The sequence below is a fragment of the Sarcophilus harrisii genome, chromosome 1 (assembly GCF_902635505.1).
Source record: "Sarcophilus harrisii chromosome 1, mSarHar1.11, whole genome shotgun sequence".
Taxonomy (NCBI): domain Eukaryota; kingdom Metazoa; phylum Chordata; class Mammalia; order Dasyuromorphia; family Dasyuridae; genus Sarcophilus; species Sarcophilus harrisii.
Genome location: NC_045426.1, coordinates 672,001,194 through 672,073,282, shown reverse-complemented (window position 1 = coordinate 672,073,282; position 72,089 = coordinate 672,001,194). Strand labels below are relative to the sequence as shown.

The window sequence follows — 72,089 nt, the reverse complement described above, 5'->3', positions numbered from 1 at the left end:
TTCCCTATGCAATCTTTGTATCTATTTAGGACAGTTTAAGGCAGCTTAAGATAAGCAACTAGACTCAACTTCATGAGTTCAAATCTGGTCTCAGACACTAGTTGTATGACCTTGGGCAAGTCACTTCACCCTGTTTGCCTCAGTTGTCTCCTCTGTAAAATGAGCTGGAGAAGGAAATGGAAAACCACTTCAATTTCTTTGCCAAGAAAATCCCCAATGGGGTCATGAAGAATTGGACATATGATTGAACAACGTTCCTTGCACATAACTGATACACCTAATATTTTTCCCCCAAAATTGTGCTTCAGCCCCTAAAGAGTAAATCTAGTATTTTCTTCAAGTAGTCTATATCCATCTCTTATCTTCCTCTCCCAGGCTCCCATTTCTTGGGCTTGATGTTTTGGGAAGGGCCTTCTGGAGGACTGTGGCCTTTAAGGGGGCTCTTCCCTAACAAGACAGACAGGAAAAGCAGAACTAAACAGTCAGAGGAGGATGCTTAGGAAAAAAAAAAAAAGGGCTTTTTTTTTTTTTTTTTTTTTTTGGTATGGGTATTTGGTTTGGGGTTAAATAATTTGCTGAGGGTAACACAGCTAAGTGTTAAGTGTCTGAGGTTGGATTTGCATTCAAGTCCTGACTCCAGGATTGGTATTCTATCCAGCCTTGGAATTCTATTTAGCTCTCCTGGATTATCTGGATCCTTCCTTTTTCAGGCCCTTCCCTCGGGCAGCTAGCTAAATTACAAAATTTCAGGAACAACCTGTTCCATGTAGTCCTTCCTTCTGTCTGACATTCATTCTCTTACTTCTCTCCTTTCCTTTCTTCCTCCCTCCCTCCCTCCTTCCTTCCCATCAAGCCTCCTTCACCTCCCTCTTCCCCCCAAAAAAAGCCTTTTAGAGTCAGCTTTGCCCTATTTCCCAGCATTCTACCCTCAGAACCTACACTCCATTTAGTAGACTGGGGATTGGGAGGTAGGATAGAACCTACCTGAGAATTGCAGACAAAAATTCTGGCTCAACACCGGCCCACTCTCCCCCCCTCAAAGATCAACTCCAAGAAAGCATCTTACACAAAGTACTTAATAAATGTTTGTGGAATATAATTGCATTATTGTTCTTTGATCTTTTCAATAGTTTGAGACTCTGGGTAGAGCTTGCTTATTCTCATTTTCTAGGTGGGGAGACTGATGTCTCTGAAAGAAGAATTTTTTGGCCCAGTCACTCAACCAGTTAGTTATCACTGTGGCTTGTGCAAGGTAGCCTTGTATATATATATATATGTTGAATTGTGAAATTGAACTAGCATGTGTATATGTATGTGGCAGGAAGGGGACTGGAAAACTGTGAGTATGGGATGGACCCTGAGGGCTTGGAGGCTATTGAGACCAACTGTAATGTCTCAAAAAATTCTTGTTCCAAGTCTAAGTCAGTTCCCTTGAGGTCTGAACCTTATCCTTAGAGACAGCCTTTTGGTCCTGATGAAGAAGCTCAGGGTTGCTCGTGTGTAAAAAGGGAGCTTTGTTATTGCTCGGTCATATTCAACTCTTTGGGATCCCATTTGGGGTTTTCTTGGCAAAGAGGTTGGAGTGGTTTGTTATTTTCTTCAGCTTCTTTAACAAATGAGGAAACTGAGGCATAGAAGGTTATGTGGTTTGTCTAGGATCACACAGCTAGTACATATCTTAGTTCAACTCAGGAAGATGACTGGAAGACTGCAGGTACTCTATCCTCCACTGCTACCAGATTGCCCTGAAGGATCCTAGTGAAAGACAGAAAGAGAAGGACTGACAGCTCACCTGGTCTTTAACTCCAGATTCCTACTGACTCTTTGGACCCCCAATTCCCCAACTATAAAATAAAGGAATTGGACTACATAATCTCCAACATCCTTTTGCAGTCCTGATGTTTCTAAGTAATAAGAGGTAACTCTGCCATGTACAGCTAATTCTTTTCAATCAACCATGAGATACTCACCATATGGCATCATCTGCTTTTGTTCAGTCTGTACTTAGTTTATATTTTAGATTGAGTGATTCATTACATGGGTTTTAGGAATTGTTTACCCAGTATACTTTTGATTAATTTATTGATGACCTCAATCAAAGAAATATTCTTATCTATCAGGCCCAGAGCATCTCATTTGTTAATTAATTTTCAGGTTGAATGGTATGGTACATCCCGCTTATACTAGTTTATGAATTTTTTGCCTTAAGCATTTTTTTTTGTAGTAGAGAAAGTGAATAGGTGCTCTATACCTGAATCTACTACTTAATACATTGAAAAACTTTTCTAGGATGAATTTTGTTTTATGAGAAAAAAACTTGATTAATATATTTTGTTTTTATATCACTTAGATTTCTCTCTATTTTTTCCTTCCCCCTCTTTGAGAGTTATAACAGGAATTTTTTTAAAAAGAGGAAGAAGAGAAAATGATTTAGCAAAACCAATTAACACTTTGAAAAAAAATCTGACATAATTTTCTATATCTGTGGATTCAACTTCTGTGAAGTAGTAGAATGAAAAGAAAAGAGGGTCCAGCATAATGTCTTGGGAGACACCTATGATGAAAGGATTTGACTTAGATGAAGAGCTAGCAAAGGAGATGGAAAAAGATCAGTTAGACAGCTAGGAAGAACCCAGAGCAGGTCACAAAAACCTAGAGAAAGCAGTGTCTAAGAGAAAGTAATTGGGTGTGTCAAATGCAGTTTGTGGTTTTTGTTTTTCCTTCCTTTTCAAAGAGGACCATAACATCAGGGAGGTGATACTATGACATGCAAGGGAACTGGATTTAAGTGAGAGAGGGTTGTGCAAAGTCACCAGCCTTACTTTCTTCTCCAGAGCCATCTGGGTTCAGTGGATCAGGATCCAGATCAGGATGAGTGGAAGGCTCTGGCTTAGTCTCTTTCCCAGGCCTCAATTTGGCTGAGGCAACTCCCATTCAGTGGTTAAGGTTAGATAAAAAAAAAAAAAAATGAGACTAAGACTGGCCTCTTTTACCCAATCAAAAAAAAATCAATTTGGGAGGGGAAGTTTCTCAATGTTTCTGGTCAAAAGAGAAACAAATGGGGCAGCTAATTGGTACAGTGGATAGAGCACCAGCCTTGAAGTCAGGAGGACCTGAGTTCAAATTTGGTCTCAGACACTTAACACTTCCTAGCTGTGTGAGCCTGGGCAAGTCACTTAATCCCAATTAGCTCAACAAAGAGAGAGAGAGAGAGAGAGAGAGAGAGAGAGAGAGAGAGAGAAAGAGAGAAACAACTGCTATTTATATTCACTCTGCATCTTCAGGGCCCAAACAATAACCAAATGAGGCCTATTATTGGCCAACCAATGAGAGCCAGAATGATGTGGGTTTAAGGCATTGTCTTTAAGAAAGAAATCTATCTTATAAACTTCAAGATATTTTGCCAGGTTTTGGTGACCAAAATTTATATTCCTCTGGGTAGAGCATCCACAGATAAGGGTATCATACCCTTATGGTATGTGGACATACCATATGTATGGTATGTGGACAAAGGGAAAGAAGTGAGGGAGAGAGGGGAAGGAAGAAAAGAAGGAAGGAAGGAAGGAGGGAAGAAAGGGAGGGAGGGAGGGAGGGAGAAAGGGAGGAAGGAAGAAAGGTAGGAGGGAGGGAAGAAGGGTTATGTTGTTCAAATGGAATTGGCCAGTTGGGTTTCTAGAGGGACAACTACTGCTATTCATTGTTTGTCCTATATTCTCAAAGAAGTCCATGTCATCAGAAAGTGATGCCATTACTTTGGATTTAAGTTTGAAAGGGCTGTGTAAAATTACAATCTCTCCTTCAGAGATGTAAGTCCAATGGCAAGATCAGGACAAATGCAACAGGAAGTTCAAGGAGGGGTAGGACTGGGAAAAGGTCATTATTGGGCAAGTAAGAGATAATTGTTAACTTTGGAAATGGTAGTTTTGGGGATACCTTAGACATAAGTCATATCTCAGCTTCCCCCCCTTCCCTACCTCTGTGGTTCAAGCATAATGAGTGAAAGAATATATGCATGGGGTGGAAGGCTTGATCCCCTGTCATTGGGGTCAGGCTTCCTCAGGATGGATTCAGCTCTGCTTGAGATCAGTCAGGCCTTCTCTGTGGGAGAGAGTGTTTGTTCTTTTTCTACTCTCAATTTCTTTCAACCCAAGGATGATAATAATAAAAAAAAATTATGATGGTAATGGAGTCGTTCATGCTCTTTCTCTTTAACCTATAATACACTTTCAATTCCATTTCCACGACTAACTCTCTCAACAAACCTCTGAGACAAAGGCAGAGATTATAATCCTCCATTTTATAGATGAGAGAACATGTTCAGAAAGCTTAAGTGATTTCCTGAGGTTAGCTTTTCAGTGCCAATGTCAGTGAAAGAATCTAGGGCTCCAAACTACTAGATCAAGGGTTCTTTTCTTCTTAGTTTATGATTTGGGCTCCAGGCTCAGGGATGGCAGATCAGGACACCTTTGTTTTCACCTGTGAAATGGGGTTAAATAATTTCTCTCTCTCTCTCTCTCTCTCTCTCTCTCTCTCTCTCTCTCTCTCTCTGCCTCTCTTTCTCTGCATATCTCTCTGTCTCTGTCTCTCAGTCTCTTTCAGCTTCTGTGTGAGTTGCTCTGTGGCAACATTTTTATTTAAAAGGGAACTTTACCCCTAAACCAGGAAGTTTGGGATACTTCTAGAGAGAGGAAGTATGGCACTATGTAGAAAGTGCTCTGGAGAAGGGTCAGAAGTCTTGGGTTCTAGTCTTTGATTCAGAGCTAGAATTAATTAACATGAGAAGGGGCCAACAGTGGGGACATCATTTCAGACCCCTGGCAGAGCCTCTGCTCTATAGTTCCCAATCTATCCTCATGCCCAGTTTTGCCATTTGTAGGTTTTTTGGCCTTCTTTTATCCTTTCTGGGATTCTTTCTAAAGTGGTAGCTATGCTGTACACTGATTTCCTTTGGAGACTATTTCAAGGTGGGGGGAAACTTTTCTGGAGTCAGGGATGTGCTGGTAAATTTTTAACCGGTGACTTTCTGACATTTTAGAGTGTTAACATGTATCATGAACATTTCCTCCATCACTCCATCACCAGAAATTCATGAAACAATAAAGCAAACTCTTATTTGGAGTTTGCTGATTTCTAAAGTGTGAATGTTCACACTAAAAATTTAACAGCAGATTCTCCTAAACTGGCTGGGACTGGCTTCAGCACACTCCTATGTATCACTGTAGTCCAGTGGTAAAAACTGGTTTGGGAACTCCCCTTGTAGGAAATCACCAGGATACTACCCTTTCTCTCATAGTTATCTCCCTCCAATTTATTTAATTTATTTTTAATTTATGGAGTAAAATAAGCATTTCCATAAATAGTATAATAAAAAGATGACTGTACATGAAATTAAAATCTTATTATATACTTGTTATTTCTTTTAAATATATAATAAAGTTATCATGTAAATTTTTCACTTTCCTCTCACCCATTTTAGAGATGGCTATTATTAGGCACAAATAGATATACATACACATTTTTGCGTGTGTATACACATACATACAAATATATATCCATATATATATATATATATGTATATACCCATAAAATTATTCTATATTTGCATATATATGTGTATACCCATAAAATTATTCTACAAATATTTCTTTTTGTCAGTTCTTTCTGTCTTTATATGTTCTTTTTTTTCAAATGATATCATATCATTTGATAAAATATGATATTTTATCAAAATATGATAAAAAAAGATATGATACTTTATATGTTCTTTACACTTGATTTGGATATTTGTGAAATGATTTATTTGTTCAAAGTCAATCTTTTTTTTCTCAATAGTATTTTGTTTTTCAAATACACATAAAGATAGTTTTCAACATTCATTTTTATGAGACTTTGCATTTCAAAATTTTTGTCTCTCCCTCCCTTATTTTCCCCCTCTTCAAGACAGCAGGCAATTGGATATAGGCTAAATATGTGCAATCCTTTTAAACATATTGTCATATTTGTCATGCTGTGTAAGAAAAATCAGACTAAGGGGCATCTAGGTGACACATTAGATAGAGGACTAGTCCTGAAGTCAAGAAGACCTGAGTTAAAATCTGGTCTCAAACACTTAACACTTCCTAGCTGTGTGACCCTGGGAAGTCACTTAACCTCAATTGCCTCAGCAAAAAAAGAAAAAAAAGAAAAAGAAAAAATCACATCAAAAGGGAAAATACTATGAGGAAGAAAGAAAGAAAGAAACAAATATGATGAAAATACTATACTTTGATCCACATCCAGTGTCCATAGTTCTCTCTCTGGATACAAATGGTATTTTCCATCCTAAGTCTATTGGAATTATCTTGAATCATTACTTTGTTGAGAAGAGCCAAGTCCATCACAGCTGATCATCATAATCTTGTTGTTATAGTGTACACTATTCTCTTGGTTCTGCTCACTTCACTCAGCATCAGTTCATAAAAGTCTTTTCAGGCCTTTCTGAAATCAGCCTGCTCATCATCTCGTATAGAATAATATTCCATTTCAGCCATTCCACAACTGATGGCCATTCACTCAATTTCTATTTCCTTGCCACTATAAAAAGGACTTCTTCAAACATTTTTGCACAGATGAGTCCTTTCCCTGCTTTTAGATCTCTTTGGGCTACAGACCCAGTAGAGACACTGCTAAATCAAAGAGTATCATAGTTTTATAGCCCTTTGGGTATAGTTCCAAATTGCTTTCCAGAATAGGAGAACCATTTCACAAGTCCACCAACAATGCATTAATGTCCCAATTTTTCTATATCTCCAACATCAAAGTCATTCTTAAAACTATATTTCTGGTCCTTTTTGTAGTCGCTAGAAATTGGAAATTGAATGGATGCCCATCAATTGGAGAATGGCTGAATAAATTGTGGTATGTGAACATTATGGAATATTATTGTTCTGTAAGAAATGACCAACAGGATGAATACAGAGAGGCTTGGAGAGATTTTCATGAACAGATATCACTAAGCAGAACCAGCAGGTCATTGTACACTTCAACAACAATACTATATGATGATCAATTCTGATGGACATGGCTCTCTTCAACAATGAGATGATTCAAACCAGTTCCAATAGAGCAGTAATGAAGAGAATCAGCTACATCCAGAGAGAGAACTATGGGAAATGAGTGTGGAACACAACATAGCATTTCTGTTTATTATTAGAATAATAATTCTGTTTCTGTTTTTATTTGCTTGAACTTTTGTTTTCTTCCTCATATTTTTCTAACTTCTTTCAAGATCCGATTTTTCTTGTGCAGCAAGATAACTATATAAACATGTAGACACATATTGTATTTAACATATACTTTAACATATTTAACATGTATTGGACTACCTGCCATTTAGGGGAGGGGTGGGGGGAAGGAAGGGAAAAGTTGGAACAGAAAGTTTTGCAAAAGTCAATGTTGAAAAATTACTCGTACATGTTTTGTAAATAAAAAGCTATAATAATAATTAAAAAACCATATTGCTGTTACTTTATACAATGTTCTCTTGGTTATTCCCATTTCACACTTCATGATTTCATGCAAGTCTTTCATCATTTTTATAAGATCATTTAGTTTATCATTTCTTAGAGCACAATAGTACTCCATCACAATCATATATCACAGCTTGTTCAGCCATTCCCCAGTTGATGGGTGCCAGTTGTCTGCCAGCACAAAGAAAGCTGCTACAAATATTTTAGAGCACATAAGTTCTTTTCCTTTTCCTCTAATCATCTTTGGAAATAGACCTAGCAGTGGTATTAAAAGAGTCATTAAAGAGCTATTAAATTCTTCTCTCCCTGCCATAGTTAATGCTTTTGTAAAACAACCAAGAAGCTGGTGATTTGAAAGAAATGTACTTTGCCAAGTACAAAGTCCATAGAATTGTGAAAAGTACTGCTGTATTTCCAGAAAACAGCGCAACTAATTATAAATTGCATTTATATGGTGTTTTAAAGTTGACAAAGCCTTTTACATGCATATAACATTTGATGGAGAAATTATATAATATATGGGATAATAGAAAAGGGCTGCCTACTTCTCTCTTATAACTTGGTGGGAGAGGGGGAGTCCCTCATAGATTTATCTCAGGGTCATAGATTATAGAGGAAGGGCACGATCTGGCATCTTGTTAAGAAGACAAATGCCAATACCTGGTTGCTATCAATGACTGAAATTGTTACTAAGCTGATTGGTTGGCTAGTTGAGCCTCAAGAAACTGCACTCTAATTATAGGATCTTCCCTTTCATCCTTTGCCTCACAAGAAGAACAACAGTTTCCTCAGTTTTTCCCTTTTCCCTTTTACTTTTCTCATGGAGTCCGACAGAGGGGATTAGAAAAAAAGGATTTTTTCCTTTCTTTCCTCTCAGAAGATATCAATTTACAGAGGAAGCACATGGCAGAGACAAATATAGACTTACATTTGGACTAAAAGGAGAATTCTTGAGAGTGGAGAATGGATGTTAGCAACCAGGGCAATGATGGCTATTCTCCCCTTGGCAGAGATATGCATATCCTTGTCCACTTGCTCCCCAAAAGGGGAGCTTATGAATGATGTTCATGAATTCCAAAGACGTGTGTAGAAAAGTAGGATTCCTATTTCCTAGGAAGCAACCAAAATATAACCTTTTAGCTGGAGAAGGGAATTTTCCTTGTCAACCTTTTGGGTGACTCTAAGTTTAAGACTTTAGAGTCTAATTTTTTAATCTGAAATAAGTCAGCAAGCATTTATTAAGTAAATACTTGTGCCAGGAACTATGGTGTAGTATGGAATGTATGAATACACATACATACACACACACACACACACACACACCCATGATTAGGATGCAATTTCCTGAACTTCATGTTTACAGAAAAAAATGGGATTCTCAATATGACCCCCAGACTGGGGGGAAATAGTTAAGAGTATATATGACTTGGAAAAGTAAGGGATTTGTACCTTTTCTTGCCATTTCTATCTCTCCCTCATCTACACCAATAATCACAATGAATAATTTGGATAGTGCAGGTCTGATGGGAAGGGGTATTGCTCACTATGTTATCCTAAATTATGATTGTCTCTTGAGGGGAGCTTATGGGCTCTTTATTTGGTTCATGTGCTTTGTGTATGAATTTATGAACTTCTCTGAGTGCTTTCTATGTTTGTTTGCATTTGTTGATAGACTCCTGTGAATACTTTCTATCCCTTTTTAGTGGGGCAAATTAAAGCTTCTCTGTACCTAATAGCCCTATTACCTTGAGTGCTTATATGGGAGCAGATAGCATTTGGGAACTTTTGCTGTTTAGTTGTGTCCAACTTATTACTGGAATGGTTTGCCATTTCCTTTTCCAACTTATTTTACAGATGAGGAAAATGAGGCAAACTGAATTAATTAAGTGACTTGACCAGGGTCACACAATTAGCTATTAAGCATGTGAGGTCAGATTTGGATTCAGGAAGATAAGTCTTCCTGATTCCAAGGCTGGCATCTATTTGCTGCATTACCTAACTGCCCCTGAGAAAAACTTGACACAAACTTTTCTAGGCAATACAATTAGGAGATTGCCCTGTGGGAAACTTTGAGTTGGAGCATAATGAGTCAGAGAGAAAATAATTATTTTTGGAGTGGGGGGTGGTAATAAAGGGGGTGAGCCTCTAGGATCAGACTAGGAATATGTGAATTCATAGTGCTTTGGGAGGATCTCTGCCATGGTCTACACATAAAGGACAATGAATGCCCTTGAAATTTATGGATAGATTTTAGAAATGATGTTGTCTAACCTATTTATTTGAGAGATGAGGAAACTGAGGATCAGAGGAGTATTGTGTCTTGCCTTGTCCATGTTACAGGGGTCATTTTTAATGATCTTAATGATTTCCTAGAATTGCAGACTTAGACCCAAACCAATGTCTTTTTGAGGTACCCAGCACAGCTCGCCTTGGTCTCTGGTTGGTTTTGTGCCTGTCATCATTCCTAATGAATATGAGCAGGAACAGAGCCTGGCACACAGTAAATGCTCAATAAAGATTTGTTTGATGAATGGAATGAATGGATTGATGATCAAATATCATGAATGCCTATAGGAATTTCTTAGAGTGTGTGTAAAGAGGTTCAGTTGAGGAATCACATAATACTCCTACCAGGAGAGAAGTGAAAGTTGGCCCAAAAGTGAGTAATAAAAGTTTTTGCCCATTGGGATGGGGCATAGAATGGAACTGGTGACCCTAAACTATATCTCTGGTATAGACTATCAGAAGATGGTATCTCATATAGTCATAGATTTATTTTAATCTAGTGTGGGCCTTAGAGAGAAAATTTGGCCCCATTCAGTTTACAGATGAGGAAACTGAGGCAGACAGTCTCAAGCTAGTAAATATCTGTGTTAGGATTCAAATTCAGGTCTTTTTGACTCCAGGTCCAATCATATTCACTATAATACATTTATACTTTGTTTCTTGTTAAGCTTTAGAGTTGATCAGAGTCTCTTCTGTTTTTCAACATTCCAACATTCTTAAAACTGTGTTTATCATGAAAACACTGGGACAGCGTAGGGAGTGGTGTGGTGGTGGTGGTGGTGGTGGTGAAACAAGCATTTTTTAAGGGTCAGACACTTTACAAATTTTTATCTCTTTATGTTCACAATGGGCAAACATTAGGCTCTGGGAGCTAGCCATTGTTCTTAAAGTACTGTGTTACTTATTGGAGATGGGAAGAACAAAATAAAGTTGTTTCTTGCCTTTTTGGAATTTAAATTCAAAGTGATGATTAGGTTGGGGAAAGGGGGAAAGAATATTATTGTATCTACAGAAATGAGAAAATACAGGTTATATAAAGAAATTGAAGAGAAAAAGCACCTGAGCTATTTTATGAATAATCTAAGAGAAGCTTAAAACAGCTATGAGAAAGGAGTGCAGTCTAGAGGAAGGAGAAGCTTTTGCAAAGGCATGGAAGTGGGAACAGGGAAGTTGTGTAAAAAGAAAAGCTAATGGGTCAGTTTGACTGGAATGTCAAATATATTGTGGGGAGTAATGTGGAACAATACTGGTGGAAGTTGTAAGTGGGAGTCAGATCATAAAGGACCTTAAAATGAAACTAAGAATATAGTAGTTTATTCTAGACATTTGAGAATCATTGGAGATTTTAGAAAGATATGATCAGATCTGTGTTTTAGCAATATCAATTTGATAATGTTGATAAGGGAAGAAGACAGAAAAAATTGGAAGTGGGGATATCAATTCAGAAATTATTGCAAATAGTCTAGGAAAGGGATGATGATGATGATATGAACTAGAGGAGAAGTTTTGGGAATAGAGAAAAGAGGAAAAGAGAGATTTTGTAGAGGCAGAATCATTAATAACTGGGAACTGATTAGATGGATAGGGATGGAGTGAGGAAGGGAGGTTGTAAGATCAAATTGACAAGGATAACTCCAAAGTTTCAAGCCTAGGTGACTGGAACTGAAACAGGAATGTTTGGAGGATGGGTAGGTTTTTGTTGGAGGTAAGAGAAGGGGATATTATGAGATTTTTGTTGGACATGTGGAATTTTTTTAATCGATATTGAGGTGCTGATGGACAATTCAGGCAGAGATGGGCAATAGGCGAGATTTTAGAGGAGACATTAGGGCTTTTATAAAGCTGGGAGTCATTTGTGTAGAGATGATAAAGGAGAGATTAATGAAGGTGGATAAAGTCACCTAAAAAAAAAACATAGCAAGTGAACACATGACTGAGCCTTGAGGGATTCCCATGTTCCCATAGAGGGAGGAGGAGGAGGAGGAGGAGGAGGATGAATTAGCAAAAATAAATAAATAAATAAATAAAATAAAAATAGAAGAATGTCCCTACAGGAAGGACAAGAACCAAGAAAGAGCAATATCACAGAAATGAAGAGATGAGAGTGTCCAGGAGAAAGGTGACTGTCTGACTGTCCTTTGTATATTTTACATTGAATGTAGCAACTAAGGGATCATTGGTGATTTTGGAGAGATCACTTTCAGTGGAGTAGTGGGATCAGAAGGCAGTTTGCAAAGTGAGAAGTGATTGGAATATGCAAAAAGAAAGCAATAATTAGAGAATATTTTCTAGGATTTAGGTTGTGAAAGGAAAAGGAGATGTATATTGTTTTTGGGGTGGCAAGGTCAAATAAATGAATACTTCTTTTAAAGATGGCAGAAGACTATGTCTCTAAGCGAGAAAAAAGGAGATATTAAAGGTGAGGAAAAAGAAGAAAACAACCTCTTAAGAGAATACAAAAGAGAAGGAGATAGAGACCTCAAGTGAAGGAGTTAATCTTGACCAGAAGGGTCACCTTTTTTTCAGAGACTAGAGCAAATAAAGACAGAGATTAAGGGATGATGAAGAAAGGTTCTGAGTGTGTAGAGTAAGGAAGAAAAGGGAGCTTGCATGGATGGCTTTTATTTTTTCATTGAAGTAGGAAATAATAGTTCTCTGTTGAGAGGCCCATTATATAGGTTTATGTTACCTCCTTATTGATTTGAATGTGATAAATGTTTCATTGCGGGTGGTACTGAGTCAGTCAACAAACAATTATTAAGCACTTACCATCGGTCAGGCACTGTGCCAAATTCTGGGAATGCTTTGAAAAATAAAACCACAATTCCTGCCCTCAAGAAACCCACATTCTGATAAAGGAGAAAGTGTACAAATAATTATGTGTATTCATAATGTGCATGTAAATGGATATGGAAAGTTATCGGTGAAAGGAGGCAATAGGAGTGGGATTGGTGAGTTGAGGGGTACTGGAAAAGCCTTTTGTAGAGGTTGAGATTCCCTTTCTTAAGGAATTGAGGGAAGCCAAGAGATAGATAAGAGCATTCTGGGTGCAGGTGACAGCTCAGGTTGGAAATGAGGGACAGTTGGGAGATACAGTGTTGTGTTTAAGAGATAGCAGGAGAACATGGTTACTAGATCCTACAGAACATGTTGGGGAGTAGGATTAAGACTGGAAAAGTAAGAAGATTATAAAGAGCTTTAGATGGCAAACAGAGCATCTTATATTTGGTTTTGGACATAATAGAGAGTTACAGGAGTTTGTTTAGTAAAGGGAGGATTAGGTAGTCAGACTTGTATTTTAAGAACTTCACACTGGCAGATGAGTAGTATGAACTGAAGTGAGGAGAGATAGGAGATTAAACTGGAAGCTATTGCAATGATCCAATCATGAGGATCTGTGTCATGGTGGTAATAGTGTCAGAGTCTAGAAAGGGCAGAGACTATTGAATTATATAACATATATTAGAGATGTGATGAAGATAGAACTGACAAATCTTGGAAATAGGTTGGACATGTAGAGTGAGTTCAAGTTCAGACTATGAATCTGGGTGATTGGGAGAATGGGCTGCCTTGGGAAATAATGCAAGCAAATTCTCGATGAATTTTTCTCAGGTTTCTTGGGGAAAGGATTCTTTTCCCAATGGTTGGATTAGATGACCCCTAAAGTCATTTTGAATTCTGAGAGTCTGTTAATAGGCGGTCTCTATTCTGAGGTCCCATATCAGGGGACCCCAGCCCTGAATTCCTTTCCTTAGTGCTTAGAACCTGCTAATTTCTAGGGCTGGAGCAAAAGAGACCATATTATCTGGATTAATGCTGATTCTGTTACTTATTATTCATATGACTTGGGGCAAGCCTCTTTCCCTTTTTGCATTTTTCCCCCCTATAAAATGATATATTTGAATTAGATAATCTCTAAGATTTCTCTTCTATCTAAAATCAGTGACTAGGATATAACAGGGTCTCAGAGTATCAATAGTTGGTGACTTTAATTAATCCCCTTCCCTAGGTCTAGGGCCAGGAAAGAGTATAGCTTTCTCTACCAATTTGCTTGTCCTGAGAAGTTCAAGCAATGTTGGGAAAGAGTAGAGCCTGGAATAGAAAGTACAGAAAGAGTGAAGAAGCCAGTCATCACTGAAGCCCTAAATCAGTTACTATAGACTGTTTTAACTTAAAAAGACTGAAGAAGTCTGGAAGGTCAAAAGGAATCTCAGTAAGAAATGTGAGTCAGATAAGAGGAAAGACTTTTTGACTGTACTGAGCTGAATCTTGAGACAGGGATGTTATTCCTCATCTGTTCTTTTTATCTGAGTTTGTCTATATCACAACGTGTGGATTCTGGGTAAAGACAGACAAAAATAATTGTCAGGTCATAGGATCAGAGACTTAGAGTCATCTAGGACAAGCAGGAAACTGAGTCTCAGATTTGGTGAATTCATGTGTCCAAGGTCACACCAATGGCAAGCAAGAAGCAGAATATGAATCAAGGTCTGCTGATTCAAAATCTAGTAGTTTTTTCCATTGTTGCACAGGGTAGGACTCTATTTCTATAGTTGCCTGAGACCTGATAGAAAAGTGTCCTGAAGCTTTGGGAGAGCTCTTATGGTTAGAGTGGAAACTAGGAGTAGGAATCACAAGTTAAAAAGATCCAGAATTGTCAATGTTGCCAACTATTGAAAACCTCTTGGACTGAGCAAGGGCAGCTTGGTAGTTGTTAGATTGGGTGGAATACTGACCCTGGAGTCAGCAGGATCTGAGTTCAAATTTTACCTCGGATGCTTGATACGTGCTAGCTGTGTGATCCTGGGTAAGTCATTTAACCCCAATTTCCTTCTTCAGTCTCCTTCCCCCCAAAGAGGAGACTGTGAGTGTGAGTGTGTGCGGTGACTCATTTCCTCCTATGTCTTCCTGCATTCATTTATTTCTGGTATATGGTACTGAGACTGTGTGTGAATATCCCCTTCCTTTTTTTCCTTTCCATGAGTTATTGATGCATGATCAAAAGCTCCATTAGCTGTATCCAAAGATCTGAGAGTGTAACTAAAAGAAAGAAAAGTGAATCACTCCATATTGAAATATTTGATCTTTCCCCATTATACTCTATATGATGTAAAACAGATTATATTATTATAATATATAGATTCTCTGAATCTAGTGAATGTAAGGGGGTTATACACTGAGAGAGGGGAGTCTAGAAAGGGCAGAGACTATTGAATTATATATCATTGTTCAATTGAATCTTTGTGATCCCATTTGGGGTTTTCTTGGCAAAGATATTGGAGTAGTTTGCCATTTCTTTTCCCAACTGATTTTACAGATAGGAAACTGAGGCAAACAGGGCTAAGTGAATTGTCCAGGGTCACATAGCTAGTGAATGTTGGAGGTCAGCTTTGAACTAAAAAATATCATCATAATAAATGGAGAAGGACCCACATGTACAAAAATGTTTACAGAATTCTCCTTGTGGTGGCAAAAAATTAAAAATCAAGGGGATGTTCATCAAATGGGGAATGAACAAATTGTGGTCTATGAATATAATAGAATACTATTGTTCTACAAGAAATGGTGAGCAGGCAGATTTTAGAAAAACCTGGAAAGACCCACATGAACTGATGCTGAGTGTAGTGAGCAGAACCAGGAGAACATTGTATACAGTAACAGCAAATTAGGGGGGTAATCAACTTTGATAGAAGTTGATTTACTTTTCTCAGCAATACAATAATCTAAGACAATTCGAAAAGATTCATGATGGAAAATGCTATCCAGATCTAGAGAAAGAACTATGGAGTCTGAATGCAAATTGAAAGATATTATTTTTACTTTTTTGCTGTGTTTTTTTTTTCTCATGGTTTTTTCCTTTTGTTCTAATTCTTTCATAACATGACTAATATGGAAATATGTTTAATCTGACTATACATATATAACCTATATCCAATTGATTGCTGTCTTGAGGAAATGGGGAGGAGTAAGGGAGAAAAAATTGGAAATAGAAATATTATTAAAATCTATGTTCAATGATGCTAAGTGAAATGAGCAGGACCAGGAGATCATTATATACTTCAACAACAATACTTGATGATGACCAGTCCTGATGGATCAGGCCATCCTCAGCAACGAGATCAACCAAATCATTTCTAATGGAGCAGTAATGAACTGAACTAGCTATACCCAGAAAAAGAACTCTGGGAGATGACTAAAAACCATTACATTGAATTCCCAGTCCCTATATTTATGCCCACCTGCATCTTTGATTTCCTTCACAAGCTAATTGTACAATAATTCAGAGTCTGATTCTTTTTGTACAGCAAAATAATGTTTTGGTCATGTATACTTATTGTGTATCTAAGTTATATTTTAATATATTTAACATCTACTGGTCATCCTGCCATTTAGGGGAGGGGGTGGGGGGGGGGTAAGAGGTGAAAAATTGGAACAAGAGGTTTGGGCAATTGTTAATGCTGTAAAGTTACCCATGTATATATCCTGTAAATTAAAGGCTATTAAAAAAAAAAAAAATCTATGTTCAAAGCTAATAAATAAACAATAAAAAGTGGCATATGCCAGACTAAAAAATGCTAACAAGACTGCTTATACCCTAGCAGATAGCTAAGATATTGCACAGCCTTGCTGAATAATTCATACAATGAAATGCTATCTTACAAGAGGCTTAAAGAAGATATCACTCTTGTTTTTTGTTTGTTTGTTTGTTTTGTTTTGTTTTTAATTACAGCTTTTTATTTACAAGATATCTGCATGGATAATTTTACAGCATTGACAATTGCCAAACCTTTTGTTCCAATTTTTCCCCTCCTTCCCCCCACCCCCTCCCACAGATGGCAGGGGGTGTTAATATGTTAAATATGTTAAAGTATAAATTAAATACAATATAAGTATACAAGACATCACTCTTGTTGCATGACTGAGGTTCTAAGGTAGAGAAACAAAGGAATCACATACTTACAATGCCTTATAACTATAAAATGTAATATATGATCATCATAACTTACATTTACATATACTAAAGTTTATAAAAATTTCATTGCTTCAACAAGCATTTATTAAGCACAAAAGTGAAAACATGGTTTATCTTTAGGGAATTTATAGGGCAATATGTACACAGATAGTTCAGAAATGAAAGGGATCACGGAAGTCATTTGGCTTAATTTTCTCATTCTGCAGATGAAGAAACAGACTTAGAGTAGAAATGACTTGAAGAAAGTGGCAGACCTACTGTCTCCAAAACCAGTGCTCTTTCCATTGATCCACACTGCTTCTAGTCTCCTTTAATCATTATTGTCAATCTTACTGGTTTTTGTTTCCAGTTTTTCATGGAGGTAACCTATTCCTCCGCCCTCTTTTTTTCCCCCCTGTCCGATGGGATTGGAACACGTGTCTCTCTGAAGCTGCTGTTTTGGCCATTTTGTGGCCTGATTGCTCTTTCACATCTCCTCCCCATTTCAATGATGTTCCTTGACTCCCTCATGTGGTATATTTCAGAATCACAGCATCCCCAAATCCCAGATTGGGAAGAAAGCTCACTGCAATCTCAGTCCTATTTATGTTTGAACATGAACATAAATCCCTTCTACAGTAGCCTGCCAAATGATGGTCATCCAGTCTTTTCTTGAAGACCTCAGCTGAGAGGAAAATCCACTCCCTCCTGAGATAGACCTTTCCACTGTTGGACATAATAAGTGCCTGTCAATTGACTGAGCATCTCCAATTGTTAGTAAAGTATTATTACTTACTAATAGCCGAGTTATCAAAATGAAATCTTCCCCTTTGCAGTTTATACCCATTAGTATTTTCTTCCAGGATCATGCAGAACAAAGCAAACTCATGAAAGAAATGCTTGAAAAACATTTGGAAAGGAATGCCAGAATCCTAAAGAGTCAATATGACTGCATTAAAAACAAACTAGGTCAGTCCAATTTTATTTTCTTTTTTTAAAGGGTTACAAAGTTCTGCAAGTATAATTTTAACCTAGATTTTAGAAAAATACTTTATAAAGTATCTAGTGCAACTTTTGTGGAAAAGATGAAGAACTGCAGCCTAGATGATAACATAATTTTATGGATTTGGAACTGGTTACAAGGAAGGTAGTTGTATTTAAAAAAAAAATCATTTTATTTATTTTCATTAACGTTCCAAAAGATTTCCATTCTTTCTCTCATTTTAGTTCCCTCCCCCCATTCCCACTGGGAAAGTAAGCAATATGATATCAATTTTACAGATGATGTAATGCAAAACATATTTCCCTATTAGTTATGTTGCAAAAAAAAAAAAAAAGCAAGAAAAATAAAGTAAGTGAAAAAAGTATGGTTCAATTGCACTCAGAGTTCATCAGTTTTCTCTCTGGAGATAAGTAGCATTTTTCATTGTGGGTTTTTTGGAAGTGTCTTGGATCATTGTATTGATCAGAGTAACTAAATCTTTCAGTAGATCATCATTACAGTATTACTATTATGTAGTTCAGTGTTTTCCTGGTTCTGCTCATTTAGCTTTGCAAATCTTTACAAAATTTTCTGAAACCATCCTTTTCATCATTTATTCCAGTACAATAGTATTCCATCTTAAATGTATATCATAACTTGTCCCGATTAATGGGCATTCCCTCAATTTCTAATTCTTTGCCACCACAAAAAGAATAGCTATATATATTTTTTTGGTACATATAGATCCTTTCCCTTTCTTTTTGATCTCTTTGTGATATATACCTAGTAGTGGTTTTTCTGAGTCAAAAGGAATGTAGAGTTTTATAGCCCTTTGGACAGTGTCCCAAATTATTCTCCAGTATGTTCACAACTTCACCAATAGTGCATTGTTCCAATTTTTCCACACCCCCTCTAGCATTTCTCATTTTCCTTTCCTGTCATATCAACCAAGTTGATAGGAGTGAATTGGTACCTCAGAGTTGTTACTTCAGAGCTGTTTTAATTCATGGTAGTAATTGTCATGGGCTCAATGTCAATGGGATCAATAGTGGAGTGTCTGAGACATCTGGAACTTCTATAATCATTAACATTTTTGTTAGTGATTTTCTTATGATATCTTTTCCTAATAATACCCACAATCCTAGTCTTCTGTGAAATTCCTCATTTATTATATGTTTCAGGACCCATTATGCCCATATCTGAAAAGGTTATGTCTTGTTCTATACTTTTGGTCAATATAGAAATTGTTTTGTCATCTGACTTTTGGAGACATTTACTGAATTGATCAGAGTTCTGAAGTCTTTCAATGTTGTTTTTCTTTCTCCATTGCTATCTGTGTGGTATTCATTTTTTAAGTAATTTAGATGCTCATGTTTGAATATTGGTAGCACTATTCTGTTCCTCTTCTTCCTCTCTTCTCACTGTCTTCTAAGCCTTCTTCAGACTGTTTTTTGACTTTATCATTCAAATGAAACTGTTCTTTCTTAAACTGAAGAAAGAAGCTACAACCAAAAGGGAACTGACCAAAGGGGAACTTCCTTTATTCCCTAAAGGGGAGAAAAAGGCTTCTAACAGCCAACTGAGTTACCCCTTTATTATCTTTCTTTGTCTCTGTATGTTGGAGCAAGAATGTGCTACACACTTTTGGGGAGATATTTTATATTAACTATACCACTTTAGTAATTACCTGTTTCTAAAAGTAATTAAGTCTGAGTAATTGATAGAACTGCTAATCAAAGGGGAACAGCATTATTGGGGGCTCATGTACTGTAGGGATATCCCTAGAAGCATAAGAAGAAATATGATATTCTTGCTTTGAGGACCCAGACTACCAATGAGAAGTGAAATAGATCCAAAACTTATATACACTATAACAATCAGGCAGAACAAATCACCACATTAGCCATATCTGAGAATGTTATGTCTCGTTCTGTACTTTTGGTAAACCTCTGCCTAGGGTTAGAAATCATGTTTTGTTATCTGACTTTTGGAATCATTTACTGCATTGATCGGAGTTCTGAAGTCTTTCAATGTTGTTTTTCTTTCTAATGTTTAGTCATTATATAAGTTATGCTACTGGTTTTGCTCACTTGACTCTGTATTAGTTTATATACATCTAAATCTGTTCTTTTCATAATTTCTTATGGCATAGTAATATTCTACTATATCCACTTAACATCATTTGTTTAGTCTTTCCACAAATTCCCTAGTTTATAGTTATTTTTTATAATAAAAATATTGCATTGATTATTTTTTACATTTGGGCCTATTCCCTCTGTCTTGGATCTCTGTGAGGTATATGCCTTGTAGTGGTACCATCGGGTTGTAGATTTTGTATGACATGTATATAGATTTTGATGACATTTTGGGGACAGTTCTGAATTGTTTTATAGAATGGCATAACTAGTTTGGTATTCCACCAATGGTACATTAGTATGTGGGGAGCGGTACTAATCTATGGCCACATAAGGCACATACCAAAGACTTCCTGAATTGGAATCTCCTAATCACATCATGGAGGAATCTCCTAATCACATCCTACATGACCAAAGACCACCTTAACTTTGAATAGGCAGATATCTAGGCGTCCCCTAATCACATCATAGAGCTTCCTAGGACCAAGACACCTGAGCAGCTCATCCTTGGGCGGGAAACCAACCCTTTGTCTAGGACCCCCACCCTGTACACCCTGTATAGCAGCCCTGCTACTATATATATCTGTACTATTGCAACCATTAAAATGAGGCTTGATCAGATGGATTTGTCTTGCCTCCATTTTGCTTGTCCCCTTTCTCTTGCCCTTATCTCTTTTTCTTCCAGGTTCCACACACTCTGCCTAGCACGCCAAGGCATTAGTATACATAGAAAAGAATGAAAAAAAGAAATAAGACAAACAGCAAAACAAATCAATGAATTAAAAACAAACAAACAAACAAACCATCTTAAAATATATGTAATGTTTTTCATGCCTGAAAAATCTTCACTTCTGCAAAGGAGTAGGGGAAGTGTTTCCTCAAATCTCTTCTCTGGGGTTAAGTTCATTAGAATTTCGCAACATCTGGTTATGATGGTTTGTGGTTGTTCTTTCCATTAATCTTGTGTTTATAGTGTATACTCTGCTTACTTCATTTATATAAATTCATATGAGTCTTTCAGTGGATGGGAAGACATGAGTTCAAATTTGGCCTCATGTGCTACTAGTTATGAGACTCTGGATATATTCCAGTCTACTTCATTTCCCTCATCTGTAAAGTGAGAATTTAAATAGTGCTTACTTTTGCATGACATATCCCTTTAATTTTCTTTAAACTTTTTTTTCTTTATTTCTTTTAATAGCTTTTTATTTTTCCAAATACATGCAAAGATAGTTTTTTTTAATTTATTTTTAATTTTTTTTATCTTTTTATTTTCCTTACTGTGCAAATTTTTATTAGAATAATCACAGATCAAATACAGAACAAAAATAAGAAGTGGATATTGTTTCCAAATAGTATTCTTTTGATGATGGCATATTATATGACTTAAATGTACTCTTCTTGCTTTTAATAGGATTAAATAATTTGCAGGTCATTCATATTTAAGTGTCCTGTGAAAAGAGTTGGCAGGATTATACTAATTTTGTAAACTGATAATGGGATGCTTTTTCTTTTTCTTTTTTTTTTTTTATTATAGTAACTTTTTATTGACAGAATGCATGCCTGGGTAATTTTTTTTTTACATTATCCCTTGCACTCACTTCTGTTCCGATTTTTCCCTCCCACCCTCCACCCCCTCCCCTAGATGGCAAGCAGTCCTATATATGTTGAATATGTCCTAGTATATCCTAGATACAATGTATGTGTGCAGATCCAAACAGTTTTCTTGTTGCACAGGGAGAATTGGATTCAGAAGGTAGAAGTAACCCGGGAAGAAAAACAAAAATGCAAACAGTTTACATTCATTTCCCAGTGCTTTTTTTTTTCCTTTGGGTGTAGCTGCTTCTGTCCATCATTGATCAATTGAAACTAAATTAGGTCTCTTTGTCAAAGAAATCCGCTTTCATCAAATTACATCTTCATACAGTATCGTTGTTGACATATATAATGATCTCTTGGTTCTGCTCATTTCACTTAGCATCAGTTCATGTAATTCTCTCCAAGCTTCTCTGTATTCATCTTGCTGGTCATTTATTACAGAACAATAATATTCAATAACATTCATATACCACAATTTACCCAACCATTCTCCAATTGATGGGCAGGCAAAGATAGTTTTCAACATTTACCTTTCTAAAACCTTGTGTTCCAAAATTTTCTCCCCCCTCCCTTCCCATAGACAGAAAGCAATCCAGTATAGGTGAAACATGTAGTTCTTCTAAATATATTTTCATATTCATGATAATGAAAAATCAGATTAAAAGGTGAAAGAAAAAAAAAACAGGAGGAAAAAAACCCAAGCAAACAAACAACAAAAAAGGTGAAAATACTTTGCTTTGATCCACATTTAGTTTCCATAGTTCTCTCTCTGCATGCAGATAGCTCTTTCCATTACAAGTCTATTGGAATACAAGGCAATTGCAATTCATTTAATGTTTGAAACGAGTCAAGTTCATCACAGTTGATCCTCACATAATCTTGTTATTGTGACAATGTTCTCTTGGTTCTATTCACTTAGCATCTGTTCATGTAAGTCTCTCCAGGCCTCTCTGAAATCAGCCTGCTTGTCATTTCTAATAGAACAATAATATTCCATTACATTTATATACCATAACTTATTCAGCCATTCTCCATTCAACTGATGGGCATCTACTCAATTTTCAGTTCCTTGTCCCCACAAAACGGGCTGCTACAAATGTTTTTGCACATGTGAATCCTTTCCTCTTTTCCTTCTTTGGGATATAAACCCAGTAGAGAACATTGCTGCATCAAAAGATATGCACAGTTTGATAGTCCTTTGGACATAATTCCAAATTGTTTTCCAGAAAGTTGGATTAGTTCATAATTCCAACAACAATGCATTCGTGTTCCATTTTTCCTACATTCTCTCCAATATTTGCCATCTTTACCTGTTATCTTAGTTAATCTGAGAACTATAAAGTAGTATCTCAGAGTTGTCTTTAAAAATTTATTTAAAAATAACTTTTTATTTTTCAAAATATATACAAAAATAATCCTTAACATTTACCCCTGCAAAACCCTATGCTCCAAATTTTTCTCCCTCTCTCTTCACCTTCCTTCCTAGACAGCAAGCACTCCAACATACATTAAACATGTGCAATTCTTCTAAACTTATTTCCACATTTATTATACTGCACAAGAAAAATCCGATGAAAAGGGGAAAGAAAGAGAAAGAAAAAAAACAAGCAAGCAAACAACAACAAAGGTGAAAATACTATGTTGTGAAGCACACTTAGTTCTCATAGTCCTCTTTTTGGATGCTTCTCTCTATCACATGTCTGGTGGAATTGGCCTGAATCACCTCCACATTGTCTTAATTTGCATTTCTCTAAGCAACAGTGAGTTAGACCATTTTTTCATATAAAGAAATGGCTTTAATGTCTTTATCTGAAAATTTTCCATGAATATCCTTTGACCATTTATTAATTGGGAATGATTTGTATTCTTATAAATTTGAGTCAATTCTCTCTATATTTTAGAAATGAGGCCTTTATCAGAAAGACTCAATGTAAAAATTTTCCCTCAGCTTTTTGCTTCTCTTTTAATCTTTGTTGCATTGCATTTTGTTTGTACAAACCCTTTTTAATTTAGTATAGTCAAAATTATCTATTTTGCATTTCATAATGTTGCCTGGTTCTTCTTTGGCCATAGATTCTTCACTATTCCACAGATCTGAGAGATATATTATTTCTTATTCTCCTAATTAGCTTGTAGTATCGCTTTTTATGTCGAAATCATAACTCATTTCAACCTTATTTTTGTATAGGTGCTAGCGAAATCATAACTCATTTCAACCTTATTTTTGTATAGGTGCTAGGTGTTTGTCAATGCCTAATTTCTGCCATACTATTTTCCAGTTTTTCCAGAAATTTTTGTCAAATAGTGAGTTCTTATCTCGGAAGCTGGAGTCTCTGAATTTATCAAATACTATATATTACTATAATCATTTACTATTGTATCTTGTGAACCTGACCTATTCCACTAGTCCACTACTTTTCTTAGCCAGTACCAAATGGTTGTGATGATTGCTGCCTTATAATATTGTTTTAGGTCTGATATAGTTAGGCCATCTTTATTTTCATTTCCCCCCCATTAATTCTCTTGATCTTTTGTTCTTCCAGATGAATTTTTAAATTATTTTTTTTCTAGCTCTACAAAGTAATTTCTTGGCAGTTTGATTGATATGGCACTGAATAAGTAGATTAATTTAGATAGAATTATCATTTTTATTATATTAGGTTGGCCTACTTATGAGCACTTGATATTCTTCCAATTGTTTAGATCTGACTTTATGTGCAAAAGGTTTTGTAATTGTGTTCTTAAAGTTCCCAGCTTTGAATTGGTGGATAGAAACCCAAATATTTCATATTATCTACAGTTATTTTAAATACAGTTTCTCTTTCTATCTCTTGCAGCTGCATTTTGTTGGTACATATAGAAATGCCAATGTATTTATGTGGGTTTTTTTTTTTTATATCCTGCAACTTTGCTACAGTTGTTAATTATTTCTAGTAATTTTTTAGTTGATTCTCTAAATATATCATCATATCATGCAGCGTGATAATTTTGTTTCCTCAATACCTACTTTAATTCCAATTTCTTTTTCTTCTCTTATTGCTAAAGCTAACATTTCTATTATAATATTGAATAGTAGTGGTGATAATGAGCAACTTTGTTTCACTCCTGATCTTATTGGAAATGCTTCTAATTTATCCCCATTATTTATGATACTTGTTGATGGTTTTGGATAGATGTTACTTATCATTTTAAGGAAAACTCTATTTCTATGTTCTAGTGTTTTTTTTTTCCCCCTTAGGCAATTGGAGTTCAGTGACTTGCCCAAGGTCACACAGCCAGGAAGTATTAAGTGTCTGAGGTCAAATTTTTTTATTTTATTTTATTTAATAGCCTTTTATTTACAGGTTATATGTATGGGTAACTTTACAGCATTAACAATTGCCAAATGAGGTCAAATTTGAACTCAGGTCCTCCTGACTTCAGGACCACTGCGCCACCTAGCTGCCCCTCTAGTGTTTTTTTTTTTTTTTTTTAAATAGGAATGGGTATTGTATTTTTCAGATGCACTTTCTCAATTAAGATAATCTATGATTTCTGTTAGTTTGGTTATTGAGATGGTCAATTACTGATATTGAACCAGCCCTGCATTCCTGGGTCATAATGTATTATCCTGTAAGTAAGTTGCTGTAATCTCTTTTGCTAATGTTTTATTTAAGATTTTTGCATCAATATTCATTAGGGAAATTGGTCTTTAATTTTCTTTCTCTGTTTTGGTCTTTCCTGTTTTAGTTATCAGCTCCATATTTGTGTCATAAAAGGAGGTTAGTGAGACTTCTTCCTCTATTTTTCTGAATAGTTTATAAAGAATTGGAATTAATTATTCTTTAAATGCTTGGTAGAATTGCTAAAATCCATCTGGCCCTGGAGATTTTTTCTTAAGGAGCTCATTAATGGTTTGTTAAATTTCTTTTTCTAAAATGGGACTATTTAAGTAGTTTATTTCCTCATCTATTAATCTGGGTAATTAAATTTTTGTAAGTATTCATTTAACCTAGATTATCAGATTTATTGGCATATAATTTAGGATATTTTAAATTTTCTTAAAGAGATCTCTGGAGAAGGGAATGGCAAACCACTCTAGTGGCTTTGCCAAGAAAACTCGATGGATAGTATTAAAGTGCTAAAAGAAATGACATCAGAAAATAATCCTCTAAGGTTGGAAAATGTCCAATATGCTAATGGAGAAGAGTGGAGGACAGCTACTAGTAACTCCAGTGAAATGGTTCAAAGCTGAAAGACAGCTTAGCGGTGGAGGTGTCTGCTGATGAAAAGAAAATTTGATGTAAAAAACAATTTTAGGCAGGCACCTAGAATGTAGGATATAGGAGCCAATGTGAGCTGAATGTGGTCCAACAGGAGATGGAAAGGTTAAACCTTGTCATCTTGGGTTGTCATTGAACTTAAATGAATGGGACATGGTGAATTTAATTCAGGTGACATATAATCTTGTGGATAAGAAACTCTTAGGAGAAAAGGTCATAGTCAATGAAAGGGTGAGAAAAGCTATTCTGGGATATAATCTTAAAAACGACAATGATTTTTGTGTGAATTCGAGGCAAACTGTTCAACCTCACAGTAATATAAATCTATGCTCCAATCATTGATGCAAAGAGGCCAAAGCTGAACAGTCTATGAAGAACTATAACACCTTTTAGAAATATTACCTCTCCCCCCAAAAAAAATCACATTCACCATAGGGGATTGGAATGCTAAAGTAGGAAATCAAAAGATAATTAGAAAAAATCAAGCCATTCTCCAATTGAAAAATGGTCAAAGGATATGAACAGACAATTCTCAGATGAAGAAATTGAAACTATTTCTAGTCATATGAAAAGATGCTCCAAGTCATTTTTAATCAGAGAAATGCAAATTAAGACAACTCTAAGATACCACTACACACCTGTCAGATTGGCTAAAATGACAGGAAAAATTAATGATGATTGTTGGAGGGGATGCGGGAAAACTGGGACATTGATGCATTGTTGGTGGAGTTGTGAACGAATCCAACCATTTTGGAGAGTAGTTTGGAACTATGCTCAAAAAGTTATCAAACTGTGCATACCCTTTGATCCAGCAGTGTTACTACTGGGATTATATCCCAAAGAGATTATAAAGAAGGGAAAGGGGCCTGTATGTGCACGAATGTTTGTGGCAGCCCTTTTTGTAGTGGCTAAAAACTGGAAACTGAATGGATGTCCATCAGTTGGAGAATGGTTGAATAAATTGTGGTATATGAAAATTATGGAATATTACTGTTCTGTAAGAAATGACCAACAGGATAATTTCAGAAAGGCCTGGAGAGACTTACATGAACTGATGCTGAGTGAAATGATTAGGACCAGGAGATCATTATATACTTCAACAACAATATTATATGATGACCAGTTCTGATGGATCAGGCCATCCTCAGCAACGAGATCAACCAAATCATTTCCAATGGAGCAGTAATGAACTGAACCAGCTATGCCCAGAAAAAGAACTCTGGGAGATGACTAAAAACCATTACATTTGAATTCCCATTCCCTATATTTATGCACACCTGCATTTTTGATTTCCTTCACAAGCTAATTGTACAATATTTCAGAGTCTGATTCTTTTTCTACAGCAAAATAACGTTTTGGTCAGGTATACTTATTGTGTATCTAATTTATATTTTAATATATTTAACATCTACTGGTCATCCTGCCATCTAGGGGGGGGGGGGGGGGGGGTAAGATGTGAAAAATTGGAACAAGAGGTTTGGCAATTGTTAATGGTGTAAAGTTACCCATGTATATATCCTGTAAATAAAAGGCTATTAAATAAAAAAAAAAAACCAAAAAACCCAAAAAAACAAATTCTAATAGTTTCATGACCAAAGAAGAGATAGAGAGTATTGTGAAATGTAAAACAGATAATTTTAATTATATTACATTAAAAAGTTTTTTTCACAAACAAAAAAAAACAAACAAAACAAAACAAAACAAAAGATAATTAGAGTAAAAGGCAAGTTTTTAAAAGACCCTTGAAGTAATGAAGCAGAACAGATACTAATGGAGTTTTGTCAAGCTAACTTTCTGGTCATAGCAAATACCTTTTTTTTTTTTTCAACAACCTAAAAAGTGACTCTACACATGGACATCAACAGATGGTCAATATAGAAATTAGATTGATTATATACTTTGCAGCCAAAGGGATAGAAGCTGGAGCTGACTGTAGCTTACATCATGAGTTTCTTTTTGCAAAAGTCAGACTTAAATTGAAGAAAATAGTGAAAACCATCAGATCATATAAAACCCTTATGAATATGAAGTAGAGGTGATGAGTAGATCTAACAGATTAAATATGGTCGATAAAGTGCTTAAAGAACTATGGACAGAGGTCAAACTATTGTACTAGAAGCAGCAGCAACCAAAAAAAAAAAAAAATCCATTACAAGGAAAAAGAAGAGCAAGAAAGTAAAATGGCTGTCGGATATGATTTTTTTTTGCACATGACTGAGGAAAGAAGAAAAAGCAAAAAGTCAAGAATAAAGAAAAAAATATGCCCACGTGAGGCAGAATTCCAGAATATATTAAGGAGAGATGAATGAGCAGTGCAAAGAAATAGAAAAAACAATAGCTAAACCTTATGGTAAAATAAATAAGAAAAGTTAAATATGATAGAACTCTGAAGAAAAATGAATGGGAGTAGAAAGGAGTATTCCTTTTTCTTAGTTGTACATGGTACTATCACAAAAAAAAAAAAAAATCACCATGTGTTAGGACATAAATACCTTACAACCAAATGCAGAAAAACAGAAATATTAAATGCATCCTTTTCAGATCATAATGCAATAAAAAGTACATTCAATGAAGGACCATAGAATATAGATTAAAAATTAATTGAAACTAAATAATCTAGTCCTAAAGAATGAATAGGTTAAAGAACAAATCATAGAAACAATAATTTCATTAGAGAAAATGACAATAATGAGACAACATATTCAAAATTTGTAAGATTCAGTCAAAACAATATTTATGGGAAAATTTGTTTTTCTAAACATGGACATCAATAAAAGAGAGAGAAGCAGATCAATGAATTCGACATGCAATTTAAAAAGCTAGAAAAAAATCTATTAAATGCCAAAACAGAACTCCTGAAAATCAAAGGAAATAAATACAACTAAAATCTAGTTTTATGATTAAAAAAAACCTCACAACAGAACAAAAAAGCCAATGATTAATTTGATTAATAAAAAATAAAACCAAATCACTATTATCAAAAAGAAAAAGGTAAATGTGCCACCAATCAAGATGAAATTTAAACAATTATTAGGAAGTTGTTTTTGCCAAATTATATGCTAGTAATACTGATAATCTAAATGAAATGAATGAATATTTTTTTTTAAAAAATGACTTTTCAAATTAACAGAAGAAGAAATAGAATACTTAAATAGTCCTATCTTAGAAAAAGAAATTGAACAAGCCAAAAATGAGCTCCTTAAGAATCTTATCCTATGAACCCATCCCCTAGAAACAGATGGATTTACTAGTGAATTCTACCAAACATATAAGGAACAATTAATCTTAATACTATATAAACTACTTGAAAAACATTGGTAAAAAAGAAGTCCATCCTTTGATGACAGAAATATGATTTTGACTTGTAAACCAAGGAGAACAAAAAGAGAGAACAAAAACTATAGCCCACCTCCCTTAATGAATATTGTTGCAAATTTTAAAAATAACATGCTAGCAAGGAGATTATGCATTATGTTATAACGTACATTAAGGCTAGTTGGGATTTATACCAGGAATGTGGTGTTGGTTGGATATTAGGAATACTATCAGCATAATTGAACATAAACAAAACAAGAAAAATTATATGATTATTTCAATGGTTGCAGAAAAGACTTTGATAAAATACCTGTTTTTATTAAAAGCACTAGAAAGCATAGGAATCAATGTTGCATTTATTAAAAAAAATTATCTAAAAACTGGGAGCTAAGTAAGCAATGATTTGTTGTGATTATTTCATGTTCATCTCCAGGCAACCATAAAATAGCACAACAATACTGGAGTAGTGGAACCAGCAAAGAGATGGAGAAGAAATAATCTGTTAGTGCAGGAAACTTGGAGGATGGACAGGAGGGTGCAGTTTCATTTGGGGAAGAGTAGACATGGTCCAGGACAGGAAGCTTCTCAGTGAGCCAGCAGCAAGCCCCATCTCAGCAAATCATCATGAAATACTGAGCCCTAGTGTGGTGAAACAGGTACACACCAATACCAGACATCCCCCTTCTCCCCCCCACCCCACCCCGGGCATACCTTGGCTAACATCAGAATTCCCTGTATGTCTTGGGTTGGTCAGGGGAGTTACTGGATTCCAGCTCGAACCACCACATGTTTTGGTGTAGCATTGGGATGGGCAGGTATCCTCTAGAGGACAGAACATTTCATACATGGACAAAAGTTTAAGTTTTTAAACTTTAAACTTTTTGACCTCCAATTTTTTATGTGACTTTGGATAAATAGCTATATAAAATAGGTATCAAATATTTACTGATAATGAATCATAATTTTACAACCCCTGCATTCAGTTATGAGACCCCATGTGGAGTCATGAACCACAGTTTAAGAAGGTATGACATAGACAATGAAACTGTATCAATTCTAAACATGTATGAACCAAGTGGTATATAGCATTCAGGTTCTTAGAGGAAAAGTTAAGTGCAATGCAGGAAGAAATACATGGCAATAAGATAAGAAAAAGAAATTGAAGGAATAAAAAACTAGGTCATGAAGTAACAAAACTGTCTTTTTTTGTAGACAGTGTTATACTTAGAGAACCCTAGAGAATCAACTAAAAATCTAGTTAAAACATTTAACAACTTAAGTAAAGTTGCAGTATATAAAAATGAACCCTTATAAATCATTAGCATGACAGTTCTGCCTGTCAATTTACTCAGTATCATACAATAAAACTACCAAAGAATTCTTTTATAGAGATAGAAAAAAATTAGTTAAAAAATTTATCTGAAAGAACAAAAGGTCAAAAATATTGTGGAAATGCTTCCTATTAACAACCAGCCATTTTCTTTAATTAACAAAGATGTTTACTCTGATGGTAGTAAATTTTCCCCAGAAGGTTGGGAGACACTCTGTTCCCAAAACATATTCAGATCAATGGCAATATGAGCTTTTTCCCCTTAAGAGTAAAGTGGTGGTATGGTGCTGCTTTAGGTTACATATACTTCAAAGAAGTGACTCAAATCTCTTACTTACTAGACGTCTTTCCTGAGTCCATAGCCAGAATTCTTTTCTGGTGTAAGGGAAATGTTCCTTGAAACTGTTCCCTTCCTTAGATAGTTATCTTTTGCAACAAGTACTGCTACAAATATTTGATGTATATGGTGAACTTCCTTGTTACTAATAAAATCGGATTTATTTATTTATTTATTTTTGGTTAAGCATATATAATCATTTTTTAACATATTTCCATATGAATCATATTGGAATAGAAAAATCAGAATAAAACCATGAGAAAGCAAACAAAGAAAAAAAGTTAACAAAGCATGTTTTAATTTACAGTCAGTCTCCATAGTTCTCTCCCTGAATATGGATGGTGTTTTCCATTCAGAGTTTATTGGGATTGCCTTGGATCATTGAACAGCTGCAAGAACCAAGTCTATTATAGTTGATCATCACACAATTTTGCTGTTGCTGTGTACAATATTTTCTTGGTTCTGCTTGTTTTGCTCAGCATCAGTTCATGGAAAATTTCCAGGCCTCTCTAAAATTGGCCTGTTCACTCTTTTTTAATAGAACAATAATATTTTACTTCTTTCATAGACCACAACTTATTCAGCCATTCCCCAATTGATGGGCATCTACTAATTTTCCAATTCTTTGTCACCACAAAACAAGCTGCTACAAACATTTTTGCACATGTGGGTCTTTTCTTTTCTTTTATGATTTCTTTGGGAGACAGACCCAGTAGTTTGCCTTGGATTTTGTGACTAGAAGTGTAATCTCTGTCAAAGAATAAGAAAATTTTAGGCATTTTATTTGCACAATTCCAAATTACTTTCCAGAATAATTTTATTAATTCTTAGCTTCACAAATAATGCATCAGTGTACCAATTTTTAACAATTCTTCCAACTTTGAATATTTCTATTTTTATGATATTTATACATTTATTGGGTGTGAGATGAAAACTCAGGATCATTTTTATTTGTTTTTCTAATATTATTAGTGATTTGGAGAATTCTTCCTTATAGTTGTGCAGTGGCTTTTTCTCTTCTCTTGTATCCTACATCTGTCCCTTCAGGGTTTCAGGGTATCCTGAATAGTTTGGGGATGTCTTTTTCTCCATGGCTATTAGATTATGTCCTTCTTCTCCCATCTAAATTCTTACTGTTAAGGACTAGTTACAAAGACTTCAGTTATGTTATTTTGTAAATAATTTTAAAAAATTGCTTGTTTTTATTTTGCAAAAATTCCCCCAGTATCCCTTTATCTTTTACTAAGTTATTCTATACAACAAATAAATTTTTTTGATGGGGCAATTGGGGTTAAGTGACTTGCCCAGGGTCACACAGCTAGGGAGTATTAAGTGTCTGAGGCTTAGATTTGAACTTAGGTCCTTCTAACTTCAGGGCTATTGCTCTATCCACTGTGCCACCTAGCTGACCCAACAAAGAATTTTTTTAAAAAGAAAAAAAGGAAAAAAGAATTTGCAAAACTGAGTAACACATTGAAAAAATATGAAGATAAATACAAATGTTCTACACCTATAGATTTCCATTTGCACATAGTAGTTGATGTAGTGATAGTAGAGGGAAAGCATATTCTTATTTCTTTTTCTTAGAATCATGATTGCTTTGAGGCAACTAATTAGAGCAGTGGCTAGAGCACCAGCCTTGAAGTCAGGAGGACCTGAGTTCAAATTTGACCTCACACACTCCAATTGCTTTAGGGGGAAAAGAATCATGCTTATTCCTTGTGATTTTGCAATATTCTCCTTTGTGGTTGCTATTCTTTCCCTTCACATTGTTGTAGTTATTTTGGTATATTGCTTTCTTGACTGTTCATTTTTCATCACTTCATGTAAGTCTTTCCATGATTATCTATAGCCATCATTTTTTAAAAATAGCAGATAATATTCCATTACATGTATATACCACAATTTATTTAGTCATTCCCTAATGAATGGGCAAATATTTTGTTTTACAGCTTTTTGTTGCCATATAGACAAAAAACTGGCTTATATGTGTTTTGATATCTTTAGAGATTTTATTCTTATCAGTGACTTCCTTGGGATATGTGCCTAGAAGTGGAATCTCTGGGTCAAAGAGTATGGGCATTTTAGTCACTTTATTTGCATAATTCTGAATTACTTTCCAAAATAATTTCATTCATTTACAACTCTACCACTTATGTGCTAGTGTGCCTATTTTCTCATAACTCTTTCAACATTGACTTTTCCTATCTTTTAATCACTTAATATTGATTAGCTTTTACAAAAGTATGTTTACTTTGAAGATAAAGGCAAAAATAAAGTATAAGCATATTTTCCCTAATGCCTCAGAGTCAGATTCTCTCCTATACTACCTTCTCTTTGGGGGAGAATCTTCTCACCTTAGCTCAGTTCTTACATAGCATTGATTTTTACCAAGTTCACATCAGAAAACAACATTGCTGTTGGCCAAATTTTTGACTTTGCAGTTGCTAGTCTGGATCACCCCAAAGATTGCTTTAAAAAATTAATTAATTTTTAAAGTTTTTTTTTAATAATATTTTATTTTTCCAAATACATGTAAAGATAATTTTCAACATTCATTTTTGTAAAACTTTGTATTCCATATTTTTTTCCCTCCCTTCCTTATTTCCCCCCTCAAGGCAGCAAACAATCTTACATAGATTAAATATATGCTATCCTTTTAAACGTATTTCCATATTTGTCATGGTGTACAAGAAAAATCAGACCAAAGAGGGAAAACACAAGAAAGAAACAAACAAAAATATTATGATTCAATCCACATTCAGTTTTTATAGTTCTCTCTCTATATGTGAGTGGTATTTTCCATCCCAAGTTTATTGGAAATGCCTTGAATCACCACTTTGTTGAGAAGAGTCAAGTCTATTACAGTTGATCATCACATAATCTTGTTGTTATTGTGTACAATATTCTCCTGGTTTTGCTCACTTCTCTTTTGCTACTTGTTTTTTGTGTGGTATCTGTGGGGGTTGGCTGCAAAAACTGCCTTGGAATACTGGGCCTTTTTGACCTTTAGAGACTCAGAATTCTGGAGGTTACAATCATTTCACCTAATACAGGATAAAAAAACCCTCAACAAAACCACATGCAGACCCCAAAAATCAAGGCCTGTCTCTTGTGGTCATATCACCTCAAAAGGGTAAAATCCTCAAAATCTCTCCTCTTACATCATATCCTCTTACCAGGCAACTAGAAGAACAAATTCATACTTCTAGGAATAGAGTAGCCTAAAGGAGTAAGGCAAGAGAGACTATGCCTCTGAAACCAATCAGAGTCTCCCATTCACCTCCAAGAGGACCAGAACCAACCACAATACATGCCTTTTAAGGCATTTCCCTTACATGTCAGTGTGACTGTTTCAGAAGCAAACTCCCCAGCCTTTCTATGTGAAGAGATGCCATCTAATACATTTTGCACATAAGTAAAACCCTTGTTACATTATCCCTATTTGAAAAATTTGCCTCTGGGGGCCAAAGGGTGATTCTCCAGTTATGATCATGATTATGGAGGCTGAAAGATAAATGTGAATATTAAGTGAGACCCTGAGGTAGAAGTGTCTCCTCTACCCAGGGGTGATAAAGACATACCATTTAGTTCACAGCAAGATCATTACCATGATTCAACCGGAAGAATGATAATGGCTCATTCCTTGGAGTCTGGATAGAGTGTTAAGAAGAGGGCTGTCATCAAGAAAATGTTATTGGAAGAATATTATTCGTCTAAAGATGACTCCAAGACATATTCTGACTTGATCAAAAAGGAAAGCAATAAAAAGCACATGAAAAGTTCACAAAAATCAGGAAAACTCATGATTATAGTCATTTATAAGTCTGGCCAATCACTTACATGGACTGTGGGAGAAAAAGAGCTATTTGAACAAGTCTGGACAAATTTATCTGGAGGTAGACAAAAATTGCAAAACTAATAGGTGGCTGTATTGTTTTACACGACTTACTCAGGACTACTTTAATAAGACAAATTAGATGGTCTGAAAAAAGGCCTGCCCAAGCAGAAGAGCAGCAATTATCTTCAGGCCTCAGATGAACTTTCAGGGGGAAATGTCCTAGTCCTCATTAGGCTTATGAGCATTTAATGAATGTAACTTCAATGCTGTAAAAATTGAGACATCATCTGATGATGAAGAAGTGAACATTGCTAATGAATTAGATGAATTGTTTCACATCCCCCAAGGAATGTTCTTTTATTTAGTGTTTTCATTAAGACAGATCATAAAAGAGACCCTTGAGGGCTCACTCCTCCCAAGGGATGAGAGCATGCCATTTCTGCTACTCCTAGGAAAAAAAACTTTCATAGTCTTTCACAAGGTTGAAGGGAAACACTCTTTTTCTTGAGAATTGCTTCCTGGTTGCAGAAGTCCAGCAACAATGATGGGAGAACGGATTCATCACTTGATCAGACATCTGAAGGAAGTTCCAAGCAGGATCGAAGAGGTCTATTCAGAGCTTGGTAGATCGATGTCCTTGATAGGGAGATGCTTTTTTATTCTTTCTGCCAAGAAGGTGAGACAAGTCAAGAGGATGGGGAGGAGTTCAAAGGGCTTGAACAAGAGCTAAAAGTAAACAGAAATGCTTTTCAGGAAGAAAAGAAGCAAGCCATTCTTGAGTTTTTTGAGGAGCACCAGACTAAGACACCAGAATGATATTCGAATATTAGAAACTATATTGGAAAAATGCAAACTGAAATACTAGTAAAAGACCTTGGTGTTTTCAGACCTGAAGATCTGTGGTGATGTTAACTATATTGAATATATCAATTTTGGATGTGAGCAGACTTTATATTACAGACCACACACAACCAGCTGATAAGACATGAATCAGGGAAGAAAGAGATGCCAAAAAAGTGTATATTTAGACAGCTAGCCCATTGATATCCAGGTGACAAGAGGGGTATCATGGGGGAACTGATGTGATGCAAAGAACTTAGAAAAACAGACATTTGGGTATCTCTCAGTTGATATAAGAACATTAAGGAACCAGAACAAGGGAAGATGAAAAAAAAAAACAAAAAACAAAACCTATGAACTCTCCCAAAGTGCTCAGGAAACTCAAAAGCTTTTTTGACTCTTCCAGCTGATTCCTTGAAGTCTCTTCAGTAAAGCAAATTCCAGGTATAAGTGGTTTCAGAAGCACTTTAAATAATGGATTTGCATAAGAATTAGAAAATGAGTGGATACTCATCAAGTGGGGAATGGCTGAGTAAATTATAGGATATGAAAGTAATGAAATATTACTGTTTATAAAAAATGATGAGCAGACTGATTTTAGAAAAGCCTGGAAAGATTTACATGAATTGATGCTGAGTGAAGCAAGTAGAATCAGGAAAACACACATAGCAACAAGATTGTGTGATAATCAACTATTGTAGACTTGGCTTTTTCAGCAATTCAGTGATCCAAGGCAATTCTAATCAACTTTAAATGGAAAATGCCATCCACATTCAGAGAGAGAACTATGGAAACTGAATGTAGATCAAAGCATACTATTTTTACCTTTTTTTCTTCTATTTTTTTCTCATGGTTTTCCTCTTTCATTCCAAATTTTTTTTCTACCAACATGATGCATGTGGAAATATGTAAAAAAATGAATGTATAAATATAACCTAAAAAAAAATGGATTTACATCTTTTCTTTTCTTTAAAAAACTAGGCAACTGGGGTTAAATGACTTACCCAGCTTATACTGCTAAATGTTAAGTGTCTGAAGTCAGATTTGAACTCAGGTCCTCCTCACTTCAGGGTCCTTACTCTATCCATTGTGTCATCTAGCTGTTCCCCCCACCCCCCTTTCATGTTTTTATGGCAGCAGTGATTGATCTCTTAGGAAGAAGATATATTGAAGTTGTTAAGGTAGTTGATATCTGTGCAGTTGAACCTTGTAATTGTCTAAATATACAACTACAGTTTGAGATGAACCTTGTATTCCAAACTCAAGCTTTAGAAACCTTGGCTTCCAGAGTGTGGTTGGATGATACTACTCTTATCCTACTTTTGATTTTAACCCTTTATTTTGAGTATAGACACCAAACCAAATACTAGAATTCTTTTTCCAGAGGTGGAAAAATGTTCTTTGGTGTAGAGAACTCCCAGGAAGCTAGAAACTTTGGTAACTGGGATGTTCCCCTCCTCCTAAGATTAATCAAGAGTGCATTTAAGCTTGAAATCACTGGGGCATTGTGAACTTTACATAAGATTGAGTCCCCAGAAACTAATAACATGCTTTCGAGAATTAGATCACAGAAAACAGAAACCAAGATTGGTCACAGAACAATCTTTTTCATAATAACATATGGTTTTAAGATATATAAGCAGCATGATTTCTCTTAATAAATGACTCTTTTGAGTTATCAGCAACCCCGCCTCTTTTCAACTGCCACTATGCCCATTTGTGTTGTGCTGGTCACAACAAAAAGCTCCCAATGTGGGGCCCTGATTGTGTCAGGCCCTAATCCTATCAGACATTGATTGTGTCAAGCAGCCCACAAAGGAAGCAGAGACTTGATGAGGAACCTGGTACCGAAGATGATCTTTTAGTGGTTGGTACCCCCTGGGTAGCCGGAGGACAAAAGGCCTTAGACAAGGTAAGGGGAAGACTCCAGTAGGGCAATTCACGTGCCCTACAGATCACCTGCCCTACAGATCACCTGCACTACAGATCACCTGCACAGCTCATCTATTCTTTCACTTTTCTGAGCAAACAGAGAAGTAAAACAATAGGAGGGAAAATAATTACAGGATTGCAGAATGAAGGATAAGATCTTAAACTTTTACAGTTAATTATGTTAAAAAGGGGAGTAAGGGCTAAGAAAAATAAGTTAAGAGCATTTCTACAGGATATTTACAATAATGTGCCGTGGTTCCCCAGTGGTCCCCAAATCACTATCAGTGAATGGGAAGCCATAGGAGAAACTTTATACAAAGTATGCAGAGAGAAAAGCCCTCAGATGGTCTCTTCTGATCCTCTCCCTTTGTATAACATTACAAAAATTTGCTTATCAAAACCAGGAAAAGTAGAGGGTAAGAATAGAACATTGAAAATCATTCTTTTTTATTTTTTATTTATTTTTTTATTTAATAGCCTTTTATTTACAGGTTATATGTATGGGTAACTTTACAGCATTAACAATTGCCAAACTTCTTGTTCCAATTTTTCACCTCTTACCTCCCACCCCATCCCCCGGATGGCAGGATGACCAGTAGATGTTAAATACATTAAAATATAAATTAGATACACAATAAGTATACATGACCAAAACGTTATTTTGCTGTACAAAAAGAATCAGACTTTGAAATATTGTACAATTAGCCTGTGAAGGAAATCAAAAATGCAGGTGGGCATAGATATAAGGATGAGGAATTCAATGTAATGGTTTTTAGTCATCTCCCAGAGTTCTTTCTCTGGGCGTAGCTGGTTCAGTTCATTACTGCTCCATTGGAAATGATTTGGTTGATCTCGTTGCTGAGGATGGCCTGGTCCATCAGAACTGGTCATCATATCATATTGTTGTTGAAGTATATAATGATCTCCTGGTTCTGCTCATTTCACTCAGCATCAGTTCGTGTAAGTCTCTCCAGGCCTTTCTGAAATCATCCTGTTGGTCATTTCTTACAGAACAGTAATATTCCATAGTATTCATATACCACAATTTATTCAGCCATTCTCCAACTGATGGGCATCCATTCAGTTTCCAGTTTCTAGCCACTACAAAAAGGGCTGCCACAAACATTCGTGCACATACAGGTCCCTTTCCCTTTTTTATAATCTGAAAATCATTCTTAATAAACAAAAAAAGGGAGGGGGGAGAAGTCCTCCAAGAATAGATTTGCTAAAGCACTATATACCATTAATTATCTCACATTGAATAACATGTCCCACACCCCAGCTGGCTTGGTTTTTTCTTTTCTATATCATTTTTCCTCAAACAAAGAGAAACAGAAAAGGTTAAAGGGTCAGCTCTGTCGCCTGGCCCTCCTGTCACAATATGTAATGTAGAAGGATGTTAACGGGATATGGAGGGGCCCTGATAAGGTAATAATTCGGGGTCGAGGTTTTCTTTGTATTTTCACAGATAAAGGAGACACATGAATTCTGGAAAGATGTAGCCATCCTGTCCAAAATGATCCAGAGCATGAAGATAAAAGAAAAGAAGACTTGTAGAAGCTGCTGGTACGCAAGGGGAATGGGGGCAGCATGGCTCCTGCAACTGGCCTTAGTGGGGGCACAACTTAAATTGGGAGAGGGAAAAACTAAAACCTTCTGGGATATTATGCAAAGCCCACCTTGGGTGAGAATGGTTGAATGGGGAAAATACATTCCTGAAATTCTATTGCATGGTAATGGATCTCAATATTTAGTGAAGTAATTTGGTATTAATGAGCATGGAGGGGAATTAAATACTTTGAAAATTAAATTTAATTTTATTGGACTTACTAAAGATCCTCCCTTATGAGTTACTACAAATTCTAACTTTGACATTTTTGTTATATAAATATAAATTTTGTTATATACATATATATAAATATAAATATTTTGTTATAAACATGATCCTTTTCACAGGCTTTTGGCTAGTAGGAATGTTGCAACCATCTAATTGTGTAAAAATCTGTAGTGCCACCAAGCATACAACATTTCCTCAATCTAACAACCACTGTTATGAGTATATTGATTCAAAACTGTGAAACAGCAACTCTCAGTTGGGAATTCATATATCACCTTGTCTGGATCAGGACCTCTGGGACTCTGAGGAAGCTGATCCTCCTTTTCTGGACTGCAGAACACAGCAGGAACTTTTGTCACACAATTTGTAATCAGATTTATGTGTCCTGGCATAATGACTCTCATGATTGCCATATACATGGGGGATACCTCAAACTGAATTGGTGGGGAAATAATGAAAAGGGTAATGATCATGTTTGGAAAATCCCATTACTGTTTGCTCTTATAGAGGGATATTATCAAAACAGAAATAAGAATGTATCATATAATGCTACAGTGCGTGCATGTTTGGGTAATGATTATGCTTTCATGTGGGGAGAAATTGGCCAAGTTACAATAGCAAAAGTAGAAGGAGGAGTTTATAATGTTACTTGCAGGGAATACAAGGTTTCTGAAAGCAAAAGAAGTAAGGTTAATACTTGTATTGTGTTTGTTATTATGAAGCCTTCATTTAATGTTACCTCTACAGAGTGATAATTGGTATCACACTTGAGCAGATTATTCTTTGGAGAACATTGAACATTTGCTTAGCAAAAGGAGAAAGAAAAGATGTATTTCATGTATTGTTTTTGGTATAATTACATTAACTTCTATTTTACTTTCCAGTACCTCATGCTATATTTGTAATTACTATTCAAAATCAAATGGTTCAAGCTAATTATTTGCATGAACTTACTCTGAACATCTCTAAAAGGTTTGCTATACAGAATAAAATTAATAAGGAGATTTATGAAGCTATAAATCAAGTAAGGGAGTGTAATGTTCTCTCTAAAATGTAATGTTCCCTGTTGAGGTTTTTTGGGGTCTCTGGAGGCAGCCTTCATTTCAGTTCAGTAATTATTACACAAGTAGCCAGGGATTAAAGTCCAAAACTTTTATTATCTCTTTCAAAGCTTTGTCTCTTTTCCTGGGGCTGGGTTAGCTTTCTTGGAGGCCTAGCTCTCTCTTTGGTTCTGAGAGCTTGAGCTCCTGCCTCCTTTTTTGCCCTCTGAATCTTTCCGAATCCAAAGGTTTGTGCTTCAGCCTCCAGCCACCCCAAAGGTGGCCAATGGAATGAATCTGTCTCACCCTCCGAGAACTTCTAGTGTGCTTGTCTCTTTTTTGGCCGTGAGAGCTTCTTCCTTATATACTATACATTGAGTCTAAATCAATTATTATATTAGTAGGAAACCATTATTTGTTGTAGGATTAAATCAATGCTAAACTAGATTTAACCATTGTCTCCTCAATTCCACTTAGTACCTTGTTTCAAGTTCTGGCCCATAATGAGGGAGGGTGTCCTCTAAATAGGACAAGAAATGAAAATATTGAGGATTAGACAAAGATTGGTGTGTGATTACAGATTCACTAGTTTCTGTATGATTAATAAGGAATACAATGAGTCAGAGTAGGAATGGGATAAAATTAGAAATCACCTTAATGGATTATAGGGAAATTCAAATGTTACCTTGGATATTGAAGATCTTCAAAAGATTGTTGATATGTTATATAAAGAATCACATGAAAATCTAGAACCTGTCCAGACTGCCCAAATAATTGCTGATTGGATTTATAGTAGATAAGGAACATTCAGTGCCACTGGGCATGAAATTATACTCATAGCATTTGCTATAATTTTCCTTATATGTATATCTGTGGACCTACTCTGTTTTCTGACCATAGTTAAAAGAATTGTGGAGAATGTCCACAGGCAGGATCTCAGACTTCAAGACTTGAGAGCACCTCAATAAACAAAAAAGGGAGTGGATAGAGTACTGGCCCTGAAGTCAGGAGGACCTGAGTTTAAATCCTGCCTCAGACACTTAATACTTCCTAGCTGTGTGACCCTAGGAAAGTCACTTAACCCCAATTGTCTCAGCAAAAGGAAAACAAAAGCAAAAAAAGGAGAGATGTAGAGGACTTCCAGAAAGCTAGAAACTTTAGTAACTGGGATGTTCCCCTCTTCCTAAGATTAATTAAGGTGCATTTAAGCTTGAAATCATAAGAAAACATAAGGTCCTGGGCCTTTTACTGGGGTATTGTAAACTTTACAGAAGATGGAGTCTCCAGAAAATGACAATATGCTTCAGAGAATTAGATCATAGAAGATAGAAATCAGGGTTGGTCACAGAACAATGCTTTTCATAATAACATATGGTTTTAAGATTATATAAGCAGTGTGATTTTTCTAAATAAACGATTCTGTTGAATTATCAGCAACGTCTCCTTATTTTCAACTGCCATTAGCCCATTTGTGTTGTGCTGGTCACAATTTGTAGATGGTCATTTGTCTAAATAATCAAAATAATCCATTCCCACATTCTCATATTACCTGCCTGATTATAACTGATGAAATTAGTTCAGGTGATATCTATTCCGTACATTACAAATTTAAAGTACCACAGAAGTTGGGAGAACCTCTATGAAAATTAGTGTTTGAAAAAATAAGATAGATGATTGAAAAATGCTGACTATCTCCCAGAGACATCCATCCCTCTGGATAAAATCTTTTACTGGGATTCTGACCTGACGTGCTTGTGGAAACTCTTGGTGTATATGAGGAAGACTTTGTGGAGTAATCGATTGCCACTTTGTGAGGAATTCTTGACTCAGAGAGAGAATTTCTTCTTCCCCATTGTAGAAGCAAAGCAGAGAAGGGCACAGCTGGAGAAGACTGCCCTGTGTGTCCACCATAGTGATAATTTTATATCTGAACATTTTCATTTGAAAAGTAAAATGGCATTTATAAAGATCCTCTCTAAATTTTTTTTTACAATTTTCCAGTTTCCCAATGTACTCTTCAGGGAGCAATGGTAGCTATGATATCAATGTTTTATCTAGTTAAAAAAATCCGGGGGGGGGGGGCAGCTAGGAGGCACGATAGATAGAGCACCAGCCCTGAAATGAGGAGGACTTGAGTTCAAATCTGGATTCCGATATTTAACACTTCCTAATTGTGTGACCCTGAGCAAGTCACATAATCCCAATTGCATCAAGGGAAAAAAAAGAAATCCAGACTATAACATAAATTCAGTCACGTAAAACAACATGAAATCAAAGATCTTTGGGCTTTCACCTTGAGGAAGGTAGTCCAAAAGTGATCCATAGCAATTATCTGGGTGGTCAAAAGGTTTATCTGTTAGAATTTTAATATTGAAGAAGTAGTGAGGTTGTTATTTTTGTTTTTGCTCTCCATTTTCATTTACTTGCGAGTTTCTTCACCATTTTTTTTTTTTTACCCAAACCACTGTTCTTTCTATTCAATCTCATGAAGTTTCTTTGCTCCTGTTTACAGTAAAAAAAGAAAGGCACATTTGGGGTGGAATGGAAGATAGTTGGGCAATAGATAAAAGCCTATCTCTTTCCAGCATATATACAAGAATCCTCAAATTTATGTGTGGGCAATATTTTTTTTTTTTCCCTGAGGCAGTTGGGGTTTGCCCAGAGTCACACAGCTAGGAAGTGTTAAGTGTCTGAGGCCAAGTTTGAACTCAGGTCCTCCTGACTTCAGGGCTGGTGCTCTATTCACTGCGCCAGCATATTGTTTTATAACATGGTTCATTTGGAATTGAAGATTGAGAGCCAAAGGTTTAGAAGGTGTAGCAACTTGCTATTAAGAAAAAGGGAAAATTAAGGAGTCTTGAGTTAATTTGGTTGTTGGCTGTGGAAGAAGCCTTCTGTTGGCTTCTTTCAGACTCTTCAAATTCAAGATTTCTCCTTGATGTTACTTAGCAACCTAAAAAATTTGCTGTAGGTTCTCTTTGTACTAAAGATCATCCCCTGCCTGCAAACACTTCACATAAAAAATATTTTTCTCTCTGTTGCTTTTAAGCAAGAGAGAAAAAAAGACAAAAAGAAGGTACCAAGGTAAAATACCCAAAACAAAATTTCCCAAAACAACCACTAATTATTTCTAGCTGACTTTTATGTCAGCTTCTTTTATGTATATGTATTAACACACAAACATGCATATACTGTAATGTACTTATATCCAGGTACACACATATGGCATGTACATATAAACACACATACATGAATTGATTTGACACAGGTTGACACAATTTGATTGTGCACATATGTGCACAATACATATACATATATATATATATATAAATGTACATATATGCAAAGCTGTAATTCTTTTCCTTATACTATGAACAATGACATTTTCTATCTTGATTTTGACAGATGAGACTAGTAATTCTATTATAACAGTTGCATGGCTGTATAATTGTGCAATTAAGTTCTAATATCTGTTGCATGGCTAGTACACTATGATAAAAAATTAAGTGAAAATTAACACTATATTTGGGCAGATGTTGGAAGGTTGGCATGAAATGATGGACTTAAAGCCTTTGGGGGAATCATATAATGAGATATATGGAATATGTAGAGGGACAATGATATTGAATGTGCTCTTTAAGATGCTGTAGAAAATTTGGTGGAAAACCTAAGTACTTGTCAGAACATATAAGAGTCCAAATAAGGATTCTTATATGTGTTTTGTAAATTGTTTGAAGCAATGGTACATTCTAGGATATCTGCATGGCTCCTTTTTTCTTTGGTATTACAAGACATGAAAGTCCTTTCCTGTGGAGTCCTTTACAAAGCTGCTCAGCTAAGCTTTTAGGGTTTGCTCTTCAATGGGCACAGTGATTGTTTAGTTTATAGCTAGTTGGTTGTATTTTCTCCTGCCAGCTATGATACTTCTTGAAGCTACTTCTGACCTCTGCTGCCTGGCTCTCTGTAGTGTGTCTGGGCAGGATGTCTCATTCAATTGTTCCTCGGAATCTAATTTCTTGAAGGGATGTCTCTTTCTGTGGTTAGATATCATCACATATTCCCCTTAAGAGATGAGGAGCTGGCCATTTTTTCCCCCTAATTATTACCTTTGTTGTTGACTGCCTTGAAATCTCGAACTATCTTTTGAGAACCACCAATCACTAAGAGAAAAATGTTTGAACTGGATAGCAGAAGGTGATTTTTTCCTTTTTAAGTGCATCCATACTTTTTCACCTGTGATTATATCAGGTGATCAAGGGGAAATCCAAGTCACTCCCTCTCGCTCATAGAAGATTTTAAAAAATAATGATACTTATATAATTTACATATTAAAATAATAATGACATCCCAACATCCTGGACTCACATGGCCTGCACATAAGACTTTCATAATGAACATAAGCTCATTTCTTCTCATTGGCTTACTTTACTCTGGCAAATCCACAAAGAGCCCAATCTTACTGGGCTCCATTTCTGACTTTTGGAACTTTCCCCACCATGCCACAGAAGCCTCCTCATCCTGAAGTACACTCTATTCTTGAGTTCATTTCCTCTCTCAGAAAATCGAACAGGATTATTTGTTTTCATATTTCATATTCTAATGATTTCTGAATGATTTTGATGTTTGGGTGGGAGAGTTTGTTGTAAAAAAGCCTGCAAGTTGGTGTTTTCTTTCTACTGAATCAAATGCTTTTTTGTTTGTTTGTTTGTAATCATAAACAAATAACAATCAGCAAACAATAGCAGCTGTACAGTATACAGAGCCCTGGGTTAGAAGTCATGAAGACCTATGTTCAAACCAAGTTTCATCTATTTACTAAGTGTGTGACCCATGGCAAGTCACTTAACCATGGCTTCAGATTTTCATCTGAAAAATGGGGATAATAATAATATCTACCTTGCAGAATTATAGTAAAGATCAAATGAATTAGTCATTACAAAGTACTTAATACAGTGTCTGGCACAAAGTAAGTGTTATGTAGTTGTTATTTATTACTGTTTTTCCTTAATAATAATTATCATTCCCTATAATTCCTAATTCATGTATAAATGACTCTCATAACATTTTTGTATAAATAGGAGAATAAGAATTGGATGGATAGTTAATAATGTTTTCTTTTTTTAAAAAATGTGTTATTTTTCCTTGTTATGTATATTAATTTTTTAAAACATACATTTCTTTATGAATCATGCTGGGAGAGAAAAATCAGATCAAAAGGGAAAAACCATGAGAGAGAGAAAAAAAATGGAAAAAAGAAATGAATATTATATATACTGATTTACATTCAATCTCTATATTTCTTTTTCTAGATGCAGATGGCATTTTCTATCCAAAGTTTATTGGGATTACCTTGGATTGCTGAACCACTGAGAAAAACCAAGTCTTTCATAGTTAATCATCACATGATCTTGCTGTTACTATGTACAATGTAGTCCTGATTCTGTCTGCTCCACTCAGCATCAATTCATGTAAATCTTTTCAGTCCTTTCTAAAATCAGCTTGTTCATCATTTTTTTTTTGAACAATAATATTCCATTACCATCATACACTATAACTTATTCAGCCATTCTCCAGTTGATGGGGGTAGTGTACCTGTTTCCCATAGTTCTTCAAACATTTGTCATTTTTTCTCTTTTGTTATCTTTGCCAGCCTGATAGAGATGAAATGGAACCTCAAAGTTCCTTTAATTTGCATTTTCCTAATTATTAGTGATTTAGATTACTTGGATTTCTTCCTTTGAAAACTACATGTTCAAATTCTTTAATGATTTATCTGTTGTACAATGGACATTTTTACTTTATCCTTGATCTTATTGGAAAAGTCAACTTCTGGGGCACCTAGGTGATGCAGTGGAGAGAGCACCAACTCTGAAGTCAGGACAACCTGAGTTCAAATCTGGCCTCAGACACTTAACACTTCCTAGCTGTGTGACCCTGGGCAAGTCACTTAACCCCAATTGCCTCAGGGAAAAAAAAAAGGTTAACTTTTCTTCATCATGTGTAATGTTTGCTTTTGAATTTAGAGAAATACTGTTTACTACATTAAGGACAGGTTTATTTATTCATATGATTTCTAAAACTTTAAAAAAGAAATGGGTATTTGATTTTTGTCAAGTTTTAAAAAACATTTTCAATAATATTTCTTCATTGTTTATATTATTAATGTGATTTATTATATTTATTTTATTCCTTATATTGAACTAACTGGATGTCTGGTGTAACGTCAATCTGGCCATAGTATATAATCTTTCTCATATGTTAGTTTGGCCCTTTTGATAATTTTTTTGGTATTAATATTAACTAAGGTATTAGTTCATATTTATTCTCTCCTTGTCCATCTCTCCATTTTATCTCTCCCAACTTTAGGTATAAAAACTCTATTTATGTCATATAAACATATAAGAATAGTCCCTTCTTTTCTTATTATTGCTAACATTTTATGTGCTATTGAAGTTAATTGTTTTTTGAATGTTTTTGATAGAATTCACTTGTGAATCTATCTGGTTCTAGAGACTTTTTTTCCTTTGAAAATTAATTTATATCTTATTCATTTTTTTCTAATGTCAAATTATTTAGTCTATTTCTTCTTTTATTAATCCTGGTATTTTATATTTTTGTAAATATACATATCTTTCCTCTAAATTATAATTTTTTACCATATTTTTTATCAAAAAAGTTTTGATAAATTTCTTGATTTCCTCTTAAAAACTGATCCAAATTCTCTTTTTCATTTTTTATATGAACAATTTCTCTCTCTTTTAAAAATGACCATAGCCAACTATTTATTTTATTATTTCCTCCCCCAAAATCACTTATTTTGTTAATCAATTTGATAGTCTTTTTACTTTCAATTTTATTAGTGTCTTCTTTAATTTTTCAGAATTTCCATTTCATTGTTTAGTTGGGGATTTTTGATTTGTTGTCATTAAACTCTTTTAAATTGTATGTCCAATTTACTGATATGTTATTTTTCTCTTTGGTTGATAAATGAGTTTAGAAATAGAAAATTCCCCTCAGAATTGCAGCAGGTAAATATTGTAAAATTTGATATATTCATTATTATCATATTTTTGATAAAATTTTCTATTATCTTTATAATTTATATTTTTGTCTTTCAATTCTTTAAAATTATTTTCAAATCTATTACTTTAGTTTTTTATGGGAATCTTTGTTGACTATAATTTTTTATTGAATTGTGATTAAAAAATATCTAATATTTCTGCTTATATATATATATATATTTTTTTTTTTTTGGTTGAGATCTTTATTTGTAAACATGCCATCTAGATGTCTTTATCGTTGTTGTTGTTGAACTATTTTGTTATGTCTAACCTTTAATGGCATCATTTAGGATTTTCTTTGCAAAAAAATTAGAATGGTTTTTCATTTTATTCTCTAATTCATTTTACAGATGAGGTCTGAGGAAAACAGAGTTAAGTGACTTGTTTAGGGTCACACAGAGAGTGAATGTCTGAGGCTATATTTGAACTCAGGTCTTCCTGACTTCAGGCTCAAGGCTCTATCTATTGTGTCATCAAAATGATTACATACACATACCCATACCTACACCCATACCCACACCTTCTCCACACATACATTCCCATCCCCAGCTATCTCTATATTCTACCAATATAAGTACGTAAATTCCTTTTTTTTCCCCATTCAATAATCACCAGAGATAATACTATCTTTAATTTTTTTCCAAAGTTTTATTCCTTTCTAATAGAAAATGGGATTTATGAATCTATTCTCCTAAGACTGTCTCTTGTAATCTAACTTTTTTTTTTTCAAGTTTAGATGAAGCAAAATAGGTTATGCCTTTTTTTTTTAACTCTATGTGAATCTTTTTGTTTCAAGTGTTTGCAAACAAAAATCATTAGATTTCTCTTTCTCATCAATTCTGCTATCTTCTTTCATTTTATAGTGACTTAATTCAATTCATACTTAGTTAAGAATATCAACTGTGTATTTTGTTCTATCATATACTCTTTACTTTTCCTTTTCTTTATTACCATCTTCCTCTTTATAAAGAAGGTGCTAGAAGAAAAGGGATTTACTTGATACTTATGATCTTATAACTGAAACAATCTGCTTCTAGTCTGTTACAGCTCTTTTCTTTTCTGTACCTTGTCCCGATCCCAGGTTTTACTATTCCCCCCTTTGTTTTTAATCCGCTCTTTATATTTTTCCCTGTAATATTTGATATGTTGTTCCCTTATCTATCCCATCCTTCCTTTTAGATTTCTCTCTATCCCTCCACTGTCTTTGTTTCCACTTCCCTTTTGAGTTTAATATATTTCTATACTGAGATTCTATATATTTATATATTGAGATATGTGTATAATTATATTCAGTCTTTCTTTATCTTATTCATATGAACATGAGGTCCATGAGATGCTAATTTCCCTTCACTTCTTCTGCCATGGCTATGTACTCTTAATCTCAGGCACATTATATATCAATAATTAGATAACAGCAATTTTCCTCATTATTTCCTACAAGTAAGTACTCTTTTCTTCCTATTTTCATTATCTTTTAAAACAAATAAAACTGAACAATACTGACAGGGGAACCCTGAAACTGTCTCTCTGACTTTGGGGGGAATGCTTGAAAAACTCCTTGAACCCTCAGAGAAGTTCTCCCCTGAGAAAGACTCGCCCTAGGGAATCAAGATAAGTAATTTCATTCTGTTATTCTAGAGGAGACCAGCACACCCCCCATTGATAACACTCACTACTGATGACACCTTTTATTGAGTTGAAGATTGGTCCAGGGACACTCATTCAATTGAAAATCTTCTATTCAATTGGAAGATTTTGGTCTGATTTCAACTCAAACTACCCCCAGCTCCCAGTCAAGATAAAATAGGCATTTGCTAGTTCAATTCTTCACAGAGGCCCAAAGCAGGAACATGCCATGCCAAGGAACCTCTCTCTCTCCTTGGCATAGCTGTCTGCAAGGACCCTCTGCCCTCTGAGAAGGGCATTCTCTTTTCGGCATTAACCCCTCTATCTTTCTGCCAGGATTTCTCTATACCCCTTGTTTATCTTTCTGTCAGGATTCCTCTGCTAGACTTTTACTTTTCTGTCCGGACCCTGCCACTGAGGAAGTCAGCCTCCTAACAAAAGTTGACTTTTCAGTGCCAATAAACTTCTTTTTGCCAGTCTAACTTTTTGGGTTTGTAAATTCTTTTATGAAGGACCTGCGCCGACCAGAAGGGATTCCCACAACTCTCTGCCCTGGGCCAAACCTCATCAATACCATTTTCAGATCTGCTGTCTTTTAAACTTTTTTTTTTCGATGACTCAAAAATACTAGAATTCTGAGAAGACCTTTCTTTCTTGTCTCCCATTAATATGTAAATAATTCATCACCATGTAATCCTTTTCAATTATATGAATATACATGACTTTCTGGGTTTATCTTGGTGTTTGTACTTTCATTTTTAAAAGTCATTTAGACTTTTAGACATAAGACTTTAGACAAAAGACATTTAGACATAAATTAGACTTTATGATTTTTTTTTTTTTAATCAGGAATACTTGGAAACCCTCTGTTTCATTAAAGGATTCCTCCATCTTCACCTATTCTGTAGACTTATAATTGTTTTTGTTGAATTTTGTCCTTAATCTTACTTTTTGGCATATCATATTCTAAGTTCTCCTCTATGTAATGTCAGATGCTAAATCTTGTGTAATCTTTATTATTATGACTCTTTAATATGTGACCTCCTTTATAGTTGCTTGGAACATTTTTTCTTTGACTTGGAAGTTCTGGATGTTCTTATATTGTCCTGAGATTTTTTTATTTTATGGTTTCTTTCAGGAGGTGACTAGTAGGTTCTTTTTATTTTCACTTTGGCCTCCAGCCTAAGCATTCTGGGAAATTTTTATTCATAATTTACTGGAATATGATATCCAGATTTTTTTTTTTCTGATCAAAATGTTCAGAGAATATGATAATTCTTAGACTGTCTCTCCATGATCTATTTTTTAGGCTGATAGTTTTCAATATCACCTTTCTTTGGTTTTCTTCTGTTTTTTTCCTCCTCTAGATTTTTGGTTTTATTTTGATATTTTTGTTGTACCCTTGAGTCATTGTTTTCTATCTAGCCCATTCTAATCCCCAGAGTTTTCAGTTTTTGACTGATGTTTTCCAGCATCCATTTTAAGTCATGGGGTTTCATTGTCATTTTTTTCTCCTCAGCATTTTCATCCAGTATCTCTTATTTCATTTCCTTTAAAAAGTTCTATAGTTTCTATGGACAGGATATTTTTTCCTTTGAGCTGTTACTTGAACTTGTGAGGTCACTATCTTCTAGGATTATCCTTTGGGTAGCTATCAAACCAAGGTATTTTCTCTTGTGGTAGGTGTTTTTCTTTGTTTTCATATGCATGGGACTGTGCTTGAGTCAAATTCTGAAACAATAAGGTAAACAAGGCCTTTTAAGTCCTGAGTACAATGGCCCAGATTAGGGTCCTCCTTTAAGGAATTCTGGAGCTTTGTCTGAAAGTGCCTTCTTGTCACCTGGCTCTATGATCTTTCCCTAGTATAGATTTTCCCTACTATAGATTCTACCTTGAGACCTATTTACCAATCCCAGGATTTCCATGGATTCCTCTGTGGATTTCTGGGTTGAGTGGGGGTCTCTGGAGGTGATTATCCCTATGGCTTAATTGAGTGGCACATTTCTAAACCTGGTGGAACTCTTTCAGTGGCATCTGGTATTCTCTATCTTAGTGCAATCCATTTCCTCCCAAACCAAAGTTTATGTTTTAACCTACAATTTCCTTAGGCAGCCATTTCTCTCTACCTGGCAAATCGAGTTGCCTATTTCACTTTTTTTCAAATATATATATATTTTTTAATTACAGCTTTTTATATATAAAACATATGCATGGGTAATTTTTCAACACTGATCCTTGCAAAAACTTCTGTTTCAACATTTCCCCCCCTTTCCTCCAACCCCTCCCCTAGATAAATTGCCTATTTCTAAGTAATACACTTTTGGGACTTGTGATCTCCTTTGTTGTGCCAATTAATTTGCATTGTTCGAATTTCTGAACAAAATTTTTGTAATCAGTGAAAGTATAATAATTTGTTCAATCAGGTTAGAGTCAAATTGTTTCAGTTGTATCATTTTTTTCCCCTCATTATTCTTTTTTGTATGTGTGTGTAGTGTCTTTTTCTGTCTCTGTCTCTGTTTCTTTCTCTGTGTCTCTGGCTCTCTCTCTTTCTCTAATAGTTCTGATTTTAGTTTTGATGTGATAATCTGATTGTACATGGATAGCTTGCTGAGGGATAAACCCCACATTAATAACAAATCTCTTCCTGCCTACTAAAATATGATCAATCGATTTTATTCTTTTTGGTGCTTTATCATGTTAATTATCATGTTGATGGTGATAGTGATGTTCACTGTTTACCAGTTTCTGGAAGAACATGTTCACAATGTAAATGTGTTAGGTTCTTCTCTCATCTATAAATCTTTGATCTCACTTATTTCCTCTTTCTAAATCATGTTTTGCTATATATTTCTCTCTAGGAGTTACATGAACCCAGGTCCATATGAGTGTAGAACTGCTTATTTAGGGACCTTTAAGTCATACATATCTCAGTGAAGGCAATATTTTAGTATGTCTCTTGATAAGGCTAGAAGTAGGGAGAATTCTGTATATTGCTCCTTTGGTGTACTCTACATCTTATTCATGCAGAGAGAATATCCAGTTTAGATTGGGCAATTGTTCAGTGATTGAGGAATATATAAATCATTTGAGGAAGAAACTTTCAGATATATTACAGCTATTTATTTTACCATGAAGAAAATGCATTGAACCCCCCTCCCCCCTAAAAAAACAAACAACAACTCAAAGAACAAATGTAGGAAATACAAAACATTCAAATAACCCATTAAACTCATTTTACTTCCTTCATGGCAAACACAGTTTTATGGAACTGCTAAATAAATATTTCACTATGCAGCTTACAGTTTCAAATTTCTTGGTCAGCCACAGCATGGCTTTCTTTTTCCTAACTTCTTTGGTTGTAGGATGATTCTGACTGTGGCCATCATATCTGAAAAGTATTCTATTACAGAATTATCTTCCTGCTTTTTGGCTGATGTAATAATCTGGAGTTCAAGAACTCATGACCCATGTGGTTATTGCTAAGGCTGGAAATACCAACTTAGAATTGCTAGTCACTGATTTGTGTTCACAGAGGGAAACAGAGCGATGTAAGAAGGTAGCCAGGGATTATATACATTTCCACTTTCATGTGCTTATCCTGCAAGCTCCCCTTGATCCTTTTGGGGAGACAGGTGAGATACGCACTTTAGCCGCCAGTCCTTGTTAGTATAATACATGGTAGAAAAGGTTCTGGGTAAAAAAAGAGAGATCCACAAAAAGGCAGGGAAGAGCTTTCCCCCACAGTTTTTATATAACTGCGCTAGATTCCAGTCTCCTGAATCTATCACTAGTTATTTTTGAGGTAATGCTCCACTTACTAGGGACCAATAAAGAGTCTGTATCATAATTCCAGGAAGGTACATATTCTCAGTAAGGAATTATAGGTAATATTCTACTCTATGGGAGTTTCCCCAAACAGAATATCAGGGCTCCTCTGTCTCCGCTACAGATGGAAGATTATAGAAACCACCCAAAAGGACAGAATGGAACCACCACAGACACCTGAAGTTAACCAGTGGTCTGTAAGCCAAGAAATTGTTGTTGTTCTCTGGTTTTTTATTTATGTTTGACTCTTCATGGCTCCATTTGGGCTTTTCTTGGAAAAATACTGAAGTGGCTGGCCAATTCCTTCTGCTCATTTTATAGATGATGAATTGAGACAAACAGGGTTAAGTGATTTCTGCATCAAGTGTTGTAAGTATCTGAGCCTGGATTTTGGGATTTGTAATCTCCTTTGTTGGGCCAATTAACTTGCCTTGTTCGAATTTCTGGACAAAATTTTTGTAATCTGTGTCAGTATAATAATTTGTTCAATCAGATTAGAGTCAAATTGTTTCAATTGTATCATTTTTTTTTGATACTCCAGCCCCAACATTATCCACTGTGCCACCTAACTGTCCAAGAAGCATTTATTAAATGCCTATCATATACCAAGCACTGTGCTGTGTTGAGGATACAAAAAAAGCAACTCCCCCCCATCTCCAAAAATATAACACCAGTCTAATCCACTCTCCGAAGGATTTCACAGCCTAATGGGGGAGACAACATGCAAACAGCTATGTACAAGCAAGATATACATAAAATGAATTGGAGACAATCAACAGTGGGAAGACATTAGCATTAAGGCGACTTTTTGTAGAAGGTGAGATTATTGATGGGGGACCTAGGGAAGAAGAATGGAGAAAAGTTGTATGTATATAGAATCTCAGTCTCTGTACCAAGAACAAAATGGGCCAATAAACCATATCAGGAGTCTAGTAGCTAAGCATCTAGGAGCTTTCACTTAGTGGACAGCTTTCATTTAGTGGATGTTATCAGATTCCAGTAGCAGAGGAGGATAAGTGACAAATAGCCTTCATCTGATTTAAGTGATTATACTAATTAAACCATGTTCTCTCTGTCTCTGTTTCTATTTCTGTCTCTGTCTCCTGTGTCCTGTCTCTGTCTCTGTCTCTCCCCCCTCTTAATGACAATAGTCTTTTATTTTTCAAAATACATGCAAAGATTGTTTTCTACATTCAACCCTGCAAAACCTTGCATCCCAAATTTTTCTCCTTTCCTCCTTGCCCTCCCTTCGACAGCAAGTAATCCATTATAGGTTAAATTCTTCTAAACATATTTCCACATTTAGCATGCTGCACAAGAAAAATCAGATCAAAAAGGTAAAAAAATGAGAAGGGGAAGAAATAAGCAAGCAAAAAAAAAAAAAAAAAATAACAACAAAAGTGAAAATACTATCCTGTGATCCACATTCAGTTCTCATAGTCCTCTTTCTGAATGCAGATGGCTCTCTCCATCACTAGTCTATTAGAATTGACCTGAATCACCTCATTGTTGAAAAGAGCCAAGTCCAACACAATTGATTATCACATAATCTTGTTGCTGTGTACAATGTTCTCTTGGTTCTGCTCAATTCATTTAGCATCAGTTCATGTAAGTCTCTCCTGGACTTTTTGAAATCACCCTGCTGATAACTTCTTATAGAACAAAAATATTCTATTACATTTACGTCCCACAACTTGTTTAGCCATTCTCCACTGATAGGCATCCACTCAGTTTCCAATTCCTTGCCACTACCAAAAGGGCTGCTACAAGCATTTTTGCACATGTGGGTCCTTTTCCCTTTTTTATGATCTCTTTGGGATACAGGCCCAGCTGAGACACTGCTAGATCAAAGGGTATGCACAGTTTGATAGCTCTATGGGAATAGTTCCAAATCATAGAGCATTTTCTCTAAGGAACCTTAGAGGTATTGATTTAGTATCTTAGCCACTTATGAAGAAATTGTTGGAAGCTTGAACTACCTGGAATCATCAACGTTTGTTGTTTTTGGAAAGACCTAAGGGAAACATGAGAAGGATGTAAATCACTTTTAGCCTGACCAGATGCTACTTCTCTAAAGCTGTCTGTTGACAAATGAAGGTCTGCAGAACTTCTGCCAAGTATCTGGTTCTCATAATGTCTCAGTAAAGAGCTAGCCCTGACCTAGAGAAGAGAAGAGCTCTGGTTTACTGGCCCCATTCAGTGGATTTCCAGAAACTAAAGACTCTTCAGGGGGTTGGTAGCTATTATTCAGAACTTATGGAGAATTTTATTACCATTATTAAGTCACTCAGTGAACTCATTGCTATTTAGATGAATTGAAAAAGGGATAGAGAGAAAGGATATTCTGTCCTGATAATTTTGATACCATTTGGAATAAATGACTAAAGCCAGATTTGGATTTAGATCTTCCTGACTTAAAGTCCAGCATTAACATGTCACCCATCTGAGATACTGACTAAAGGGCAGCTAGATGACATGGTAGATTGAATGTTGGGTTTGAAGTAAAATCTGAATTTGAATCTTATCTCAGATGTTTACTACAAGTCACTGAGCAAATCTTTCAATGTCTCTCAGTTCCAGTTTCCTCATATGTAAAATGAGGATAATAATTGCACCTATGTCACAGAGTTGTTATGAAGATTAGATGAGATAATATAATGAATTTTGGAAGCCTTAAAGCCTTTATGAATGTATCCAGGTCTTAAGGCTATACATCTGCATAATGATTTGCATGGTTATTTGATGTTCCCTTAAGTGTGAGGTATGAAAAAATTTTAGAGAGATTTTCTTTTTTTTCTGGTGTCAGGTTTCCCATTTCGGGAAAAAGCAAATGCAATTAAGGCTCTCTTCAGGAGAAGGCTCCTAAAGAAAGAAAGACTTTGGGCCATCACATAGAGAAGCCAATGTCTTGAGCCAATTAAAACCATTTCCAGCTTACTACACTTGAGACGTTGGGGAATTTTCCCTTGAGTGAAATATTTATCTGCCAAACTAAATCATCTCACTCCTGATGGGAAAGCTCATTCATTTTGTATATTGCCTAGTATATTCTAATACTCTCTCTGACTTCTTATTGCTATTGGTTTGGATAATTGGGTTTACTTGCTATTAGAAGTGATGGTATATATATGTAAATAGTATTTATTTGGAAGGGAGTCAAGCCTTTGGCTATAGTTTGGAGCATTCATTTCTCATTAAGGAATAGCAATCAGGAAAAATGGCCTGAATTCAATTCTTCCCCTGCTCTGTCCCAATTTGCAATATTTGAGCAGAACAGATAGGTATAATTATAGTATGGTATCTTCTCTGAGAGGAGAGCAGAGCAAACTGGCCTTTTGTTTCCTTCTTTTGCTTCTCCTCAGGTATAGAGAAGAGTAGTAGATATGTACCCAATCTATCCTTCATTTAAACACATCTATATGAACATGTATCTTAACCTACAAAGGCAATAACATACCCTATATAAATTCTAGCTATTATTTTGAAGGATTTCTGTGATGTAATTAAAGCATTAGTTCAGAAAAGCTTTGGTAGAAATGTGATCTCTGGGTATTTTCTTTCCATCATTGTTATAGTTTCATAGGAATGAAAGTGGAAAAGGGGGCAGAATAACTCAGTTTCCATAAAGGACCAAATCAGTCTATGGCAAAAGGTCATCATAACTGCACTGGGCTGAGTATATAAAGCTGAGAGAACAGACTGATTGAAGGTGTACAGACCTCTGTTTTGCTTCTGGCATTTCTCCTAGAGTTATTGGGCAGAAATCCTCTTTCTGAATTCTTTCTGAAGCTACACTGGTTCTTGAGTAGGTGACCTCTTCTAGGTGAAGGATCAGCCTATTAAGGAGGACTGCAGAGATGGACAGTGGATGGACATCCCTGGACTGCTGAGGGATAATCTCCTGTTATACATACCAGAAGATTTTAGGCAGCTTTTGTATGAGCAGTGGACCTCTGCTTTCAAATTTCATCTGGAATAGAATCAGTACCAGGCACTTTGCTATATGAGAGGATATGAGGGACATTTAAAATCTCTTCTTCAGTCAGAAATTCAGCTAGAGAAGGATTGGTTTTCACTTGTGGTATATGGTGAATGTCTTCAGCGTTATTTGGAAATGGGCTATTGACAACACTGTGGAAGAGTTTGGTCCATCTCTCTAGGATCCTTATTATTAAACAATGTGACTCCATCAGTGCTGAGTAGTTGAGATGCATCATAGTTTTTTGACCAATAAATAGTCTTTAGGGTATCATAGAAGTGCTTTAGACTGTTATTCTCTCTCTTTCTTTTTTTCCCCTTTAGGGCCTACTTCATTCACTCATTCATTCATTTGTTTGTCCTTTTATTTATTTATTTATTTTTAATTGAAGCTTTTTTGTTTTCAAAACATATACAAGAACAATTTTTCAACATTGACCCTTGCAAAACCTTGTGTTCCAATTTCCCTCACCCTTTCCCCCCACCTCCTCTCCTACGTGCAATCCAATATATGTTAAACATGGTAAAAATATATGTAAATTGAATATAGGCATAATATTTTTACAATTATCTTGCTGCACAAGAAAAATCTGATCAAGATTTTGCTCAATCAGAAAATGAGAAAGAAAATAAAATCCAAACAAACAACAACAAAAGAAGTGAAAATGCTATGTTGTGATCCACAATCCTCTCTCTGGGGGTAGATGGCTCTCATCATCACATGATCACTAAAATTGGCCTGGATCATCTCATTTTCTCATCTCATATTTTCAATATAAAATTGAATTTCATTATTTCTTATTGGGCCAAGAATCCTTCATCTAAGCTTCACTTGCACTTATTTTTGATTGAATTAAATGCTTCTTAGAGATGAATGAACTATCCTGCTGGTAAACCCTATGGAATTCTCACTTTTCATTTAATAACTTCTGAATTTCTCCATAATTTTCCTCAAAACAACCTTGATCTTTGTGAGTGTTCTAGCCCAGATGAGTAAATGTGATATTATACACCAAATCTCAGAAAACTGCCCACCTCTTTTCTGCTTCCCTATTGTTAACCATATGTTGTCAACTTTCCTTCCAGGCTAACTGTTTATACTTGGAAAAGCGCAATAATTTTGATTACTAAAAACATGAAGTGTTTTTAGCAATCATCTTGAAGCCACTATTTTTGTTGACAATGAATTTTTAGTTTGAAGAGGATGTCTATGATCAGTCCAACACTCTGTCCCACATGTCGCCTTTGTTATTTTCACTTCTTGTTTGTTTCTTCTTACAATAACATAATCTATAAAATGTCAGTGTACATGCACAGAGTTTTATTACATTTAGGTAAATGAAAGATAGCGTTGGTGATGAGGTCATGAAACGCACAGGTCGTTAGTAATAAATGTTGCTGTTGCTGTTTCTAACTTCATTCCTCACAAGGACTCCCTGCTATGTCTAGTGCCAAAATGACAAGCTTGTTGGTTTTTTTTGTTTTTTTTTGGCACATTGATGATGAGAATCTTCAGATCTTTTCTAAAGTTGTATTTTTAATTTATGAAATAAAACAAGTATTTCCATAATAATACAATAAAAAGATGATTATATATAAAACTACAAATCTACTATGTACAACTTGCTATTTCTTTCAAATATACAACATTATGCAAATTTCTTATTTTCTTCCCTCCCTCACAAGCTGTCCTTCCCTGATGGCTGTCAACCATTAGATACAACTAGATGTATATATATTGAATTATTCTATACATACTTCTATGTATCAGTTCTTTCTCTGGATGCAGTTAGCTTCTTTCTTCATATGACCTTTATAGTTAATTTGGGTATTTTTAAGTCAAAATAATTTCTTCTCTCAAAGTTGTTCTTTAAACAATATTCTGTTACTGTATAAAATATTCTCTTATTCTTTTCATTTCACTCTTCATTGTTTCATGCAAGTCTAAAATTCTAAAATCAGTGAGCTCATAATTTATTATAATGCAGTATTCCATCATAATCATATACCATGACTTGTTCTGCCATTCCCCTATTGATAGGCATCTCTGAAATTTCCAGTTCTCTGCTATCACAAAGAGAGCTACTATAAATATTTTAGAACATATAGATTATTTTACCCCCTCTAATTATCTTTGGAAATAGATCAAGTAGTGGTATTACTGGGTCAAAGGCTATATACCCTTTGTTTGTTTGTAGTTTAACAATTCTTTGAGATAATTTCGGCTTTCTCTCCAGAATAGTTGTATTAGTTCACAATTCCACCAGTGTCCTGATTTTTCCACATCTCCTCTAATATTTGTTACTTTCTCTGTCTATAATTTTACTTAATATGTTAGGTGTAAATGATATCAAGAGGTTGTTTTAATTTGGATTTCTCTAAACAATAATGATTTAGAACATTTTTTATATGACTATAAATTGTTTTGATTTCTTCTTTGAGAAATAGTTTGTTCATGTTCTTTGACCATTTATCATATGGGGAATGACTGTATTGTTATAGATTTGACAAAGTTCTTTATATATTTTAGATGTAAGATCTTTATCTGATAAACTGGCTCTAGAAATTTCTCCCCAATTTCCTATTTTCCTTTTAATCATGGCTACATTTGTTTTATTTGTACAAAACTTATTCCATTTAACATAATTGAGGTTATCCATTTTATACCTTCTTTGTTCTTTCTCTTGTTCATAATTTTTTCATTTATCCATAAGTTTATAATTAATGTTCTATGTTCCAATTTTCTTGGAAAATATATCTAGGTCCTGTATCCATTTTGACCTTATCTTGATAAATGGTGTAAGGTATTGGTCTATGTCCAGTTTCTACTATACTGTTTCCAGTTTTCCCACATTTTTTGACTAAATAATGGATTTTTATCCCCAAATCTTAAGTCTTTACAATTCCTAAACATAAGATTATTATTTTTATTTGCTGTTGCATCTCTCCTCCATTGATTTACCTTTACCTTTGTATTTCTTAGCTGGTACCAGTTTAAAAGCTGTTACTGCTAAACTTCCTTCTTTTATATATTTTTTTAATTATTTCCTTTGATATTTTGGCTTTTCATCTTTCCAGATGAATTTTATTGTTATTTTTTTTCTACTTCAATTCAAAGTTACTATTTGTGAATGGACATCCACTAATTTCATTTTTACTCACCATTTTCCTTCTTAGTCTCTCTCTCTTTTTTTTTTTTTTATCTTATCAGTCACCTTATCTTTTCCCTTTTCCTTCTAATTTCCTAATTTAGCCTAGTCCCAGTCCCTTATATATTTACCCCACCTTCCAAATCTTAATTTACATACCCTTTTAGAAATCCTCCCCTCCATTATCCCCCAGTTTTCTCACTTTTCTTGTAGTTCAGTAGGTTTCTAAATATCTTCAGATGTATAACTGTTTCTTCTTCAACTTAGATGAGTTAGGTTCTAATATTACCAACTTTCAACCCTCACCTGCCTTAGTTCTTCTTTTCATGCCCTGTTATGAGATAATTCCTTCTTTTAACTTTTTCTTACCCCAATTTTTTTTTTAGAATCATCTCATCATATACAACTCAGCTTGAAATTTTGGGGAAGATAATTACTTTAGTTCTTTATTTTTGCTGTTCTTTGTTCATTTTGTAGTGAGTTTCTGTCTATCTGTGGAGGAATTCTGGGGATTCTGAAAATTTCTGGCCTTATATGCCATTTTTCCATAATTCCCCAGGACTTCATAAATATTTTTGACTTTGTTGGAGATCATCATGGTGGGAGCATATGCATCAATGATGGTAGTGTGATGTTTTCCTACAGGTGGCCACTGCATTGCCATGAGCCTGTTATTCATTTTATTTTGAGGCAATTGGGGTTAAGTGACTTGCCCAGGGTCACACAGGTAGTAAATATTAAATATCTGAGGTTGATTTGAACTCAGGTCCTCCTGACTTCAGGGCTGGTGCTCTATCCACTGCGCCACCTAGCTGCCACCTAGCTGCCCCCTGTTTTTCATTTCTTTAGGGAGGCATACAAGTTTGTTGACCAGATTAGTTTTGATTGCAAACCTACATCAGTGTCACTGTGCTCCCCTTCACTATAACCACTCTAGAAAAATATGTATCCACCTCTGACTTCAATAAGTTAGCTTCATTTGCTAGTTTTGTTTTACTCAGGGCTACAATTCGTATGTACTATCTGCTGAGTTCTCTCACTACAAGAACTATTCTTTCAGTTCTACTAGATTTCTTGTTGTCCATAAGCATGTGTAGATACCATGTATCAATGGTGAGTGGAATCATCTTTGCAAAAGTTTTTGTACTTTGTGTGTGTGTGTGTGTGTGTGTGTGTGTGTGTTTTAACTATAGAGAAGAGGTCCCTCCCCTATGGGTAAATAGCCTAAAGTTAGATGAATTTTTACAGCAAAAAACCAATTTTTATAGCATCTTTTCTAGACCACTTCCTCACACCAGAAGTTGAGCAAAACAGTCCTTAAAAAAGGTTACTCAGCAATTTGACTTGTGTTCAAATCCAGCCTCAGACACTTAATGCTTCCAGAGGTGTGTGACTCTGGGCAAGTCACTTAATTCCAATTGCCTAAACAAAAAAGAAAAAAAAAGTCTGCTCAGCAATTTGGAACTATGCCCACAGGTATATCAAAGTGATCCATCAGTATCTCTACTGGGTCTGTATCTCAAAGAGATCATAAAAAAGGGAAAAGGAACCACATGTGCAGAAATGTTTGTAGTAGCCCTTTTTGCAGTGGCAAGGAACTGGATACTGACCCCAGCTTCAGCACTCTATCCACTGTGTCACCTAGCTGTCCAAGAAACATTTATTGTTTGAGACAAACAGGATTAAGTGACTTGTGCATCACAGGTTTTAAGTGTCTGAACCTGGATTTGAACTCAGGAAGATTACTCTTAGAGTTGTATGTATATAGAATTTCAGTCTCTATATTAGGAACTAAAGTGGGCCAATAAACCATGCCAGGCGTCTAATGCTAAGCAGCTAGGGACTTTCACTTATTGGATATTGGCAGTGAATATTATTGCTGAGGTCGGGAAAGGGGGGACAACAAAGGTTTAGGGTTCTAGACTGGTGTTGCAAGGTGTTTCAAAAGAATTTTCAGGCTGGAACCCATCTCCAGCCCTGAAATCCAGAGGACCTGAGTTCAAATCTGGCCCCAGACATTTAACACTTCCTGTGTGACCCTGGGTAAGTCACTTAACCCCAATTGCCTCAGCAAAAAAAAAAAAAAAAATAATAATAATAATAATGGTCCGCCATTACAAAGCAGATTGAATTGTAAGGGAATTCAGTAAAGAAACAGAAGCAAAGAGAGTCATTTTATCAGTTTCTACCATAGATACACAAATTCTCTGGCTCAAGGGTAGGGCTAGGTGTAATCTCCAGATGAATTAAGGGTGGATCTCTGAAATTTGATTATTATTGACCAGATCTTCAGCCAGCAATGACCTAAGAAACAGTCTATTCAGAGTAAGACAGATTTGAAGTTTCCTGAGGCTGATTCCAAAACCAAAACACCCAGGATTTCCTGACCCATTGTCAGAACAGAAGCCCCGCCCTAAACTCAGTGAACCATAAAATCATATTACATCATTATCAGATCCCAGAGGCAAAGGAAGACTAGTCAAATAGCCTTCAGCTGACTGATTCCACCAATTAATGATAAATAGCTTTTTATTTTTCAAAATACACGCAAAGATAGTTTTCCATATTCAACCATGCAAAACCTTGTGTTACAATTTTTTTTCCTTCTCTTCCTATCTCTTCCCCTAGACAGCAATTCACTACAGTTTAAACATGTATAATTCTTCTAAACATATCTCTACATTTATCATGTTGCACAAGAAAAATTAGATCAAAATGGGGGAAATGAGAAAGAAAAACACAAGCAAGCATAAACAATAACAAAAAAAGTGAAAATGCTATGTTGTATCACACATTCACTCCCCAGAAGCCTTTGGATGCAGATCACTCTCCATCACAAGTCTATTGTAATTGACCTGAATCACCTCGTTGTTGAAAAGAACTAAATTTATCACAGTTGATCATCACAAAAGCTTATTGTTGCTGTGTACAATAATAAGCAAATTGTGGTTCAGGAATATAATAGAGTATATTATATAAGAAATGATATATATGGGATGAAAAAAGAAGTATAGAAAGATCTCTATGAAGTGATACAGAGTGAAGTGAGCAGGCAAGAAAACATGTACAATGACTACAACAATGTAGTTGTTTATACATGCTCCAGCTTTTTGGAGCTACAGATGAGATACAGATTCCTACCTTTGGTAGGAAAGCAGTCTTTAGCTAAGAAGAAACACACACACACACACACACACACACACACACCCCAAAATGAATGTTGCAAAAATGCACAGATCAAGTGTGACTCAAAAGAAGATATATGAAATGATGCTCCCAAATCACCCCTTTGTGGAGGCACAAAGTCCACAGTTATTGTATATTGTATCTATTTTGGGGGTTTTTCAATGTATTGACAAATTTTTAATTTTAAAATATTATTTGTTAAATGGAGTGAGAGTCACAGGAGAAGAAATAGTGGGAAAAACTATAAGGTTATAAAAAAAAGGAGTAATAAAACAATCACATACAATCTCTTCCTACAAGGAACTCTAATGGAGGCAACATGAAAATTATGAGTATATGTACCTCTGAGGCAATTTCAGAGAGAAGGCAGTAGCAGTGGGATAAGGGGCCTTCTCTTTTATTCATGACACCTTGGAAACTGTACTAGAGAGGCTGCTGGTGCCAGGACTCATGAAAAGCTTCACATGAATCTCTGTCAGAATTGGGGAGTTTACTGAATAAGCTGCAGTGCCTTAGATTATGAGATTGAAGTTGGAGATTTCTGAGTGGATCCCTCATCTCACTCCCTTTTGAAATCTGGCTCCAGAGTTTCCCTGAACTCTTTTCAGAAAGTAACAGCTATTTCTGCAGTAGTCAGAGAGGGTTTGCCACTTGAGCTGTGAGTTCAGACCATCCTTTGTTCCTATCTCTGACTGTGAGGTTGGCAGGGAACATTTGGTAGTTCTTTTCTGCCAACAACCTTAGGGAAGCTTTATTCTCTCCATGAAAGGGAAGTTGAAACCTGAATTGAGAGTTCAGACTTCCCTGGCAATAGCACAGTAACTGATAAATGCAAGTTTCATGTTTTCAGAATTATGATGTATGTGTTTTCCTTTTTGAGTCTTGTAGAATTGGGAAGGAGATAAGTATCAAGGGGAAATATGAGCAAATTCTGACAAACTTATGAAATATGGCATGATAATGATATTTTAAACCCTAGATCAAGATGAGCAAGAAACCTGAGCCAAAGTAGAAAGATGTAGGGATGTAAATGTACTTCTGAGAAATGTATGAGCCTTAGTTCTTACTCATCTGTCTTTCTGTGTAGGGGGAGGACGAATAAAGGAAAACTTCCTGTACCTGATATGTGAAGCATACTTTGAGGTGTGATAGAGTCAGATAGTACAGGATTCAAATCAATTGCTATTTTTACAAAATGACCATTTATACCTTAGCAAATGCTACAAATCAGGATTTGAATTTATTGTTTTGTTGATCAGTGGTATCAAATTCAAATAGAAATCATGGTCATTAAACCAAACCTAATTGTAGTTAGAGAGTTCAGTGAATATAGAACACCAGCTCTAGTCAGCAGGATCTGTATTCAAATCCATCTTACTACCTTGGGTAAGTTATTTAACCCCAATTGTTTGCCAAAAATAAACAAACCCCTCCCCATACCTACAAATCCCCATTAGCCCCATGATGACTTAACAAAATCACATGTTTACATTATTCTGTTGTAGTTTTACTTAGTTGGTTAAATATCAGGTCAGAAGTTTTGCAGTCTATGGCCCCATGTTTGGTCTAGTTTTAACAATAATTGAGATAATATTAATAATGCAGATTAAGCTTAAAAGTATGTCATGTATACTCTTCACCTCCCCACATCTGAACCAATTGTTAAACCCTTACCATCATATCTTTGGGGTTACCTAAGCTCCTAAACAACAGTTAAAATAAATTATAAAGTAATAAATAAAAAATAAAATTGTTGTGTTTTGATCAAGGGAATTCTGATCAACGGAATCCCCTCAGTATACTTGATGAAATCGAAGGGTATAAAGGAAGGGCAGGTAACAGAGACAATGAGATATAGGGAGATGGCCCTTTCTGCCTCTAAGTGGTTGAATTTGTGGGTTCTTAGGATGGTCCTTTGTTAGACCTCGTGAATTATTTGCATGTGAAATGGTCAGGAGACTAAGCTGAGGTGTCAGAAGTCATGGGTTTATCTAAAGATGGGCCTTTTTTCTGACCTTTCAGCCACTTAGGCAAATCAGAGAGGCTACAGAATTTAAAATCAATAGAACTGACTGCCAGTTGGATTCAACCAACTCAGGTCTCAATTTGTTTCTTCGCTTTTTCCCTTGAACCTCTTGGAGACCAAAGTAAGAAGTGAGGAAAAGGATTTCTGTCCACCTCCTCCTCCCTTTGCTGGTAATGGTGTCTTGTAATGGAAGCATATGACACTGTTCAGTGGAGCAAGGAGAAACTCTAAGGGAGAATTGAGTGGAATGGTGGGAGGAATTGAAAATCTGGTGCTTGATCAGTGCATTCTGCTAAGGAAACTTCAAATCCTAGAGCTTCCTACTGGTCCCAGCATATAGACTCTGGCTCCTTCTGAAAGTGCATAGCAGTTCCCTCCTCAGTCTTGTTCTCAGTTGAGCCTAAAGTTGGAGATGAGAAATTAGTTACAATACAATAGCTAAAGGATTACAATAGCTGAGCAATGAAACAGCATCCAGCACAGTGCCAACGACAAGCCTCTAAAGGTGAATGAAACCAATGTCAGTAGGAACAGTGCAAGAACATTGAGGACTCAGTACTTCTGCTGCAGAGGAAGAATGAGTTGCCCTTTTTTCTCACATGCCTTGGCCACATACATACGTTCCCTCTGGGCACCCTCTACTCATGGACTGAAAGTATCTTCTGTAGTGTTTTAGCTAATGATCCTTCAGCAGTGTGATTTTTATTATAACCAGTTGATATCAATTATTCAGCAAAAATCAATTAGTTCAAATCTAGTCTCAGATACTTACTGATTGAGTTGCACTTAACCTCTCCAAGCCTCAGTTTCCTCATCTGCAAAATAGAAACAATAATGGCACTTACTTTCCAGAGTTTTTCTGACAATAAAATGAAATATTTTCAGGGTGCTTTGCAAACTTTAAAACACCATATAGACACTAGCTATTATTATTACCAATTGTTTCTATTATACCACCTTAGTGCATAAACTCAAGGCATATGGATTTCTTAGCCATGTTTCTATAACTGGGTTTCTATAATTGTAGGTTTCTATAATTGTGTGTCTACATTCTGCTATGGACACTGTTCATTAGCGAGAGAGTGTAAACCAAGTTTATGAGTGGATTGCTATAATTTAATTATTTCTGTTCTTATATTTTATAGAATAGACTTTATGATTATTCCTGCTTTTATCTTTTATTTAATAAATATTAATACTTTTTAAAAAAAATTGTCTTTTTTTAGCAAATGTTTTATGTTTAAGAATCATAAATTTTACTGTGACTGATCTTATGCAAATGGGTAGCACACTAGTGGGTCCTTGGGAGCTCCAATAGCAGGAAATGGGGAGTCTATTCCCTTTACATGAAGTTTATCTCTAGAATTTTGAAGAATTGAAAACATAGCCTTAGTCATGAGTATAGTCAACCTCCTCCACAATTCCCCTCAATTCTGAAAAAAATTATCAGACTTGCCAATGTGAGGGTAGTTTGGGCTAAGTGAGACAACCTCATCCCAAGTGGAAGGTCTTAGAAGAATTGGTGGTGTGGTAATATTCTAATTCACTAGCATAATTGGTTGACACTAAATAAATATTTATTTATTAATTAACTAGTCATTTCTCCTCTCTGTTTATCATATGGGAAAACTGAATTTCAAAGAGATTGCCACATGTCATGGAGAAGCAATGGAAGAGCTGGCTAGAACTTCCTGATGTTTGGCTCTGGACCTTTCCACTGTAATTCCAGCTACTATCTTTGACTGACTGAATTGAATAAATAATAATCAATTCAGGAGAAAAAGGTCCTAAGCCAGGGATTGTCTTCTGCTTACTGGAGACATCCCAGTAGTAACACTGCTGGATCAAAGGGTATGCACAGTTTGATAACTTTTTGAGCATAGTTCCAAACTACTCTCCAAAATGGTTGGATTCGTTCACAACTCCACCAACAATGCATCAATGTCCCAGTTTTCCCACATCCCCTCCAACAATCATCATTATTTTTTCCTGTCATCTTAGCCAATCTGACAGGTGTGTAGTGGTATCTTAGAGTTGTCTTAATTTGCATTTCTCTGATTAATAATGACTTGGAGCATCTTTTCATATGACTAGAAATAGTTTCAATTTCTTCATCTGAGAATTGTCTGTTCATATCCTTTGACCATTTTTCAATTGGAGAATGGCTTGATTTTTTATAAATTAGAGTTAATTCTCTATATATTTTGGAAATGAGGCCTTTATCAGAACCTTTGACTGTAAAAATATTTTCCCAGTTTATTGCTTCCCTTCTAATCTTGTCTGCATTAGTTTTGTTTGTACAAAAACTTTTCAGTTTGGTATAGTCGAAATTTTCTATTTTGTGATCAGTAATGATCTCTAGTTCTTCTTTGGTCATAAAGTCCTTCCCCTTCCACAGGTCTGAGAGGTAAACTATCCTGTGTTCCTCTAATTTATTAATAATTTCATTCTTTATGCCTAGGTCATGAACCCATTTTGACCTTATCTTGGTGTACAGTGTTAAGTGTGGATCAATGCCTAGTTTCTGCCATATTAGTTTCCAATTTTCCCAGCAATTTTTATCAAACAGTAAGTTCTTATCCCAAAAGCTGGGGTCTTTGGGTTTGTCAAAGACTAGGTTGCTATAGTTGTTGACTGTTTTGTCCCTTGAACCTAACCTATTCCACTGATCAACTAATCTATTCCTTAGCCAATACCAAATGGTTTTGGTAACTGCTGCTCTATAATATAATTTTAGATCTGGTACAGCTAAGCCACCTTCATTTGATTTTTTTTTTCATTAATTCCCTTGAAATTCTTGACCTTTTGTTTTTCCATATGAATTTTGTTGTTATTTTTTCTAGGTCATTAAAATAGTTTTTTGGGAGTCTGATTGGTATAGTGCTAAATAAATAGATTAGTTTAGGTAATATTGTCATCTTTATTATATTTGCTCGCCCTATTCAAGAGCATTTAATATTTTTCCAATTGGTTAGATCAGACTTAATTTGTGTGAAAAGTGGTCTGTAATTTTGCTCATAAAGTTTCTGATTTTCCCTTGGCAGATAGATTCCTAAATATTTTATATTATCAGTAGTTACTTTAAATGGAATTTCTCTTTGTAACTCTGACTGTTGGATTTTGTTAGTGATATATAAGAATGCTGATGACTTATGTGGGTTTATTTTATAACCAGCAACTTTGCTAAAGTTGTGGATTATTTCTAATAACTTTTTAGTAGAATCTCTGGGGTTCTCTAAGTATACCATCATATCGTTGGCAAAGAGTGATAATTTGGTTTCCTCATTGCCTATTCTTATTCCTTTAATCTCTTTCTCAGCTCTTATTGCCAAAGCTAGCGTTTCTAATACAATATTAAATAGTAACGGTGATAGTGGTCAACCTTGTTTCACTCTAGATCTTATTGGGAATGGTTGCCATTTGTCTCCATTACATATGATGCTTACTAATGGTTTTAAATAGATGCTGCTGATTATTTTAAGGAAAAGTCCATTTATTCCTATACTCTCAAGTGTTTTTAAGGAATGGATGTTGGATTTTGTCAAATGCTTTTTCTGCATCTATTGAGATGATCATATGGTTTTTGTTAATTTGGTTATTAATATGGCCAATTATATTGATAGTTTTCCTAATATTGAACCAGCCCTGCATTCCTGGTATAAATTCTACTTGATCATAGTGTATTATCCTGGGGATGATTTTCTGTAGTCTTTTTGCTAATGTCTTATTTAAGATTTTAGCATCAATATTCATTAGGGAGATTGGTCTATAATTTTCTTTCTCTGTTTTCAACCTACCTGGTTTAGGTATCAGTACCATGTCTGTGTCATAGAAGGAATTTGGTAGGACTCCTTCATTCCCTATTTTATCAAATAATTTATATAGCATTGGGGCCAATTGTTCTTTAAATGTTTGGTAGAATTCACATGTAAATCCATCTGGTCCTGGGGATTTTTTCTTAGGGAGTTGTTTAATGTCTCTCAGTTCTTTGCTATTTACAGTCTGGAATCTAACCCAATGAATTCTCAGCATCAATAAACCCTTTTTTGCCAACTTAACTTGGAGATAGGTTTGAGAATTCTTTCTCAATACCTGTGACATTTACCTGGGGACCCCCAAACCTGGTTAGGGTGTCTCATCCCTCAATAATGCTGTTATCCCACTAAAGGTCCCAAGGCAGCACTTCTCCTTTCTCTCTTTGGTTTGCCTCAGTTTCCCTGGTGCCAACTCTCTCCCCCCCCCCCCCCCCCAGCCCCTTCCTTCCTGGCCATTAGGACTGAGATAATTAGGGCTGCAGAGCTCTGGCCACTCTGGTATTCCAAAGAGTCATAAAACTCCAGTTGGCTCAAATGTCAGGTCATCTTCTGGCCCAGACTTCTTGTCTCTTGTTCTACTATTTTCTTCACTCCCAATTTATCAAAATTTACGATCCTTCCTCCTTACCCCCAACCTGTCAAAATTGAATTATAATCTTCCCTGGAATTTCCACTTAATCAGTGTTCTGCCCCCTCCTTGTCTTTGTTTCTCTGATCACTGGAGCCCTATAAAAGTCTCTGGAATTACTTGCTTGGAGTCCCATCCAATACTGGCTAGTATGGCTTCACCAGTCCAAACTTCTCCACTATTAAAATCCTCAGTTTCTCCAGCATTACATCCCTAAGCTTCCTATGAATTCAAAAGTTGGGGTCTCTTTCATTGTCAATGTTGTAGACTTTCTGGGTAGTTGATCCTTAAGTAAAGTCTAATGTATCTTTGGAATTTAGAGACTTTGTGACTTTTTCCCTGAAGATACCACTATACCATTATACATATCTGTTGGCTCCATTCCAAGCTCTTGTGGTAGAGTTCCTAAAGCTGGACTACATGAATTTGCTCCTAAATAATAGGGTGCTATTGGTGATTAATGAGTATGATGAGGTTTGATGCAGGGCAGAGAGTTGTGGGAATCCCTTCTAGTTGGCACAGGTCCTTTGTAAAAGAATTTACAAACCCAAAAAGTTAAACTGGCAAAAAGAAGTTTATTGGCACTGAGAAGTCAGCTTTTGCTAGGAGGCTAACTTCCTTAGTGGCCAGGTCCTGACAGAGAAGTAAAGGAAATTTTTTTCTCAAAGAAACAATTTTTTTTTTATTATTATAGCTTTTTATTTACAAGATATATGCATGGGTAATTTTTCAGCACTGACCCTTGCAAAACCTTTCAACTTTTCCCCTTCTTCCCCCCACCCTCTCCCGTAGATGGCAGGTAGTTCCATACATGTTAAATATGTTAAAGTATATGTTAAATACATTAAAGCATATATTAAATACAATATGTGTATACATATCCATATAGTTAAAATTGCAGTTTGAGCCAATCTTCTGCTCAATAGGGGTCCATAGAAATCTAGATCTCCGCTAAATGAGACTACTTAAGTTTGAGCTAAGTTGACCAAGATAACAGAATGAAATCATTTTATCTTGATTCCCTGAGGTGGATTTCTCCCAGAGGAGAGTTTCAAGGAGAGTTTCTCAAGTGTTCCCCCCAAAGTAATAGGTCAGCTTCAGGGTTCCCCCCATCAAGTATGGAAGAAATATGATTGATCTAACACTTTAAGAAAATCACTTTGGCAGCTGTGTAACTATCACTTCCCAAGAACTGGTTAAAGGCCTCTAGTGGGGGAAAAACCATTTCCTCATTAATGATTCCATTCTTTTAGAAAGCTCTATTTGTCCGGGATAGGAAAACTCACTATCTCTCAGGGAATCCACTTCACTCTCAGGGTATAAGAACTGGATTATAAAATAGTTTGTGTGAGATTAAGCAAAAATACAAGCAAGGGGGGTTATCCTGTAACTGTATCCTTAAAGTATGGTAGGGGTCAGTTTTCTGAAGAGACCTTACATCCATTCTATTTAGTAAGGATCAAATTGATAAATAAATGTGCAAAAAACAACATGGGTGGTACTTCTGCCTCACTTAGTGCCTGACACATTATTATGATTATTATTTCTAAGTACTCTGAAAAGTTCTTGTTAATTGAATGGTTTATGCTCTGTTTTCAGGACTGCATATATAATCCAAATATTGGAAACCAGTAAATTCCTCTATAAAGGGTAAATTTAAACTGGGGGCTCTTGCTTTTGCTTCCCTTTTCTAAATGACTAGTAGAAACAGCTGATTCTTGTTAAACTACAAACAATTCCTGCTTTATGCAAATGGTTGTTCTGCAGATTTCTATGTAATTTGCCTGAGAAAGTGGGGAAAGGAGAAAGCAAGGAAGGCAGTGTGGGGCCCACATACTCTGGAGGTTCAAGGTCATGTGTGTGTGTGTGGGGTGTCTGTCCAGAACTAAGAGGGAGAACAGGTGGGAGAGGCAGATGTGCGTGGGCTGACACAGGAAAGGGAAAGATTGGGAACACATGGGCTGGGGACAGACATATTGGTACTGAATGTGGACAGGATTTAGCCTGCAAGCTAAGGGTATGCTCTAGCTTCATTGGGTACTTCCTTTCTACTGGGGAATTGTGAGTTCCACCGAAGAACTTGTCTTTTATATACTCTTCTAACTTTTTCATATTTACCATTCCTGGTGTCTATTGTATGCCTTCATTTTAGCTATAATCCATTCCCCCAAATAAATCTCCCCTTTGCCAAAGAGAATGGCCATTGTAAATTTTTCACATAACTGAACCCCAACTTTTTGTGCCTGCCATCATTTGGTGATGAATACCATACCATAGATCACATCAGTGAGGACCAGGAATGGGACATGGGCCAATTTTCTGATGTCTTTGACAATTTCCTTCATTACTTGTCCATTATCATCAATTTTCACATAGCAAAAATGTAATTTCCTACAATTCTATTTTCTTCAGGCAACAAGTAGTCTAATATTAATCTCTGCTGGAGTAATCTGAGTGGCCTGGACTGCTAATATATCCTTTGTCTAGCTATTAATTATTTTGACCATGGCCTGGAGTCTAATGAGCCTATTCAACATACAAATTGGGGTTCTGTATCCCCAACTCCCATCTGGAGCCATCTAGCATCTCAACTATTTGT

The 72,089-nt window shown here is 35.5% G+C and overlaps 1 pseudogene; it reads left to right on the top strand.

Moving 5' to 3' along the window:
• Positions 1 to 34,334: 34,334 nt before the first annotated feature.
• LOC105749697 lies at positions 34,335 to 48,936 on the top strand (annotated as a pseudogene).
• Positions 48,937 to 72,089: the final 23,153 nt, after the last annotated feature.